Source organism: Heptranchias perlo, chromosome 1, assembly GCF_035084215.1.
Source record: "Heptranchias perlo isolate sHepPer1 chromosome 1, sHepPer1.hap1, whole genome shotgun sequence".
NCBI classification, from domain to species: Eukaryota; Metazoa; Chordata; class Chondrichthyes; order Hexanchiformes; family Hexanchidae; genus Heptranchias; species Heptranchias perlo.
The window spans coordinates 162,287,143-162,359,231 of record NC_090325.1 but is presented as its reverse complement, the minus strand read 5'-3'; the positions used below and the strand labels follow the sequence as shown (position 1 = coordinate 162,359,231).

Genomic DNA, 72,089 nt, shown 5'->3' with positions numbered 1-72,089 from the left:
AAACCTCCTGCTGATTATCACTTACTGCCCTCCCTCAGCTGATGAATCAGTCCTCCTCCATGTTGAACACCACTTGGAGGAAACACTGAGGGTAGCAAGGGCACAGAATGTACTCTGGGTGGGGGACATCAATGTCCATCACCAAGAGTGGCTCGGTGACACCACTACTGACCAAGCTGGCCGAGTCCTAAAGAACAGAGCTTGAGACTGGGCCTACGGCAGGTGGTGAGTGAACCAACACGAGGGAAAAATTTACTTGACCTCATCCTCACCAATCTACCTGTCACAAATGCATCTGTCCATGACAGTATTGGTAGGAGTGACCAACTAACAGTCCTCGTGGAGACGAAGTCCCGTCTTCGCACTGAGCACACCATCCAACGTGTTGTGTGGCACTACCACCGTGCTAAATGGGATAGATTCAGAACAGATTTAGCGGCTCAAAAGTGGGCATCCATGAGGTGCTGTGGGCCATCAGCAGCAGCAGAATTGTATTCCAGCACAATCTGTAACCTCATGGCCCGGCATATTCCTCACTCTACCATTACCAACAAGCCAGGGGATCAACACTGGTTCAAGGAGGAGTGTAGAAGAGCATGCCAGGAGCAGCACCAGGCATACCTAAAAATGAGGTGCCAACCTGGTGAAGCGACAACTCAGGACTACATGCATGCTAAACAGTGGAAGCAACATGCCATAGACAGAGCTAAGCGATTCCACAACCAACGGATCAGATCAAAGCTCTGCAGTCCTGCCACATCCAGTTGTGAATGGTGGTGGATAATTAAACAACTAACGGGAGGAGGAGGCTCTGTAAACATCCCCATCCTCAATGATGGCGGAGTGCAGCACGTTAGTGCAAAATACAAGGCTGAAGCGTTTGCAACCATCTTCAGCCAGAACTGCCAAATGGATGATCCATCTCGGCCACCTCCCGATATCCCCACCATCACAGAAGCCAGTCTTCAGCCAATTCGATTCACTCCACGTGATATCAAGAAACGGCTGAGTGCACTGGATACAGCAAAGGCTATGGGCCCCGACAACATCCTGGCTGTAGTGCTGAAGACTTGTGCTCTAGAACTAGCTGCGCCTCTAGCCAAGCTGTTCCAGTACAGCTACAACACTGGCACCTACCCGACAATGTGGAAAATTGCCCAGGTATGTCCTGTCCAAAAAAGCAGGACAAATCCAATCCGGCAAATTACCGCCCCATCAGTCTACTAACAATTATCAGCAAAGTGATGGAAGGTGTCATCGACAGTGCTATCTTATTCACCAATAACCTGCTCACCGATGCTCAGTTTGGGTTCCGCCAGGACCACTCGGCTCCAGACCTCATTACAGCTTGGTCCAAATATGGACAAAAGAGCTGAATTCCAGAGGTGAGGTGAGAGTGACTGCCCTTGACATCAAGGCAGCATTTGACCGAGTGTGGCACCAAGGAGCCCTAGTAAAATTGAAATCAATGGGAATCAGGGGGAAAACTCTCCAGTGGCTGGAGTCATACCTGGCACAAAGGAAGATGGTAGTGGTTGTTGGAGGCCAATCATCTCAGCCCCAGGACATTGCTGCAGGAGTTCCTCAAGGCAGTGTCCTAGGCCCAACCATCTTCAGCTGCTTCATCAATGACCTTCTCTCCAACATAAGTTCAGAAATGGGGATGTCCGCTGATGATTGCACAGTGTACAGTTCCATTCGCAACCCCTCAGATAATGAAGCAGTCCGAGCCCGCATGCAGCAAGACCTGGACAACATCCAGGCTTGGGCTGATAAGTGGCAAGTAACATTTGTGCCAGACAAGTGCCAGGCAATGACCATCTCCAACGAAAGAGAGTCTAACCACCTCCCCTTGACATTCAACGGCATTACCATCACCGAATCCCCTACCATCAACATCCTGGGGGTCACCATTGACCAGAAACTTAACTGGACCAGCCATATAAATACTGTGGCTACAAGAGCAGGTCAAAGGCTGGGTATTCTGCGGCGAGTGACTCACCTCCTGACTCACCTCCTGACTCCCCAAAGCCTTTCCATCATCTACAAGGCACAAGTGTGATGGAATACTCTCCACTTGCCTGGATGAGTGCAGCTCCAACAACACTCAAGAAGCTCGACACCATCCAGGACAAAGCAGCCCGCTTGAGTGGCACCCCATCCACCACCCTAAACATTCACTCCCTTCACCACCGGCGCACAGTGGCTGCAGTGTGTACCATCCACAGGATGCACTGCAGCAACTCGCCAAGGCTTCTTCAACAGCACCTCCCAAACCCGCGACCTCTACCACCTAGAAGGACAAGAGCAGCAGGTACATGGGAACAACACCACCTGCACGTTCCCCTCCAAGTCACACACCATCCCGACATGGAAATATATCGTCGTTCCTTCATTGTCGCTGGGTTAAAATCCTGGAACTCCCTTCCTAACAGCACTGTGGGAGAACCTTCACCACACGGACTGCAGTGGTTCAAGAAGGCGGCTCACCACCACCTTCTCAAGGGCAATTAGGGATGGGCAATAAATGCCGGCCTCGCAGCGACGCCCACATCCCATGAACGAATAAAAAAAAACATTTTACGGGTCTATTTTGGGGGCTTAGTTGTGTGGGGGTGCGGAGAGGCCCCGAATATCCATGTTGCCTAGGACTCAAGAATTGTTAATCCACCTCTATGTGGGAAAACACTTAGCTGCTGCTCAGCCTCTCCGCACAGTGGCACAATGGCAATATACCCTGTCAGATATAAATTTGAATCTTGCACAATATGCTGATCCTCCAGGCAATAGCCATTACACAATATTGGATGAAACTAGTAACAATACATAAAAAATTCTTATCTTACCTCCAGAAAGACCAGCAGAAAGAACGATCAGAAAGACTAAGCATTTGCTGTTCATTGCTACAGGTAGATTCTCAGCCTCTTCTACCTAGAATTGGATTCACCAACTGATTTGAAGAGCAATTTTGTTTTACATATCTGAAACTCATTGGAACATGCTGTTGTTATGATCACCAGCAGAACTGCCAAGGTCACTCCCCATTTGCAAAGCGTGCCAGAACTGAGTGGAGCGAACAGTTAATACAATATCTATTAGCTAGGAAGCTACTATTAATGTTACTATTGACACACAGCAGCTGGTGCTCTGGGTGAGTGATTCAGAAAGTGTTGTAGGTACCTAGTTCACCTGGCTTTATCGTGCCTTACAATGTTACTGCCAACATAAAGTGCTGAATCCATGCGGTAGTCTTATTTAGCTGGTTAAAGACGACATAATTGCTATGTAAATCCAGCTCACATAATTTTACAATGTTCTCACATTATACGTCTAGTGCATTAAAAACCCTGATTTATAACTGGACTTGCAGCAGTAGCTACAGACTGCTTTATTTTACTCACAACAGATCAACTGGACAAATAGGCAACTACTTTGGTTGGGGCACAAATTCTCAAGATAAACATTTGGCCCATCTTAGCATATCTATCTAGGAAAATATGTTAAAGACCCCCTATCATATCATCTAACTGTACTATGAATGAATCTGAAGTTTTCACACCAACTACTTTATCTAGAACATGGCCTAGCAATTTGGGCAGGGCCTTTTTTGGGCACATGGTTGGGGGGTGCACAGGGAATAGTGAGGCCCAAGGCCCAATATAGGGCCTCATTATAATGGACTGGTGTGGAGCAAATAGCCAGCTGGAAACCAAGATTAGGTCGCTGCTAGCGTTGCATCAGCCCTCGGGTAGGTGAAGCTGGCAGGAGGTCAGGATAAGAGGCCGTGGGGGAGAATTGGAGGCCAGGGTCAGGAGTGGAGGCCAGGGGTTGAAATCGGAGACCGGCGGTGGGAGGGAGGGGTTGTTGGCGGGGGAAGGATAGGAGACTGGGGAGGTCTTCCAAAATTCACCTGCTCACCAAAATTTATAAGAACTACATTCAAAAAGCGTTTTGCAACCTTTTGTGTATTGATTCTATTTTTATTGCTTAGGAGTTTTGTTTTCAGTATTTTGATGTGTTTCACTGCTGCTATGTATCATCAACCTGCAAATAAATCTTACCATTCATAGAATCATAGAGTACAGAAGGAGGCCATTCGGCCCACCGTGCCTGTGCCAGCACTTTGAGAGAACTACCAATTAGTCCTACTCCCCTGCTCTTTCCTCATAGCTCTGCAATTTTTTCCCCTTCTAGTATATATCCAATTCCCTTTCTATTGAATCTGCTTCCACCACCCTATCAGGCAGTGCATTTCAAATCTTAACAACTCGCTGCTTAAAAAAATGACTCCTCATCTCCCCCCTTGCTCTTTTGCCAATTAGCTTAAATCTGTGTTCTTTGGTTACTGATGCTCCATCCAGTGGAAACGGTTTCTCCCTATTTGCGCTCTTAAAACCCCTCATAATTTTGAACACTTCTATTAAATCTCCCCTTAACCTTCTCTGCTCTAAGAAGAACAATCCGAGCTTCTCCAGACTCTCCAGATAACTGAATTCCTTCATCCCTGAGTGTAGTAAATCTCCTCTGCACCCTCTCCAAGGCCTTGACATCCTTCCTGAAGCGTGATACCCAGAATTGGACACAATACACCAGCTGAGGCCTAACCAGTGATTTCTAAAGGTTTAGCATAACTTTAACTTTTGTACTCTTTGCCTCTATTTATAGCACGGAAAAAGCATTTGCAACATTCAATTGATCTTTGATTACCAGAAAAAGAATATTTTCTTGGCTCTAAGATACTATGAAGGGAACAAAGGAGTAAAATTGGACTTTATGTTGTAATGTAATCAATGTGATTTATCAGTTTTTGAATGTATGCAAACTGTTTTGGAACGATCTCTCAGAAGTCACTGATTTCAAACAAACAATAATTGGTTGCTTTTCATGGGACACTGCCGGTTTAACAATATCTGCCAACAAGGATTAGTTATTGGTTTATAAACTAAGAATGCTAATCACATAGTGTTAGTACCAAACATTTCCCAGGCCAGGCAAAATTCGCTCCACACTGCCCCAATAATATGAGAACCCAAATTTTAGAGGAACACCTTCAGGGGAAGATAACAGAGATAAGCTCAACCACCTATTCTTTGCAAATATTGACTTTGCTTCTGCTTTCATCCTGACGTGAGCTAAGAGGGATAAGTTGAAATACATTGTAGGTATGATTCTGTGATCCAGGGCTCCCAGCAGGGTGTGACATTTGCAGGGAACAAAATTATGGGCTCACAGGCTATGGCCTAGAAATTCAATCACGCCAGAAAATGTGCATAAATTCTGTGCTGCCTGCTTATTACAATTATTCGTGTGTGCAGTCAGCGCTATCCGTGTTGTTCGTTGGCTGCATACTTCTTGGGGGGGGTGGCAGGGGAGGCCTGATATCGGGAGGCCAGGACACTATTTAATTTCTCGGCCATAGACTGTGTGCCCATAATTAAAGCCCATGGGATTAAAGGGTCAGTGGCAGCTTGGCTACAAAATTGGCTAAGGGACAGAAAGCAGACGGTAGTGGTGAACGGTTGTTTTTCAGATTGGAGGGAAGTATACAGTGGTGTTCCTCAGGAGTCAGTATTAGGACCACTGCTCTTTTTGATGTATATTAATGACCTGGACTTGGGTACAGAGGGTATAATTTCAAAGTTTGCAGATGACACGAAACTCGGAAATGTAGTAGACAATGTGGAGGATAATAACAGACTTCAGGAGGACACAGACAGACTGGTGAAATGTGCATACACACGGCGGATGTGATGCAGAGAAGTGTGAAGTGAAGAATGAGGAGAGGCAATATAAACTAAATTGTACAATTTTAAAGGGGGTGCAGGACCAGAGGGACCTGGGGATGCACATACACAAATCTTTGAAGGTGGCAGGACAAGTTGAGAAAGCTGTTAAAAAAGCCTATGGGATCCTGGGCTTTATTAATAGACGCATAGAGTACAAAAGCAAGGAAGTTATGCTAAACCTTTATAAAATGCTGGTTAGGCCTCAGCTGGACTATTGTGTTCAATTCTGGGCACTACACTTTAGGAAGGATGCCATGGCCTTAGAGAGGGTGCAGAAAAGATTTTCTAGAATGGCACCAGGGATAAGGGACTTCAGTTATGTGGAGAGATTGGAGAAGCTGGGGTTGTTCTCCTTGGAACAGGGAAGGTTAAGAGAAGATTTGATAGAGGTGATCAAAATCATGAACGGTTTTGATAAAGTAAATAAGGAGAAACTGTTTCCAGTGGCAGAAGGGTCGGTAACCAGAGGACACAGAATTAAGGTGATTAGCAAAAGCACTAGAGGTGACATGAGGAAACATTTCTTCACGCAGAATGTTGTTATGATCAAGAGTAACTTTCGAAAGGGAATTCGCTAAATACTTGAAGGGATAAAGTTAACAGGGCTATGGGGAAAGAGCCAGGGAGTGGGACTAATTGGATAGCTCTTTCAAAAAGCCGGAACAAGCACGATGTGTTGAATAGTCCCTTCTGTGCTGTACATACTATGATATGGTGACGTTATGATTAAAGGCAACCAGCACTTCTTAAAGGGTAGGTGAATTCTGGCTACAAGACCTGTTTTGTAAGTACTTGTTAAGGAAATGGCAGCAGGGAGTGTGAGCCGGCACTAAGATTTTCTGCACTGGAGGCCCTGTTGCAGGCAGTGGACAGGAGGACGGGCATCCTTTTTACTCGAGAGGACAGGAAGCCCTCCAGGCTGGTGATGGGGAGACAGGAGGAGATTGCTGAGGATGTCGATGGCAGGAGCATTGCTTCAAGGACATGCAATGTAGGAAAAAGTTCAATGATTTGACCAGATTTGTCAAGGTAAGAATACTGTGGAAACACTTTTTCATCACAGCTGCAACACTCGCAGCCTCATTAATTACAACACTCACTGCGCTCTCAACACTGCCCACCCCCTCTCCTCCACTACCCTGCACTGTCCTGCAATCACTGCACCACATTTCACATCCTTCCCCTCATGCTCACACACAGGACTGTTACAAACTTCACTTATCCACAACTCACACAAACACTGTCAGGTATTCTACCATAACATTTCATAAGAATTTCACTTCTCTCTTTCTTGCAGGAGAAGGTGGTGCATTACACCAGGCAACAGTCTGCCACTGGAGGAGGGAGAGGCCATTTGCACACCCTCTCCCCCCTTGAAGAGAGCATCCTAGCAATAATGGGAAGGGGAAGAGTGGAGGCCATGGCCACTGGCGACACTGGAGGAGAAGCCAAGTGGGGTTTCTTTATACTTAATCCTCCTAGTCTCTTCTGACTTCTCAGTCATCCTATGCTTTCAACAGATGCTTTCAACACCCACTTCTTTCTCTCTGCTCTCCCTCATACCACAAGCTAACTCTTGTCCTGTTTTTTTCATTTCAGATCCTGAGATTGTCAATGCTCCTCAGCCAGTGGAGGAAGACAAGCACAGAAGACGTTTTGCAGAAGATGCACCATCACTTGATCTCAATCTCACAACTACCAGCTCAGATGCCGACACCATATGGATTTTAGAGTTTCGGTTAGAGGAGGGATCGGCACTTTCTCACTCATATGCACAAGTGCGCAGAAGCTAGGGCAGTGGGATAGGATGCCATAGGTGCTAACTCGCTGGAGGGTGAGGTTGTATACTAGCTCTGCTGCAGAGGATTTAGATGCAGACTTCGATGGGACAGGCTACTAAAGACATACATCAGGAAATGCTTGCTGCACTGGGCAGCCAATTCAATAATTAAAACACATTTAAGTCACATGCATGTGCAATTGTACCTGTTTCTAGGTGTACGTTAAAGTCTCCTCTTCTCCAATTTCTCTATAACACTGAGTTCTACTCTCTTGCTAATTCGGTGCTTCAGTTGCTCACAAACACACTACGTGTGACGTGCTCGGTGGTGATGTCACATGTTTCTGCTGCTGTTACAGGAGAGAATTGGAACCTGCAGCTCCTCATGGGAAAAACTATGGCACAGAGATTCAGGAGTGCCTATTTTTGAATGCGTGGTGAGCGAAGGGTAACCAGAATGGTGAGGTTCTAGGCTCCCCAGATATTGGGCCTTGGACCTTATTATAACAGAATCCGGCGTGGTGCAACAGGGGATGGATGATTGGGGGTTGGTAAGGAAGCTGGTGGAAGAGAATCGGAGGTTGGGAGCGGTGGCAATCAGGTGGGTGGTTAAATGTGGGGTTGGGAGGAGCGCTCCTGCTCTTCCCGGCTCTACATTCAGGTAAGTTACTTCTCATCTTTGTTGCAGGTGAACCCTTGGGCTAGTTTCCCAAGTGCAGCCCGTGATGGCGAAGAATGGGCACTACTTGATACAATTTCTAGGCCCATGCTTTATATCTGAGTCGAACATTCTAACATGAGCTAACATAACCTAGATTAATGTCCTGTGTTGCATGCTTGTTAATGGTAAATGTATTGGGGGAAATTTTAACCCCACGAACGGATAGGTTGGGGGATGGGTGAGAAGGTAAAAATCGTAAAAAATTAAAACCCGACCCCAACTCGCCTACAACCCACTTCCGGTTTTAATGGAGGCAGGTCGAGGGGGCGGGTGACCAACCTACTCTCATTTTAATAGGTTTTTTATTGTTAACTCCTGAGGGCCAGGATTCCCGGGCCTTCTGTTTCACATCACGTAAGAAGAGGCGAAAAGGCCCAGATCAACAGATAAGTACCTTTAATGCACTGCTTGTGGGCCAAGAGGATCAGGAGTGTTTCCTCCAGGCCCAAAAACCATACCTACCCTAATCCCACACACATGATTAACCCCCCCACCCATGTTCTCCGACCACCCCCCCCATGTCCAACTACCCCCATGATCTCTGACATCCCTCCCCCCATGTCCGACCTCCCCCCCTACAATCTCTAACACCCCCCATATCCGACCCCCCATATTCTCCAACGTCCCCAATATCTCTGACCCCCATCACAATCTCTGACCCCCCCAATAATTTCTGATCCCCCCACAATCTCCAACCCCACCACGATCTCCAAACCCCCTCCCACGAGCTCCGATCCCCCAATGTCTGACCCCTAGAGATTTACTAGAATGGTGCCAGAGATGTGGGACTTCAATGAGAAGTCTTCAGTGAGACTTCAGGGATGTGAGACTGGGGTTGTTCTCCTTAGAACAGAGAAGGTTAAGGGGAGATTTGATAGAGGTGTTCAAAATAATGAAGGGTTTTGATAGAGTAAATAAGGAGAAACTGTTTCCAGAGGCAGGAGGATCAGTAACCAGTGGATACAGATTTAAGGTGATTTGCAAAGGAACCAGAGGCGACATGAGGAAACATTTTTTATGCAGCGAGTTGTAATGATCTGGAAAGCACTGCCTGAAAAGTTGGTGATGTGGAGATGCCGGTGATGGACTGGGGTTGACAATTGTAAACAATTTTACAACACCAAGTTATAGTCCAACGATTTTTATTTGAAATCTACAAGCTTTCGGAGGCTTCCTCCTTCCTCAGGTAAATGTCAGGAGCTCCTTGAAGCCTACGCATTTATACATCATAGAACAATACATGGTGTTTACAGACTGCCCCTGCAACTGCCCGTTGCCAAGGCAATCACCGTGTTCAGACAGAGAGGTGTCACCTACAGAACCCCCGAATACACATTCAACAAAAAAACAAACAGGAAAAAAAAACAGAGAGAGAGAGAGAGAGAGGCAGAAACATCCGGAAGGCAGAGAAAGCCAGCAAATGACCCATTATATTAAAAACAGATAGCTTTTGTTCGCTGGTGGGGTAACGTGTAGCGTGACATGAACCCAAGATCCCGGTTGAGGCCGTCCTCATGGGTGCGGAACTTGGCTATCAATTTCTGCTCGACGATTTTGCGTTGTCGTGTGTCTCGAAGGCCGCCTTGGAGAACGCTTACCCGAAGATCGGTGGCTGAATGTCCCTGACTGCTGAAGTGTTCCCCGACTGGGAGGGAACCCTCCTGTTTGGCGATTGTTGCGCGGTGTCCGTTCATCCGTTGTCGCAGTGTCTGCATGGTCTCGCCAATGTACCATGCTACGGGGCATCCTTTCCTGCAGCGTATGAGGTAGACAACGTTGGCCGAGTCACAGGAGTATGAACCATGCACCTGGTGGGTGGTGTCCTCTCGTGTGATGGTGGTATCTGTGTCGATGATTTGGCATGTCTTGCAGAGGTTACCGTGGCAGGGTTGTGTGGTGTCGTGGACGCTGTTCTCCTGAAAGCTGGGTAATTTGCTGCGAACGATAGTCTGTTTGAGGTTGGGTGGCTGTTTAAAGGCGAGTAGTGGAGGTGTGGGGAAGGCCATAGCGAGGTGTTCGTCGTCATTGATGACATGTTGAAGGCTGCGGAGAACATGACGTAGTTTCTCCGCTCCGGGGAAGTACTGGACGACGAAGGGTACTTTGTTGGTTGCGTCCCGTGTTTGTCTTCTGAGGAGGTCTATGCGATTTTTCGCTGTGGCCCGTCGGAACTGTTGATCGATGAGTCGAGCGTCATATCCCGTTCTTACCAGGGCGTCTTTCAGAGTCTGTAGGTGTCCATCCTGTTCCTCCTCGTCTGAGCAGACCCTGTGTATTCGCAGGGCCTGTCCATAGGGGATGGCCTCTTTGACGTGGTTAGGGTGGAAGCTGGAAAAGTGGAGCATCGTGAGGTTGTCCGTGGGCTTGCGATAGAGTGAGGTGCTGAGGTGCCCGTCTTTGATGGAGATTCGTGTGTCCAAGAAAGAAACTGATTCTGAGGAGTAGTCCATGGTGAGCTTGATGGTGGGAACACTTCAGCAGTCAGGGACATTCAGCCACCGATCTTCGGGTAAGCGTTCTCCAAGGCGGCCTTCGAGACACACGACAACGCAAAATCGTCGAGCAGAAATTGATAGCCAAGTTCCGCACCCATGAGGACGGCCTCAACCGGGATCTTGGGTTCATGTCACGCTACACGTTACCCCACCAGCGAACAAAAGCTATCTGTTTTTAATATAATGGGTCATTTGCTGGCTTTCTCTGCCTTCCGGATGTTTCTGCCTCTCTCTCTCTTTCTGTTTTTTTTTCCTGTTTGTTTTTTTGTTGAATGTGTATTCGGGGGTTCTGTAGGTGACACCTCTCTGTCTGAACACGGTGATTGCCTTGGCAACGGGCAGTTGCAGGGGCAGTCTGTAAACACCATGTATTGTTCTATGATGTATAAATGCGTAGGCTTCAAGGAGCTCCTGACATTTACCTGAGGAAGGAGGAAGCCTCCGAAAGCTTGTAGATTTCAAATAAAAATCGTTGGACTATAACTTGGTGTTGTAAAATTGTTTACAATTGAAAAGTTGGTGGAAGCAGATTCAATAGTGACTTTCAAAAGGGAATTAAATAAATACTTGAAGGGAACAAAATTACAGGGCTATGAGGAAAGAGCAGGGGAGTGGGATTAATTGGACTGCTCTTGCAAAGAGCCAGCACAGGCATGATGGGCTGAATGACCTCGTCCTGTGCTGTACCTACTATGATACTATGAAGCTTATCATTTCAGTTCCTTTTTTTTAAACTTGTGTGACTACACTATGCTTTGAAACCCGACATTAAAAATTTGAGAGGCGGTTAAAATTGCCCAGTTTATTTACTGCCAGGAGCTGACCGATTGCAATTTTAATCTTCTCAATTGAGCAAGTGGCAAAGACACCCGCCAAAACTGGCTCCATTTTTACATAAGCACATCGGGTCCCGATGATGTCACCTGGTACAGGTGAGGCCGAAAATGGCCAAAGAACCCGACCACTCGTCATGCCAGGGAGACACTCATGCTTGATAGATTCTCATAGGGAGATCTTCGATGGAGAGAATGGCAGCCTCCATTGAGCTTCAAGCACGGCTCATGAATGAGTCCATTCATGCCCTGACAACGGCCATGCGGACTCAGGGCAAACTACATTCTCCTGCCTTAGACAGATACATTAGCATTGGCCTTACAAGGCATCACACATGTCCTCCAAACTGTTGTCCGGCAGAGTGATAGGAGTGATATGGCCCTGCCCCGGGAGAGGGATGATGGCAAAACGGGGCATGGATGTGGGGACACCACTCAAAGCGCTCCCACTTCTCACCCGTTGCCCACCCCCCCCTCAATCAGTACCCGCAATGCTGCCTCCTCTCCAGATGGCCAAGTCTGCCCCTGCACAGGTGCAGATGGACCAGTCTTTGAAGGGGCTCACACAGGCTCCAAAACCCAGAGGTCATAGGCCGAAAGCATCTAAGCAGTCTGGGCATGAATATGAGCAACCTGCCACAACTCTGCTACAGCCACAGGGGATACACCACGTAGAAGCTGCAGGAAGAGGAAGTCAACGTTTTTGTAATCACCAATGGTATGCACAAGTGTGTCTGACAGTCTGTCATGTTTTACATTTCTAGTTAGTTTATGTTAACATCACATTAAATGTTATGATTCTCACCACCACTGCCACGTCTTGCCCATTCTTGAGACTGTTTTGTGAAAGTGCCCTTACGTGTGGTTGTTTATGAAAGGCGAGTTGATGTCACCCATTGGGTACGTTTGCAATAGGTGTACGTGTCGTTGTATGACTGTTTTGTGTGACCTGAGGGAGACTCAGACCACCTGTAAGGACCACCACAACCACAACTCCGCCCCCCCCCCCCACTCAGGTATCTGCGCTGGTGGATGGCTCGCTATAATGTGACGGTGCACCCTCAGAGGCAGGGAGCTCCTCAGAGGAATCGCTCTCGACCACGTCTGCAGTCTGTGACGCCCTGGAAGAAAACATACAGCAATATTAATAATCATCGCAGAAGTAGTGATGCGATGAGCATACTGAGATGCTTAACAGATCAATTGTTGATAATGTCAATCCATGTTGTGTGTGAGGGATGTTAAAGTTCTGTCACCAGACTTTTGCTGGGTGCCAGTCTCGGCATTCCCAGCGACCAGGCACTCCACCATTTGGCTTATATCCAAGGCCTCCTCCTCCGCCACTGTGAGGGCCATGATTTGTGGAGGCCCCCCTCCAGTCCTTGCTCTCTCCCTTGCATTTTGTGCTCTCTTCTCCTACAAGGGGAGAAATTAAAGACATGTGAGTGAGTGAGGGTGATGTGGTCACCCAATAGCATTGCTTTGGGTCAGGATGACAATGAAGCAGATGCATCAGAGGGTGACTATCAGATAGATTGGTCATATTGGATCAGGATTGGGGTGAGTGGGAGAGGTGGGTGCACAAATTGGGGGAGGGGGGTGAAGCAGTGCATAGAAAGTGAAGGTGAGTTGGGACTGAGCCTTAAGTGGGTGCGAGGAGTGATGTGATGGAGAAGGCTTCGCAGGGCAGTGTGAGGGGTGGTGGGGGTACTATTCGCCATGTAATGCAGGTCAATCAGTAACTGTACTCACTTTTCCTGGCCTGGTTAAATCTCTTTCGGCATTGAAGCCACGACTGGGGCACCTTGCTTCTGTTGCTCACCTCGTCTGCCATCTCCATGCCTTCTTAGTGACACAACCGGGTTTTTTGCCTCGGTCTGCTGGGTACAGCACCTCCCTCCTGCTTCTTACTGCGACCAGCAATGTCTCCAGGGCGGCGGCAGAGAATCTAGGTGCTGGCTTCGTTCTACGACCTTCTCCACTAATTTTTTCCATCTTTCTCCTTCAAAATGAATTGCTGGAGTGGCCCTTTAAATAGTGGCTCTAAACACAGCATGCGGGTGCGCAGTACGCCCGCTGCACAGCTTGAGGACGCAAAACCCGGAAGCTGATTTAAGTGGCTCCAATTGAGTCGTGATCGGGCGGGAAATTCTTTTCTCCGGGTTTCCCACAGCACAATTCTTTTCTCCGGGTTTCCCACCCAATTATTGATCCCCCCCACTGAGAACCCGCCTCCTAGTTAAAATCATGTCCCTTGTATTTAAAGTGATAAATAGCTGCAGCAGTACAAGTAGTATCTAAGAAGAATAGGAAGATGGGACTCAGTAGGGCTGATTCCCCAAATGTAGAGGAAAAACCTGGATGCGGTCCTTGCGTTGCCATGTGCACCTGCACTGCTGGAGTGACCTGCTGACCTTGTGGGGTCAGCCAATCTAAGTAATTTTAATGTGCTCCCTGTGCAGCCTGAGGCTTGAGCAGGGGACATTTTGTTGGAAGCCTTGTGAAATCAGCCCATTTAAAGAGCTGCTGTTGCAAATTAAAGATAAATGGCTGCGTGGAGAGGGGGAAATTTCTTTAGCCTTAGAAAGGCTGAAAATTGTATGAGAGGTTGTATTGAGGGAACAAATGGCAGGTGGAAAGGAAGAAGAGGGCACATCCAATTTAAAGACATGAAATGGATTCTGTGGGCAAATTGCGGAGCGGCGTAAACTCAATCCCATGTTTGATAGCTGGCGGAGTGAATGTGCTGATATATGAGAAGGCTTGCCCTGATAGGACAGGGTACAATGCTTTGAGAGGGTGTACTCCAGGACATCCTCTCAAAGCATTGTAACATGCCTGGCAGCCAGATTGAATACTGTCTGCAGTACTTGGAAACAGATGTAGAAGAAGACTACATTTGAAGGCAGTGTAGGACTAACCAACAGTACTATGTTGCTGCACTGTTGCTGGGTCAAAATCCTGGAACTCCCTACCTAACAGCTTTGTGTGAGCACCTTCACTACACAGAAGAAGGCTCACTGCTACCTTCTCAAAGGGCAACTAGGGGTGGGCAATGAATGCTGGCCTTGTCAGCGAAGCCCAGATCCCAAGAATGAATAACAAAAAATTTACCAGGTAGATGGTACATGCCACAAACAATGTACCCTGTCAACCTGATTCTCATTTAGTGACAACCCATGCCAAGCCTTGACGCACTTTCATTGCATCTGATGCATAATCATACCTCATTAGGGCACACAGTCAAGATACAATGTACATGTCTTGCCATATTCACAGCTTCTAAGTCACGGTGTTCAGTGGTAAAGGAGATAAAAGTGCTTTCTCTACTGAACAATGCATCAGTCACCTTTCCGATACATTTGTAGTCAGCATAGTAAATCTGATATTGCAGCACTAGGTGGAACTGAGCAATAGGCATAACAATTGACGGCAGTGGTGATCTAGCCAACCAGGGATAGTGCTGTCCCTATGCAGCTGAAGTTGTCTTTGCTGCAGATGACAAAGCTTTGTCCTGCTGACCTGCAACAAGCTAAGGCGGTTTACATTATTGGTAAAAAGATATGCCAAGGGCTGCAGAATGGTCTGGGGCCTGCTGATCACCCTGACATGCTTTCTTTCATCTACCATGACATTGAAATGCTTTAAAAGCAAACTTACCTAAAGCAAGCGAGAATGGCCACCAATCTTTTTCCTAATAATGAATATTGCATAAAAATGTCAGAAATAATTGCTGGAACTTTGAACATCATTAAATTGGGACTCAAGGGAAAGGAAAATCGGCCAAGGTGTATGATGGGCGGCTGATCCAATATCGCCCGTTTTATGCCCCTGCCGAAGTTAAAAGTTCTTCCCAATGTTTGTGCTAAAAAGGTGCTGTAAAGACCCTTCAAATGGATATTTATGAGCACCTGTATCCATTTTTCTTTGTGCTTGGTCCAAATGGATGGCAAAGAAAAAAGAGAAAACCCAGCACAAATGCAAGAGAATTATGAATGGTATTCATTTCAATATTTATGCATCAAATGTGGGGCCTTTCTGAGAAGCCCATGAGATTAAAGGGGCAGTGGCAGCGTGGACATGAAATTGGCTAAGAGATAGAAAGCAGAGAGTAATGATGAATGATTGTTTCTCAGACTGGGAGGGAAGTATACAGTAATGTTCCCCAGGGGTCGGTATTAGGGTCACTGCTCTTTTTACAGAAGAAACATAAGAAATAGGAGCAGGAGTTGGCCATACGGTCCCTTGATATATATTAATGACCTGGACTTGGGTATAGTGGGCATAATTTCAAAGTTTGCAGATGACACTAAGCTTGGAAATGTAGTAAACAATGAGAAGGGTAGTAGAAGACTTCAGAAGGACACAGACAGGCTGGTGAAATGGGCGAACACATGGTAGATGAAATTTAATGCAGAGAAATGTGAAGTGATGCATTTTGGAAGGAAAAATGAGGAAAGGCAATATAAACGAAATGGTACAATTTTAAAGGGGGTGCAGGAACAGAGACCTTGGAGTGCACATACACAACTCTATGAAGGTGGCAGGACAAGGTTGATAAGGCTGTTAAAAAGGCACACGGGGTCCTTGGCTTTATAAATAGAGGCATAGAGTAGAAAAACAAGGAAGTTATGCTAAACTTTTATAAAGCACTGTAACTTTCAAAAGGGAATTGGTTATATCATTGAAAAGGAGAAATTTGCAGGGCTATGGGGAAAGAGCAGGGGAGTGGGACTAATTGGATAAGACTTTCAAGGAGCCAGCACAGATACGATGGGCCGAATGGCCTCCTTCGGTGCTCTATGATTCTACGGCCCCGATATCTACGGGAAGTGGGGGGAGAGGGTGCGAGGCTGAGGAATGCGGTATGGCCGGGGAAGTGGAGGTGCTACCGAACTTAACGGCAGGACCTCATTATCATTTTTTCTTCCATTTCCCTTCAGCAGCCAGACAAATTGACAGTCTGACTGGCTGCCGGGCTGGAAAACCAGTGGTGGGAGGCTGCAGCTGGGAACCTTTGGGGATGGTCCCCAGCAATCAGGAGGAGGGAAGTTCGACATTTGGGGATTGGGCTGGGGGGGGGGGATCGGCCATGATCGGCTGGATGGGGAGAGAGGCCATCGGGGCTGGAGGGGGATAGGTTGCTGATCGCGGCAGGGGGGAGTGAGAGACTGCAATCATCAGAGGGGAGGCTGAAGGCTTCCTTGAGGGGTTGGGAGGAGCACTCCTGCTCCTCCTGGCTCACAAGGAGTGCTGTAAAAGGCACTTACCTTGTGGTGCCAGCAGCACCCACCTCCCTTTCATTGCTGGGTTTCCTGACCCATGGGAAACCCGCGCACCATCAGTAAAATTTAAATCGGGCTCCCAATTGCCCAATTTAAATATGTTACATCAAGGTACAGCACTGATACAGGCCATTCGGTCCAATTGGTCTATGTCGGCGTTTATGCTCCACACGAGCCGCCTCTCTCTCTACTTCATCTAACCCTATCAGGATAACCTTCTATTCCTTTCTTCCTCATGCGCTTATCTAGCTTTCCCTTAAATGTATCTATGCTATTTGCCTCAACTACTCCTTGTGGTAGTGCGTTTCACATTCATACCACTCTTTGGGTAAAGGAGTTTCTCCTGAATTCCCTATTGGATTTATTAGCGACTATTTTGCTAACGAAGTTAAGGATGTTGTTAGATTAAAAGCAGAAGCTTATAGGTCGAAGATCAGCCATGATCTTGTTGAATGGCGGAGCAGGCTCGAGGGGTCCTATGGCCGACTCCTGCTCCTATTTCTTGTGTTCTTATAATGTTGCAAAGAACAGCAGTAAGCCTGAGGATTGGGAGAGTTTTAGAAACTAGCAAAGGATGACCAAGAAATTGATAAAGATGGAGACAATTGAATATGAGAGTAAACTAGCAAGAAATATAAAAACAGATTGTAAGAGTTTCTACAAGTAAGTAAAAAGGAAGAGATTAACGAAAGTAAACGTGTGTCCCTTAGAGACAGAGCAAGGATAAATTATAATGGGGAATAAGGAAATGGCAGAGACGTTTATCAAATATTTTGTCATAGAGTCATAGAGTTATACAGCACGGATAGAGGCCCTTCGGCCCATCGTGTCCGCGCCGGCCATCAAGCCCTGTCTACTCTAATCCCATATTCCAGCATTTGGTCCGTAGCCTTGTATGCTATGGCATTTCAAGTGCTCATCCAAATGCTTCTTGAATGTTGTGAGGGTTCCTGCCTCCACAACCCTTTCAGGCAGTGAGTTCCAGACTCCAACCACCCTCTGGGTGAAAAAGTTCTTTCTCAAATCCCCTCTAAACCTCCCGCCTTTTACCTTGAATCTATGCCCCCTTCTTATAGAACCCTCAACGAAGGGAAAAAGCTCCTTAGTATCCATCCTATCTGTGCCCCTCATAATTTTGTACACCTCAATCATGTCCCCCCTCAGCCTCCTCTGCTCCAAGGAAAACAAACCCAATCTTCCCAGTCTCTCATCATAGCTGAAGCGCTCCAGCCCTGGTAACATCCTGGTGAATCTCCTCTGCACCCTCTCCAAAGCGATCACATCCTTCCTGTAGTGTGGCGACCAGAACTGCACACAGTACTCCAGCTGTGGCCTAACCAGTGTTTTATACAGCTCCATCATAACCTCCTTGCTCTTATATTCTATGCCTCGGCTAATAAAGGCAAGTATCCCATATGCCTTCTTTACCACCTTATCCACCTGTTCCGCCGCCTTCAGGGATCTGTGAACTTGCACACCAAGATCCCTCTGACCCTCTGTCTTGCCTAGGGTCCTCTCATTCATTGTGTATTCCCTTGCCTTGTTAGTCCCTCCAAAGTGCATCACCTCGCACTTTTCCGGGTTAAATTCCATTTGCCACTGTTCCGCCCATCTGACCAACCCATCTATATCGTCGTGCAGACTGAGGCTATCCTCCTCGCTATTTACCACCCTACCAATTTTTGTATCATCAGCGAACTTACTGATCATACCTTTTACATTCATATCCAAGTCGTTAATGTAGACCACAAACAGCAAGGGACCCAGCACCGATCCCTGTGGTACCCCACTGGCCACAGGCTTCCAGTCACAAAAACAACCTTCGACCATCACCCTCTGCCTTCTGCCACTAAGCCAGTTTTGTATCCAAAGTGCCAAGGCACCCTGGATTCCATGGGCTCGTACCTTCTTGACCAGTCTCCTGTGCGGGACTTTATCGAAGGCCTTACTGAAATCCATGTATACCACATCCACTGCGTTACCCTCATCCACACGCCTAGTCACCCCCTCAAAAAATTCAATCAAATTAGTCAGACATGATCTTCCCTTGACAAAGCCATGTTGACTATCCCTGATTAATCCTTGCTTCTCCAAGTGGAGACTAATTTTGTCCTTCAGAATTTTTTCCAATAATTTTCCTACCACTGATGTTAGGCTCACTGGCCTGTAGTTCCCCGGTTTTTCCCTACTCCCCTTCTTGAATAATGGTACTACATTAGCGGTTCTCCAGTCCTCTGGCACATCCCCTGTGGCCAGAGAGGTTCTGAATATATGTGTTAGAGCCCCCGCAATCTCCTCCTTTGCCTCACACAGTAGCCTGGGATACATTTCGTCCGGGCCTGGGGATTTATCCATTTTTAGGCCTGCTAAAACCGCCAATACCTCCTCCCGCTCGATGTTAATATGTTCGAGTATATCACAGTCCCCCTGCCTGTCCTGTATCTGTCTTCATAGTAGAAGACACAAAAAAATACCAGAAATAATGGGGAACTAAGCATCTAATGAGAGTGAGGAACTTAAAGTAATTAATATTAGTAAAGAAAAAGTACTGGAGAAATTAATGGGATTAAAAGCCGACAAATCCCCTGGACCTGATGGCCTACATACCTCAAAAAGAGGTGGCTGCAAAGATAATAGGCGCATTGGTTGTGATCTTCCAGGATTCCCAAGATTCTAGAATGGTCCCCGTGGATTGGAAGGTAGCAAATGTAACTCCGCTATTCAAGAAAGGAGGGAGAGAGGAAACAGGGAACGGCAGGCCAGTTAGCCTGACATCTGTAGTTGGGAAAATGCTGGAATCCATTATTAAGAACATGTAATGGGGCACTTAGAAAATCATAATATGATTAGGCAGAGTCAACATAGTTCTATGAAAGGGAAATCATGTTTGAGGATGTAACTAGTAGGATAGATAAAGGGGAATCAGTGAATGTAGTATATTTCAATTTTCAAAAGGCATTCGATAAGATGCCACACAAAAAGTTGTTACACAAGATAAGAGCTCATGGGGTTGGGGGTAATATATTAGCATGGACAGAGAATTGGTTAACGGATAGAAAATAAAGTAGGGATAAACGGGTCATTTTCAAGTTGGCAGGCTGTAACTAATGGAGTGCCACAAGGATCAGTGCTTGGGCCTCAGCTATTTACAATCTATATTAATGACTTAGATGTAGGGACCGAGTGTAATGTATCCAAGTTTACCTATTGTGCAAAGCTAGGTGGGAGGAGGACACAAGCTGTGAGGAGGACACAAAGAGTCTGCAAAGGAATATAGACAGATTAATTGAGTGGGCAAGAAGGTGGCAGATGGAGTATAATGTAGGGAAATGTGAGGTTATTCACTTTGGCAGGAAGAATAGAAAAACAGAATATTTTTTAAATGGTGAGAAACTATTAAATGTTGGTGTTCAGGGGGATTTGGGTGTCCTTGTACATGAAACACAGAAGGTTAACATGCAGGTACAGCCAACAATTAGGAAAACAAATGGTATGTTGGCCTTTATTGCAAGGGGATTGGAGTACAAGAGTAAGGCAGTCTTACTGCCTTACAGGGCTTCGGTGATACTATACTTGGAGTAGTGTGTACAATTTTGGTCAGTTTTGGATATATTTGCCTTGGAGGCAGTGCAACGAAGATTCACTAGATTGATACCTGGGATGAGAGGGTTGTCCTATGAGGAGAGATTGAGTAGAATGAGCCTATACTCTCTGGAATTTAGAAGAATGAGAGGTGATCTCATTGAAACATATAAGATTCTGAGAGAGCTTGAAAGGGCAGATGCTGAGAGGCTGTTTCCCCTGGCTGAAGCGTCTAGAACTAGGGGGAAAAGTCTCAGGATAGGGGGTCGGCTATTTAGGACTGAGATGAGGAGAAATTTCTTCACTCAGAGGGTTATGAATCTTTGGAATTCTCCACCCCAAAGGGCTGTGGATGCTGAGTCATTGAGTATATTCAATCCTGAGATCGATAGATTTTTGGACTCTAAGGGAATCAAGCATTATGGGGATCGAGCGGCAAAGTGTAGTTGAGGTCGAAGATCAGCCATGATCTTATCGAATGGCGGAGCAGTTTCGAGGGGCCATATGGCCTACTCCTCCCCCTATTTCTTATGTTCTTATGTTCTTATTTTATATTTACGACCTCTAGATTTGGACATCGTCACAATTGGAAACATTTTTTCTATGTCTACCCTATCAAACCCTATCATTATCTTAAAGACCTATGTCAGGTCACCCCTCAGCCTTCTCTTTTCTCGATAAAAGAGCCCCAGCCTGTTCAGCCTTTCCTGATAAGGATATCTTCTCAGCTCTGGTATCATCATTGTGAATCTTATTTGCATCCTCTCCAATGCCTTAATATAATTTTTATAATATGGAGACCAGAACTGTGCACAGCACTCCAAGTGTGGCCAAACGAGGTTCTATACAAGTTTAACATAACTTCTTTGCTTTTCAATTCTATCCCTCTAGAAATGAACCCTAGTGCTTGCTTTTATTTTTTTATGGCCTTATTAACCTGCATCGTTACTTTTAGTAATTTTGTAGCTGTACCCTGAGATCCCTTTGCTCCTCTATCCTGTTTAGACTCTTATTATCCAAGTGTATGTGGCCTCCTTATTCTTCCTACCAAAATGCACCACCTCACACTTACCTGTATTGAAATTCATTTGCCAATTACAAGCCCATTCTTCAAGTTTGTTAATGTCCTCTTGCATTTTTCACATTCTTCCTTTGTATTAACTACACCCACCCCCAACCCAATTTGGTGTCATCCGCAAATTTTGAAATTGTACTTCTGATTCCCGAATCCAAATCGTTTATGTCAATTGTGAACAACAGTGGTCCCAGCACCGATCCCTGTGGAACACCATTTCCCATCTTTTGCTGAGTAGCTACTCTTAACCCCATCTCTCTGTTTTCTGTTTTGTAGCTAACTTGCTATCCATTCTGCTACCTGTCCCCTGACTTCACAAGCTCTGACCTTAGCCATGAGCCTACAATGAGGTACCTTATCGAAGGCCTTTTAAAAATCCAAATATATTACATCTGCTGCATTATCCTTGTCTACTCTTTCTGTTACTTCTTCAAAGAATTCAATAAGGTTGGTCAAGTATGACTTTCCCTTCTGAAATCCCTAATGAAGTGTCCCACCTCTCCAGGGCGAGACACACAGATGCACAAAGCCTGCCTCTGTAAAAACGGCAACTGGCACGTGCATTGTGTGTTGGGGTCATATTCCTCGCTTTTACATTTTTAACCCTTCCCCGACCCTCTCCCGCCCATCGTGGGGTGGGGGTTAATATTGAGGTCTATGAATCGTGCACGAAATGGGTGGAAGCATTTCAGCTCACTAATAATACATTAGCGCTGAAGGGAATTGGCACTGGCACTCCAGTCCCAATTCCCTAATCTCTTTGCTCCAATTGTGTTTCTGATCTCAGTGCACAAGGCAGGAAAATTGGTCCTACCCTGCCAACTCCCATTCTGTTGTATGATCTGATTGAAGAGGACTATTTGATGAAGGAACATTCTCTGCAGGTTATGCGTGGATCCGTCACTACCCCAGGGTCACTTTACCTGAGTATGTCTGATGATGCCTAGCTTCACTACAGATTTTGTCATCAAACTATGCCATTTGCTGCATTCTGACTCATAAAGTTAAAGACTAGGACAGCTCTTCCTGTTGCTATCAAGGTCACGACAATTTTAAGCTTCTATGTCACTGGATTCTTCTAGGCTACTGCAGGGATCATATGCCAGATAAACCGTTCTGCATGAAGCAAATGACTGATACCATGTTTGCCAGAGGAAATATTTTTGATCACTTTCCAAGCAGCGAGGACGTAAATCTTTTACTAGCTGGCAGACTTCCAAATAGTCCATGTTGTCATAAATGGAACCCACTTAGCCATCTGGGCTTCTTACGACATTCCCAAAGCATTCCAAAGGACCTTGGTTAGACCACACTTAAAGAAGGTGCAACAAAGATTCACAAGATTGATACCAGAACTGAGAGGATATACTTATCAGGAAAGGCTGAACATGCTGGGGCTCTTTACTCTAGAAAAGAGAAAGTGACCTGATAGAGCTCTTTAAGATAATGATAGGGTTTGATAGGGTAGAAATAGAGAAAATGTTCCCACATGTGTGGGATTCCAAAACTAGAGGTCATAAATATAAGATAGTCACTAATAATATGCTGATGGGGTTAGATGAAGTAGGGAGAGAGGAGGCTCGTGTGGAGCATAAACACCGGCTTAGACCAGTTGGGCGAATGGACTGCTTGTTTGCTGTAGACTCGATGTAACTCCATGTAACATGAACAGGAAGGGTTTCCATTCCATTTATGTGTAAGCGGTTTCTAGACACAGCAATATCCTCCTGCCTGTTAATGCAAGAAACACTCACGAAGGCAGGATGTGACTAGTGGTGTTCCCCAGGGATCTGTACAGGGGCCTCAGCTTTTCACTATATTTATAAATGACTCAGATGAAGGAATAGAGAGCCGTATATCCAAGTTTGCTGATTACACTAAGTTAGGTGGCACAGTAAATTGTGTAGATGGGAGCAGAAAGTTGCAAAGGGACATCGATAGATTAGGTGAGTGGGCAAAACGGTAGCAGATGGAGTTCAATGTGGTGTGAGGTCACCCACTTTGGACCTAAGAAAGATAGATCGGAGTATTTTCTAAATGATGAGAAGCTAGGAACTGTAGAGAAGCAGTGAGATTTAGCGGTTCATGTACAGAAATCACTAAAAGCTAGTGAACAGGTACAAAAAATAATTAAAAAGGCTAATGGAATGTTAGCCTTTATCTGAAGAGAACTGGAATACAAAAGAGTAGGAGTTATGTTACAGTTATATAAAGCTCTGGTTAGACTCCATCTGGACTACTGTGTTCAGTTCTGGGCACCACACCTCAGGAAGGATATATTGGCCCTGGAGGGGTTGCAGCACAGATTCACCAGAATGATACCAGGGCTAAAAGAGTTAAATTATGAGGACAATGCGGTGTGAGGTCACCCACTTTGGACCTAAGAAAGATAGATCATAGACTAGACTTGTATTCCCTTGAGTGTAGAAGATTATGGGGTGTTCTAATTGAACATAAGAACATAAGAAATAGGAGCAGGAGTAGGCCAATCGGCCCCTCAAGCCTGCTCCGCCATTCAATAAGATCATGGCTGATCTGATCCTAACCTCAAATTTAAATTCATGTCCAATTTCCTGCCCGCTCCCCGTAACCCCTAATTCCCTTTACTTCTAGGAAACTGTCTATTTCTGTTTTAAATTTATTTAATGATGTAGCTTCCACAGCTTCCTGGGGCAGCAAATTCCACAGACCTACTACCCTCTGAGTGAAGAAGTTTCTCCTCATCTCAGTTTTGAAAGAGCAACCCCTTATTCTAAGATTATGCCCCCTAGTTCTAGTTTCACCCATCCTTGGGAACATCCTTACCGCATCCACCCGATCAAGCCCCTTCACAATCTTATATGTTTCAATAAGATCGCCTCTCATTCTTCTGAACTCCAATGAGTAGAGTCCCAATCTGCTCAACCTCTCCTCATATGTCCACCCCCTCATCCCCGGGATTAACCGAGTGAACCTTCTTTGTACTGCCTCGAGAGCAAGTATGTCTTTTCTTAAGTATGGACACCAAAACTGTAATTGAGGCGTTTAAGATGATTAAAGGATTTTATAGGGTAGATAGAGAGAAACTATTTCCTCTGGTGCAGGAGTCCAAAACAAAGGGGCATAACCTCAAAATTGGAGCTGGGCAGTTCAGGGGTAGTATCAGGAAGTATTTCTTTACACAGAGGGTAATGGAAATCTAGAACTCTCTCCCCCAAAAAGCTCTTGAGGCTAGGGGTCAATTGAAAATTTCAAAACTGGGATTGCTAGGTTTTTGTGAGGCAAGGGTATTAGGAGTTACGGAACCAAGGCGGGCAGATAGAGATAAGATACAGATCAGCCATGATCTAATTGAATGGCGGAACAGGCTCGAGGGGCTGAATGGCCCCTGTTCCTATATTCCTACGTTCCTATGTTCCTTCCTATGTTCCTCTCTCCGGGTTGTTATAAGAATTCAAGTTGTTTTTGAGAAGTGCTATAGAAATGAAGAAAAAACTTGTATTTATATAATGCTTTCCATGCCCTGAGTGAGGCCCCAAAGCACTTTACAACCAGTACTTTTTTGGAAACGTAGTCACTGTTTTATGTAAGCAAACTTGGTAGCCAATTTGCGCATAGCATGGTCCCACAAACAACCATAGGATAAATGACCAGATAACCTGCTTTAGTGATGTTGGTTGAGGAATAAATTTTGGTCACAATACTGGAAGAACTCATCTGCACCCCCTCCAAGGCCTTGCCATCCTTCCTAAAGGGCACATTTTACATTCACCCAAGAAGCCAGATTGTTGAAGCAGAACTAGTAAGTGCCCAGTGCACATCTGCCCTTCACCGTTATTGCATGCAAGAGTGCTCTGGAAAGGGGTGTTCTACTCATCCCATTACCTTGAAGGGACATAAAAGCACCAAATCGAGTGTGCCACACCTTCCATGCAGGAAGAAGCAGCATGTCTGTAAAGGAGAGCACACTTACTCAGAGTTTCATAGTAGATACAGCACAGGAGGAGGCCATTCGGTCCATCGTGCCCATGCTGCCCGTGCTGAAAGAGCTATCCAATTAGTCCTATTCTCCATCTCTTTGCCCATAGCCCTGTAATTTTTTTCCCTTCAAGTATTTATCCAATTCCCTTTTGAAAGTTACCATTGAATCTGCTTCCACCACCCTTTCAGGCAGCCCATTCCAGATCATTACAACTCGCTGCGTAAAAAAATGTTTCCTCATGACACCTCTGGCTCTTTTGCCAATCACCTTAAATCTGTGTCCTCTGGTTACTGACCCCTCTGGCACTGGAAACAGTTTCTCCTAATTTACTCTGTCAAAACTGTTCATGATTTTGAATACCTCTATCAAATCTCCCCTTAACCTTCTCTGTTCTAAGAACAATCCCAGCTTCTCCAGTCGCGCCACATAAATGAAGCCCCTCATCCCTGGCACCATTCTAGTAAATCTCTTCTGCACCCTCTCTAAGTCCTTGGCAGCCTTCCTAAAGTGTGGTGCCTAGAATTGAACACAATGCTCCAGCTGGGGCCTAACCAGTGATTTATAAAGGTTTAGGATAACTTCCTTACTTTTGTACTTTATGGGCGCTAAATTGGGCCATGTGGAGCCCATTGTTTCAGCGCTACATGGCCTCTCCGACATCCAAGATGGTGTCTTGGATGCGCACGCATGTTTCCTGCATGACTTGTGCCAGACACCATCTTGGTATAGGAGTTAGCGTAGGCGCAAATAAGAAACGCTGGGATCATATAAAGTAGGGAGAAAATGACTTCAATCAGTGTGCAACGCTGATTTAAAGTGATAGACACCATTTTGAGACTTAACACTCAACTCAATGCCCAGCCTTAACCCTAACCATCTGAAAATGTCTTAGAGTGCTTGGAGAACCCCCCCCCCCAAACTGGTGCTATTTAAAGGGACCATGCAAGATTTACAGGTTAGTGGCTGGATTATTGCCTCTGGCTGCCAAGATATTTGTAACTGTTTTTGGAGGTCTCCTAGATTTCAATACTAGGACATGGGGACGTAGCCTAACATTTAGAGCCAGGATGTGCAGGAGTGAAGTTAGGAAATGCTTCTACACGCAAAGGGTGGGAGACGTTCGGAACGCTCTTCTGCAGACGGCAGTTGATGCTAGCTCACTTGTGGAAGTTAAATCTGAGATTGATAGATTTCTGTGAACCAAGGGTATTAAGGGATATGGGGCTAAGGCGGATATATGGAGTTAGGTCACAGGTCCACCATGATCTCACTGAATGGTGGAACAGGCTCGAGGGGTTAAATGCTACTGCCACTTGCTGCCTCTTGATATGAGCCACCTTCTCCTGCAAGAAAGCAGGACGTGTGCCAGGGTGATGTGCCTGTCATGGTTGAAGAGCTGCCAGTGTGTGTGACCTGTGAGTTGTGGGGGTGGGGGGGCGGCTTGAAACAGTGGTAATGTATAAGGCCGAGAGGAAGCATCTGATGGGAAGAGTTGAGTACTGATGGAAAGGGTTTATTGGTATGTGGGAGATGGGGGGTGTAGTGCATGGTGCAGTTGGTAGGAGACGCCACTTTACAGTTGACCTCACTCACCTTGACCACTCGTGTCAAAGCATTGAACTTCTTCCTGCACTGCATCCATGTTCATGATGCTGTGCGCCTGGCATTGACTTCGTCCCCCGCTGTCTCCCACTGTCTTTTGAGTATATGTCTGGAGGGCCTCTTGCCACCCCCCCCCCCCCGAGGATATAGGATGTCCCTCCTTTTGTCGACCTCTTGCACCCAAGGTCTCTAGTGCATCAGCTGAGAACCTTGGTGCATGTACTCTCGCAGGCCTGGTACCAACTCAGATCGGCAGATTGGTGAGGTCTGGCGTGCAGATTGGAGGATGTGGGATTTAGTAATGCACAACCTTTATTCAATGTTTTAACATAACTCATCAGTGTGTAAACATAGGGATGGGATCTGAATCTGTGTTTTACGTGTGTGATGTCTGATCTCTGTTCAGACTCCATGCAGACAGTAGACTATTATTTTCAGCAACTAACAGGTACAAGCTACCTTTAAGAGATACTAAAAAACATCATCCCTTTAAGAGGTGGAGCTCCCTCTGGTGGTGGAAAGTGCGAATTGCATTCACTCCACATGCAAGGCCTGGAAAGGAAAGCTGATTGCAGGTAAGTGCTCCCTTGGGACCAAACTTGCGTCTTGCCTGCCCAGGGTCCGTTGGGCGCGGGGTGTCGCTAACATCGCCCAGAACGGACCTTTATCCAATTTTTTCCCTATGTCTTTATTAATAAAGACGTGGAGATGCCGGTGATGGACTGGGGTTGACAATTGTAAACAATTTTACAACACCAAGTTATAGTCCAACAATTTTATTTTTAATCCCACAAGCTTTCGGAGGCTTCCCCCTTCCTCAGGTGGTGTGGGATTAAAAATAGAATTGTTGGACTATAACTTGGTGTTATAAAATTTATTAATAAAGCCCAGGATCCCATATGCTTTTTTAACAGCCTTCTCAATCTGTCCTGCCACCTTCAAAGATTTGTGTATGTGCACCCCCAGGTCTCTATTCTTGCACCCCCATTAAAATTGTACCATTTGCCTCTACTCATTCTTCCTACCAAAATGCATCAATTCACATTGCTCTGCGTTAAATTTCACCTACCATGTGTCTGTCTATTTCACCAGTCTGTCTGTGTCCTCCTGAAGTCTGTTACTATTCACCACATTATTTACTACATTTCCGAGTTTCGTGTCATTTGCAATCTTTGAAATTATACCCTGTATACCCAAGTCCAGGTCTTTAATATATATCAAAAAGAGCAGTGGTCCTAATACTGACCCCTGGGGAACACCACTGTATACTTCCCTTCAGTCTGAAAAACAACTGTTCACCACTACTCTCTGCTTTCTGTCCCTTAGCCAATTTTGTATCCATGCTGCCACTGTCTCTTTAATCCCATGGGCTTTAATTTTGCTAACAAGTCTATTATGTGGTACTTTATCAAGTGTCTTTTGTAAGTCCATATACACAACATCAACCGCACTATCCTCATCAACCCTCTCCGTTACATCATCAAAGCACTCAATCAAGGTGCTCAAACACGATTTGCCCTTAACAAATCTGTGCTGACTTTTGTTTATTAGCGCATGCTTTTCCAAGTGCCAATTAATTTTGTCCCGGATCATTCTCTAAAAGTTTCCCCACCATTAGACTGACTGGCCTGTAATTGCCCTCCCCTTTTTGGAACAGGAGTGTAACATTTGCAATCCTCCAGTCCTCCGGCACCGTCTCCATATCTAAGGAGGATTGGAAGATTGTGGCCAGAGACTCTGGAATTTCCACCCTTACTTCCCTCATAACTTATGCTGCATCCCAGCTGGTCTGGGTGACTTTTCTATTTTGAGTACTGCCAATCTTTTAAGTACCTCCTCTTTATCTATTTTTATCCTATCCAATTTCTCTAATGCCTCCTCCTTCACTGTGACATTGGCGGCATCTTTTAAGTACCTCCTCTTTATCTATTTTTATCCTATCCAATTTCTCTAATGCCTCCTCCTTCACTGTGTCATTGGCGGCATCCTCTTCTTTAATGAAGACTGTTGTAAACAATTTTACAACACCAAGTTATAGTCCAACGATTTTATTTGAAATCTACAAGCTTTCGGAGGCTTCCTCCTTCCTCATTTACCTGAGGAAGGAGGAAGCCTCCGAAAGCTTGTAGATTTCAAATAAAATCGTTGGACTATAACTTGGTGTTGTAAAATTGTTTACAATTGTCAACCCCAGTCCATCACCGGCATCTCCACATTAATGAAGACAGATGCAAAGTACTTATTTAGTACCTCAGCCATGCCCTCTGCCTCCACAAGAAGATCTCCTTTTTTGTCCTTTATCGGTCCCACCCTTCCTTTGACTATATTTTTACTATTTATATGTTTATCAAAGACTTTTGGGTTCCCTTTTATGTTAGCCGCTAATCTATTCTCATGCTCTCTTTTTGTCCCTCTTATTCCCTTTTTTATATCTCCCACACATAACTGGCACAGATGCACCTGCGTCACAGGTGTGTGCAGCCACAGTTTTTCCAGGACTGCAAAATCGGAGCTATTGCTCAAGAAAGTATCTGGGTGACCATTAAACATTACAAAGTTAATTACTTTCAGTAACATTCGCGCCAGACAAGTGCCAGGCAATCACCATCTCCAACAAGAGAGAACCTAACCACCTCCCCTTGACATTCAACGGCATTACCATCGCCGAATCCCCCACCGACAAGGTGCCACATAAAAGATTATTGCTCAAGATAAAGAATCACTGGATTGGGGGTAATATTCTGGCATGGGTGGAGGATTGGTTATTTAACAGGAAGCAGAGAGTTGAGATAAATGGTGCAAGGGTCAGGGATGTCTCGGAGCAGCTGCAGGACATTCTGGAGGGGGAGGGTGAACAGCCAGTTGTCGTTGTGCACATTGGTACCAACGATATAGGTAAAAAACGGGATGAGGTCCTACAAGCTGAATTTAGGGAGTTAGGAGTTAAACTAAAAAGTAGGACCTCAAAGGTAGTAATCTCAGGATTGCTACCAGTGCCACGGGCTAGTCAGAGTAGGAATGACAGGATAGCTAGGATGAATACGTGGCTTGAGAGATGGTGCAAGAGGGAGGGATTCAAATTCCTGGGCCATTGGAACCGGTTCTGGGGGAGGTGGGACCAGTACAAATTGGACGGTCTGCATCTGGGCAGGACTGGAAACAATGTCCTAGGGGGAGTGTTTGCTAGTGCTGTTGGGGAGGGTTTAAACTAATGTGGCAGGGGGATGGGAACCGATGCAGGAAGTCAGTGGGAAGTAAAGTGGTGACAGAAACAAAAGGCAGTAAGGGAGAGTGTACAGAACATGACCGGACAGATGGTCTGAGAAAGCAGGGCAAAGAGCAAGGGAAGTCTAGATTAAACTGCATTTATTTCAATGCAAGAAGTCTGATGGGCAAGGCAGATGAACTCAGGGCATGGATGGGTACATGGGACTGGGATGTTATAGCTATTACTGAAACATGGCTAAGGGAGGGGCAGGACTGGCAGCTCAATGTTCCAGGGTACAGATGCTATAGGAAAGATAGAGCAGGAGGTAAGAGAGGAGGGGGAGTTGCGTTCTTGATTAGGGAGAACATCACAGCAGTAGTGAGAGGGGATATATCCGAGGGTTCGCTCACTGAGTCGATATGGGTAGAACTGAAAAATAAGAAGGGAGAGATCACTTTGATAGGATTGTACTACAGACCCCCAAATAGTCAACGGGAAATTGAGGAGCAAATATGTAAGGAGATTACAGACAGCTGCAAGAAAAATAGGGTGGTAATAGTAGGGGACTTTAACTTTCCCAACATTGACTGGGACAGCCATAGCATTAGGGGCTTGGATGGAGAGAAATTTGTTGAGTGTATTCAGGAGGAATTTCTCATTCAGTATGTGGATGGCCCGACTAGAGAGGGGGCAAAATTTGACCTCCTCTTGGGAAATAAGGAAGGGCAGGTGACAGAAGTGTTAGTGAGGGATCACTTTGTGACCAGTGATCATAATTCCATTGGTTTTAAGATAGCTATGGAGAATGATAGGTCTGGCCCAAAAGTTAAAATTCTAAATTGGGGAAAGGCTAATTTTGATGGTATTAGACAGGAACTTTCAGAAGTTGATTGGGAGAGTCTGTTGGCAGGCAAAGGGACGTCTGGTAAGTGGGAGGCTTTCAAAAGTGTGTTAACCAGGGTTCAGGGTAAGCAGATTCCTTATAAAGTGAAGGGCAAGGCTGGTAGAAGTAGGGAACCTTGGATGACTCGGGAGATTGAGGCCCTAGTCAAAAAGAAGAAGGAGGCAAATGACATGCATGGGATCAAGTGGATCCCTTGAAGAGTATAGAGATTGCCGGAGTAGAGTTAAGAGAGCAATCAGGAGGGCAAAAAGGGGACATGAGATTGCTTTGGCAGATAAGGCAAAGGAAAATCCAAAGAGCTTCTACAAATACATAAAGGGCAAAAGAGTAACTTGGGAGAGAGTAGGGCCTCTTAAGGATCAACAAGGTCATCTATGTGCGGAACCACAAGAGATGGGTGAGATCCTAAATGAATATTTTGCATCGGTATTTACGGTTGAGAAAGGCATGGATGTTAGGGAACTTGGGGAAATAAATAGTGATGTCTTGAGGAGTGTACATATTACAGAGAGGGAGGTGCTGGAAGTCTTAACGCGCATCAAGGTAGATAAATCTCCGGGACCTGATGAAATGTATCCCAGGACATAATGGGAGGTTAGGGAGGAAATTGCGGGTCCCCTAGCAGAGATATTTGAATCATCGACAGCTACAGGTGAGGTGCCTGAAGATTGGAGGGTAGCAAATGTTGTGCCTTTGTTTAAGAAGGGCGGCTGGGAAAAGCCTGGGAACTACAAACCGGTGAGCCTGACATCTGTAGTGGGTAAGTTGTTAGAGGGTATTCTGAGAGACAGGTGATGCATTTTGGTAGATCGAATCGGGCCAGGACCTACTCCGTTAATGGTATGGCGTTGGGGAGAGTTATAGAACAAAGAGATCTAGGAGTACAGGTTCATAGCTCCTTGAAAGTGGAGTCACAGGTGGATACGGTGGTGAAGAAGGCATTCAGCATGCTTGGTTTCATTGGTCAGAACATTGAATACAGGAGTTGGGATGTCTTGTTGAAGTTGTACAAGACATTAGTAAGGCCACACTTGGAATACTGTGTACAGTTCTGGTCACCTTATTATATAAAGGATATCATTAAACTAGAAAGAGTGCAGACAAGATTTACTAGGATGCTACCGGGACTTGATGGTTTGACTTATAGGGAGAGGTTGGATAGACTGAGACTTTTTTCCCTGGAGAGTAGGAGGTTAAGGGGTGATCTTATAGAAGTCTATAAAATAATGAGGGGCATAGATAAGGTAGATAGTCAAAATCTTTTCCCAAAGGCAGGGGAGTCTATAACGAGGGGGCATAGATTTAAGGTGAGAGGGGAGAGATACAAAAGGGTCCAGAGGGGCAATTTTTTTCACTCAAAGGGTGGTGAGTGTCTGGAACGAGCTGCCAGAGGCAGTAGTAGAGGCGGGTACAGTTTTGTCTTTTAAAAAGCATTTGGACAGTTACATGGGTAAGATGGGTATAGAGGGATATGGGCCAAGTGCAGGCAACTGGGACTAGCTTAGTGGTATAAACTGGGCGACATGGACATGTTGGGCCGAAGGGCCTGTTTCCATGTTGTAAACTTCTATGATTCTATGATTCTATGATTCTCGGACTGGCAACCAGTAGCCAGTGGTGTTCCGCAGGGGTTGGTGCTGGGTCCCCAACTCTTTACAATCAATATTAACGATTTGGAGGAGGGGACCGAGTGTAACATATCAAAGTTTGCAGATGAAACAAAGATGGGAGGGAAAGTAGAGAGTGAGGAGGACGGAAAAAACCTACAAGGGAATATAGACAGGCTGGGTGAGTGGGCGGAGATTTGGCAGATGCAATACAATATTGGAAAATGTGAAGTTATGCACTTTGGAAGGAAAAATCAGTGAGCAAGTTATTATCTTAATGGCGAGAAACTGGAAAGTACTGCAGTACAAAGGGATCTGGGGGTCCTAGTGCAAGAAAATCAAAAAGTTAGTATGCAGGTGCAGCAGGTGTGTTGGCTTTTATTGCTAGGGGGATAGAATATAAAAACAGGGAGGTATTGCTGCAGTTATATAAGGTATTGGTGAGACCGCACCTGGAATACTGCATACAGTTTTGGTGTCCATACTTAAGAAAAGACATACTTGCTCTCGAGGCAGTACAAAGAATGTTCACTTGGTTAATCCCGGGGATGAGGGGGTGGACATATGAGAAGAGGTTGAGTAGATTGGGACTCTACTCTTTGGAGTTCAGTAGAATGAGAGGCGATCTTATTGAAACATATAAGATTGTGAAGGGGCTTGATCGGGTGGATGCGGTAAGGATGTTCCCAAGGATGGGTGAAACTAGAACTAGGGGGCATAATCTTAGAATAAGGGGCTGCTCTTTCAAAACTGAGATGAGGAGGAACTTCTTCACTCAGAGGGTAGTAGGTCTGTGGAATTTGCTGCCCCAGGAAGCTGTGGAAGCTACATCATTAAATAAATTTAAAACAGAAATAGACAGTTTCCTGGAAGTAAAGGGAATTAGGGGTTACGGGGAGCGGGCAGGAAATTGGACATGAATTTAAATTTGAGGTTAGGATCAGATCAGCCATGATCTTATTAAATGGCGGAGCAGGCTCAAGGGGCCGATTGTCCTACTCCTGCTCCCATTTCTTATGTTCTTATCAACATCCTGGGGGTCACCATTGACCAGAAACTTAACTGGACCAGCCACATAAATACTGTGGCTACAAGAGCAGGCCAGAGGCTGAGTGACTCACCTCTTGACTCCCCAAAGCCTTTCCATCATCTACAAAGCACAAGTCAGGAGTGTGATGGAATACTCTCCACTTGCCTGGATGAGTGCAGCCTCCAACAACACTCAAGAAGCTTGACACCATCCAGGACAAAGCAGCCCGCTTGATTGGTACCCCATCCACCACCCTAAACATTCACTCCCTTCACCACTGGCGCACCGTGGCTGCAGTGTGTAGCATCCACAGGATGCAGTGCAGCAACTCGCCAAGGCTTCTTCGACAGCACCTCCCAAACCCACGACCTCTACCACCTATCAGAACAAGGGCAATCGGCACATGGGAACAACACCACCTGCACATTCCCCTCCAAGTCACACACCATTCCGACTTGGAAATATATCGCTGTTCCTTCATCGTCACTGGGTCAAAATCCTGGAACTCCCTACCTAACAGCACTGTGGGAGGACCTTCACCACACGGACTGCAGCAGTTCAAGAAGGCGGCTCACCACCACCTTCTCAAGAGCAATTAGGGATGGGCAATAAAAATGCTGGCCTTGCCAGCGATGCCCACATCCCATGAACAAATAAAAAAGTTACACATTCTATTATGGATTTATATCAGCGACATTTGAGAAATTGTGGTATGTGAACAATTCGACGGTTCATAGATAGAGTGAACAGTGCGGATTTTGAAATCTACTTTCTCTGGCACTGTAAAAATTTACTCTGCTCGAATTCATATAAGTTTTGATTAGCAAGGGAGTCAAAGGATTTGGGGAAAAGGCTGGAAAGTGGAGTTGAGGTAAAAATCAGATCAGCCATGATCTCGTTAAATGGCGGAGCAGGCTTGAAGGGCCAAAAGGCCTGCTCCTGCTCCTATCTCTTATGGTCTTATGGCCTTAGACACAGTTGGAGTTTTGGCCTTATAAACAACTGTGTTTGTCACTCAAAACAAAATAAGAAATAACAACACAATAGTGATGAAAATGATTAAATGACTATCTTGATTGCAGCACTAGATCAGAAGTCTGCTAGTTGCATACGAAAGCTGGCATCAACAAATTTAACATCATCACCGAAATAACAAAGAGAGAGGTTACGAGAAATATTTTATACAGAAGGTTTGTTATGCAGAAGAAATTTCTCTGAACCTCTCTCCTCATTCTCTTAGTGATAACTTTAAATTGCTGACCCCTTGTCACTGAGGTCTATTTCCGTCTTTACAGCCTGGGTGGTGGTGATCAGGCCAAATGGATTGTCCGCCCTTTATCGAATCTGTCTGATTTTCATTATATTAGTTTCAATGGAATGAAAATCAGGCCGACTCTATATGGGGATGAAGGCAAGAAGGGGGAAAATTTAAAAAGAGACTGTTAAATGAGCTTGGAACTCATGCTGATGTAATAGAGTCAACATGATCAGAGAAGTTAAAGTCTATAAGAAGTTTAGAAGGACAGCTGGAGGTCACCAGGTATAACAGTCTGTTTTAAAGCAGGAAACAGCTCTGTCAATTTTAGAATTGGAGGTTAATGGATCATTATAGTGAGGGAGACTAGGGCAAAACCAATCCATTATCCTGCAATCTTGCAAATAGGAGGAAGGGCTCGAGGTACTGACTATCCTGTTTGGTATCTCTATTTTGCAACTTGACCCTATCCTTGTCAATCTCAGTCTCCCTGAGTCTTACTTTCTCTTTTTTCTCTGTATTCCTTCCTTTCTTTTTCTTTTTTTCCTTCTCTCCTTTCTTTCTCTCTCCCACTGCACAGGTAATAGAACTGGCAGAACTGCAATGTAATTAATATAGTATAGATTATATGATTGTAAATCATATCTGCTTGTATGTGGTGGAACTGTAAGATTTTGGCTGAACTGGGTTGTTTTGTTGTACTAAAATTCTCTCAGCATACCATAAGCACAAGAGTTCGAGAAATCTCCAGTAGGTGAGCTAAGTTAACTTAGCTTTTGTATTCCACATCATTCTCTCCCCTCCCCCACTGAAATAAAGTATAGGATGCAATTGTTGGAACCAAAAGCAGTTTATTAAAAAAAATACATGTAAATCATTTTTCATACAGAATACAAAGCATGTTTATCTGTAGGCTATTTGCTCGTTACACAAAGCTACTTATAGCTTAATATGATATGAAGCCATGTTCTCAGACTTAAGGCCAAGGAACCACATTAGCTTTATTGCACTATGGTAACACTTTTTGTCCTGTTGCAGAGCTACAAGCAGAGGCAAGGAGAAACAGGATGAGAGAGTAATATAGACCAGGAAAGGAGCAGATTACAAAGATATACATGGTCTTTTCCTCAGTATTATTTGCATGAAAGCAAAGGCTATTCTCCCCTCAAACAACTTTGCCAATCAGTGTCATTCCCTTTGGGTCGCCACCAACTTGCAATAAATCTTGGTAGTATCGAGGAATTGCAGGTTCTCCTGAAACACTCTGCCTCATTACTGATGCTGTCTGTATTATTGATATTAAAATAAGTTGGAGCTCTTTACATACACTTTCCTCCAGTAGTCCAAAGACAGTGTCACAGATTCAACACTGGGAGAAATTTCTCAGAACTATTATTTAATCCATTATTCCTGTCCCTTTACATCTGGGACAATACATGTGCCTTCAACTTTATTTTACAAAAAAAAAACTTAGTTCAACATAACAAATATAACATCTTAAAATCAATTGCAACTTATTAAAAAAAATCTATGGTACTTTCATACAACAACAACAGCTTGCCTTTAACCTAATAAAATTTATAGATATGCCTATGTTATAGGCGAAAATAATCTGAACAGCTAAATTTACTGGGGGCTAAATCGGGCCACGTAGTACCTATTGTGCAGGTGCTACGCAGACTCCTAAGGACCCAAAATGGCAACCAAGACTTCCGGCATGACGTGTGCAGGACGCCATATTGGTAAAGGCTTTTGCGCACGCACACCTAACGAATGCTGGCAGCATGTAAAGTCGGGAGATTATGCGGTAGATCAGTGTGCAATGCTGATTTAAAGGGACAGATGCGATTTTGGAACTCCACGCTCCAGCCAATGTAATGTCTTAACCTTGCAGTAGAACAGGTCTTAAACAGCATGGAGGACCCCCTCCCCACCAGCGCTATTTAAAGGGATCTTGCAGGAGTTACAGATTAGTTGCTGGATTATTGCTTCTACCTGCTGATCCATTTGTACCTGTTTTTGAAGGTCTCCTATACTTGAATACTAGGACTAGGGGATAGAGCCTAAAAATTAGAGCCAGGACTTTTAGGAGTGAAGTTAGGAAACGCTTCTACTCGAAAAGGGTGGTAGAAGCTTGGAACTCTATTCGGCAAATGACAGTTGACGCTAGCTTAATTGTTAATTTTAAATCTGAGATTGGTTAACAAAGTTCTATCAAACGCATTAAAGGATAAGCCCCATATGGAGTTAGGTCACAGATCAACCATGATCTCATTGAATGGCAGAACAGGCTTGAGGGGCTAAATGGCCTACTCCTGTTCCTATCTTCCTATGTTCCTATAATAAAGTTTCAATATTCTATGTGGAATGGGCTGGCTAGCTGACAGCCAACAGCAAGGGCACTGGCGGACTGGGATGGGAATGCTGTCATCCTGAGAGAGGACAGCAGGTTCATGTTCCATGGAGCCACTGCCACTTACTGCCTTCTGTTATGCGCCACCTTCACCTGCAAGAAAGCAGGAAGTGTATCGGTGAGTGTCCTGCAAGATGTTTGGGTGATGTGGCGGTCATGGTTGAATAGCTGCCAGTGTGTGTGTGTGACATTTGAGTTGTGGGTGTGCGGCTTGCAACAGTGGTAATGTGTGAGGGTGAGATGAAGCATCTGCTTGGAAGAGTTGTGTACTGATTGAAAGAGTTCTTTAGTAGGTGGTTGATGGGGAGTGTAGTGCGTGGGGCAGTGGATGCAGCTGGTAGGATATGCCACTTGACAGTTGAACCCATGCACTTCTTCTGGCACTGCATCCATGTTCGTGGTGCTACGCTCCTGGCACTGACCTCGTCCCCTACTGCCTCGGAAGCATATGTCTGGAGGGCCTTTTGCCCCCTTGCGGATAGGATACCCCTTCTGTCCACCTCCTGCACTGAGGCCTCTAGTACATCATCAGAGAATCTTGGTGCATGCTCTCTTTCAGGCTCGGTATAAACTCAGATCAGCAGGGGCTAGCGTGCAGATTGGAGGATGTGGGATGTAGTTGTGAGCAACCGTTATTCAGTGTTTTGAAGGAACTTAACAGTTTGTAAACATGCATCTGTGTTTTACGTGTGCGATTTCTAATCTCCATTCAGACCCATATCATATATTTTGAACATATAGGAATCCTCCTTGAGCAGCCAAGGTGTTGCTCCTTAAAAATTCCAGAGTTCCCATCAGCACCATGCTTCACTATATTGCGGCAGAGATTCACTAGACAGACAGACAGACAGCTCCTGGACATGGGCATACAGGGCATAATTTCAAAGTTTGCAGATGGCTCAGACGTGCGGTAAACCGTGAGGAGGATAGTAATACACTTCAGGAGGACAAAGACAGACTGTGAAAAGAGCAGACACATGGCAGATTCAATTTAACGCAGAGAAGTATGAAGTGATTCATTTTGATAGGAAGAATGAGGTGAGGCAATATAAACTAAATGATAACATTTTAAAGGCAGTGCAGGAACAGAGAGACCTATGGATATACGTACACAAATTTTTGAAGGCGGCAGGACAAGTTGAGAAGGCTGTTAAAAAGACATGAGTGATTCTTGGCTTTATAAATAGAGGCATAAAGTTCAAAAGCATGGAAGTTATGCTAAACTTTTATAAAACACTCGCTGGGCCCCAGTTGGAGCAGTGTCCAATGCTGGGCATCACACTTTAGGAAGGATGGCAAGGCCAGGGAGAGAGTGCAGAGGAGATTTACTAGGATGATACCAGGGATGGTGGACTAGTTATGTGGAGAGACAAGAGAAGCTGGAATTGTTCTGCCTAGTGAACGTTAAGAACATAAGAAATAGGAGCAGGAGTAGGCCAATCGGCCCCTCGAGCCTGCTCCGCCATTCAATAAGATCATGGCTGATCTGACCTCAAATCTAAAGAACACAAGAAGTAGGAGCAGGACCCGGCCACACAGCCCCTGGGCCCTCTCCGCCACCCACAGGGCCTTGACCGATCCGAACTCAGCTTCATGTCCAATTTCCTGCCCGCTCCCCGTACTCCTAATTCCCTTTGCTTCTAGGAAACCGTCTATTTCTGTTTTAAATTTATTTAATGATGTAGCTTAAGGGGAGATTTGATAGTCGTTCAAAATAATGACGGGTTCTGATAGAGTAAATATGGAGATATGGTTTCCAGTAGCAGAAGGGTCGGTAACCAGAGGATATAGATTGAAGGTAATTGGCAAAAGAACCAGAGGCGACATGAGGGAAAACAAAAATTTATGCAGTGAGTTGCAGTGAGTCCCTGCAGAAATTCATCTCCAGTGTATAGGGGGAAAAGGAATGTCTAACTTTGCTGTGTGTGGAAAATTGATGTAAGAACCTAAAATATTTGATTAAATCGCTCTCATTTTATTCGCTCTCACTCCTGATCATGCTGAAAACAGTAAGCTAGAATCATGCTCACCAAGGGCATGACTTCAATTATGCCCACGAAGACCCCTTTTTATTGTGTAAAGCCCAATAAAGACTTGCTTTGTTGCCCTTGTCACAGCTAACTTTAAAAGCCACTACAATGGGGCATGAGCTTTAATTGTCTTGCTCATGACTACATACTGTGCAGAATTTGGTAGGGTATTACGACTTGAGCACCAAAAGCAAAATAAGTTTACCTGGCAGATGCCAGACTAAACCCATTTAAAAATAGGGCAGTAACTTCTCACCAGTTGTACCTAACCTAATTTAACATTACCTATTTATTACATTTTTATTATTCAAAATCTCTGGCAAGTGTAAATACTCTAATACTTAAGAAGCTACTAATGATATCTAGTGGTAAAAAATTAGCATTGAGAGATTATTTTGTCATCAATAAGCACACTCTTCCTCAGATCAATCTGTTCTCTGGTAAATTGAATTTGATTTAATACTTCACTGAATACTAAGCAGCTTCTACTTTGACAATGCCTTAAATAAGAGAAGTACAATACATATTTTGAAAGAGCAGTTCTAGATGTTTTACTACTAGCTTCTGAGAGGCAGAGGCAGCACTACTGTATAAATGATCAACTCTGATAGTCTTCAAATCATTTTATCTTGGCTTTAGGAAAGGAAAAAAAATATTTGAATTAATTACTGATGCAGACATTAATTTTGGAAGGCAGGACAGTTTGATGAAGAGTTTATACTGGAGGTACAATCATGCTTCAAGAATTAAAATCACCTCACTAGAAAGAAATATAGCGCCTTTCACGACCTCAGGACATCCCAAAGCGCTTTACAGCCAATGAAGTACTTTTGAAGCGTAGTCACTGTTGGAATGGAGGAGGCTTTAGTAACTGGTCAACGAATTCCTTCACCCAAGGAGCCTTAGTATCCAAACAGACTTTATGTCCTTTTTTAAGTATGGCACTGAAAGAAGAGTATTTCCATCTTTAGTTACTTGGAATTTTATTTGTGAACATCCTTAGAATTATATTTAAAAAGAATGGGTTCAACCTCTGTGGGGGTTCTCCCAATAGTCCGTTGTAACTTTCGTGGAAGATCTGCAGAAATCTTGAACAATCAATGTATGACATTTTTCCCTCGGAGTTTCTGCGGATCTTCCACCAAAGTTATGGCGAACTATCGGGAGAACCCCCATGAAAATTCAACCCTGAAAAGTTTAAGTAAAATCAACAATTCTTACATGACTTCTGTGTGGCTGCAGCTTGGATTAGTGCGAATGATTTCAATTTCGCTTATGGAATTTATGATCATCTTTCTGGCTTCCTTTTCAATGCACTGACAGCGTGAAATCTCATCCTCGTCTACAGGAGCAGCTGTAAATTGAAGTAGATATTGTAAAAATTTGATCCTTTAATGGTGATGTAAATGTTACATCTATTGTCAGAATCAATAAACATTGAGCTATTTCCCCAACAGTACATGTAACTTGCTTGTAGAGGCCTCATTATTGAGAGCCAGATAATACTTTTGTAATTTGCCCTTTTTTCCCCCTTGCTTGTTATTCATAAACTGACACTATAGCCACAGCCATGGGATCCACAGCCAGTGCCAAAGAAAGGCAGGCTTATGTTTAAGACATCCTGAAAGATACTATATAAGTGTAAGTTCTTTCTTACATCGAGTCTACAGCACAAACAGGCCATTCAACCAATTGGTCTATGCTCCACATGAGCCTCCTCCCATCTCTCTTCATCTCATCCCAATCAGAATACCCTTCTATTCCTTTCTCCCTCGTGTGCTTATCTAGCTTCGCCTTTAATGCATCTATGCAGTTTGCCTCAACTACTCCTTGTGGTAGTGCGTTCCACCTTCTTACCACTCTTTAGGTAAAGATGTTTCTCCTGAATTCCCTATTGGATTTATTAGTGACTATCTTATTATTTATGACCTCTAGTTTTGGACTCCCCACAAGTGAAAACATTTTCTCTACGTCTACCCCGTCAAAACCTATTATCTTAAAGGCCTCTATCAAGTCACCCCTCAGCCTTCTCTTTTCTATGGAAGAGAGCCCCAGCCTGTTCATCCTTTCCTGATAAGACTATCCTTTCGGTTCTGGTATCATCCTTGTAAATCTTTTACACGTTCTCTAATGCCTCTATCCTTTTTATAATATGGAGACCAGAACAGTGCACAGTACTCCAAGTGTGGTCTAACCAAGGTTCTATGAAGGTTTAACCTAACTTCACTGCTGTTCAATTCTAACCCTCCAGAAATGAACCCAAATGCTTGGTTTGCCTTTTTTTAAAAAACAGCCTTATTAACCTGCAATGCTATTTTTAGTGGTTTGTGTATCTGTACCCCGAGATCCCTTTGCTGCTCTACTCCATTTAGACTTAGGGCTAAATTGGGCCTTCCAGCACCCGTTGTTTCAGTGTTATGTTTTTTTTTATTCGTTCATGGGATATGGGCGTCGCTGGCGAGGCCAGCATTTATTGCCCATCCCTAATTGCCCTCGAGAAGGTGGTGGTGAGCCGCCTTCTTGAACTGCTGCAGTCCGTGTGGTGAAGGTTCTCCCACAGTGCTGTTAGGAAGGGAGTTCCAGGATTTTGACCCAGCGATGATGAAGGAACGCCGATATATTTCCAGGTTGGGATGGTATGTGAATTGGAGGGGAACGTGCAGGTGGTGTTGTTCCCATGTACCTGCTGCTCTTGTCCTTCTAGGTGGTAGACCTTGCGGGCTTGGGAGGTGCTGTCGAAGAAGCCTTGGCGAGTTGCTGCAGTGCATGCTGTGGATGGTACACACTGCAGCCACGGTGCGCCGGTGGTGAAGGGAGTGAATGTTTAGGGTGGTGGATACGATGCCAATCAAGCGGGCTGCTTTGTCCTGGATGGTGTCGAGCTTCTTGAGTGTTGTTGGAGCTGCACTCATCCAGGCAAGCGGAGAGTATTCCATCACACTCCTGACTTGTGCCTTGTAGATGGTGGAAAGGCTTTGGGGAGTCAGGAGGTGAGTCACTCGCCGTAGAATACCCAGCCTCTGATCTGCTCTTGTAGCCACAGTATTTATATGGCTGGTCCAGTTAAGGTTCTGGTCAATGGTGACCCCCAGGATGTTGATGGTGGGGGATTTGGTGATGGTAATGCCGTTGAATGTCAAGGGGACTCTCTCTTGTTGGAGATGGTCATTGCCTGGCACTTGTCTGTCACAAATGTTACTTGCCACTCATGAGCCCAAGCCTGGATGTTGTCCAGGTCTTGCTGCATGCAGGCTCGGACTTCTTCATTATTTGAGGGGCTGCAAATGGAACTGAACACTGTACAATCATCAGCGAACATCCCCATTTCTGACCTTATGATAGAGGGAAGGTCATTGATGAAGCAGCTGAAGATGGTTGGGCCTAGGATACTGCTGAACATCCAAGATGGAGTCTTGGATGCACACGCTTCTAGCGTGATGTGTGCCAGACGCCATCTTGGTAAAGGGTTTAGTGCATGCGCAAATAACGGACACCAGCAGCATGTAAAGTAAGGAGAAAATGGATACAATCAGTATGCAATGCTAATTTAAAGTTATAGAGAGACCATTTTGGGGCTTAGTGTGTTGACCCTGCTGGTTAAAAGTGTGAATGTCATTCATTCCACATGGCAATGCTGATTTGGAACTCTGTTTTCAAATGAGTGCGGAAGTCGGACGAACGTCTCGTCCTGCTTGCGATGGAAGCACCGGGCGTGGGTTAATCATGGATTGCGATACCCGCGCCTGGTTTCAGGCCCTATCCAATTTAACCCCCAAATAAGAACATAAATAGGAGCAGGAGTAGAAGTAGGCCATATGGCCCCTTGAGCCTGCTCTGTCTTTCAATCAGATCATGGCTGATCTTCAACCTCAAATTATCCAAGTAGCATGTATTGTTCCTGCCAAAATGCACCACCTCTCACTTATCTATATTGAAATTAATTTGGCATTTACACATCCATTCTGCAGGCTTATTAATGTCTTATATTTTGCACACTTTGTATTAGCTACACCCCCTCATTTGGTGTCATCTGCAAATTTTGAAATTGTACTTCCGATTCCAGAGTCCAAATTGTTAATGTAAATTGTGAACAGCACCGATCCCTGTGGAACACCACTTCCTACCTTTTGCCGTCTGAGTAGCTACTTTTAATGCCTACTCTGTTTTCTGTTTTGTAGCCAGCTTTGCTATCCATTCTGCTACCTGCTCCCGACTCCAAATGCTCTGACCTAGACTACAATGCAGTATCTTATCGAAGGCCTTTTGAAAATCAAAATATATTACATCTACTACATTACTCTTGTCTACTGTTACTTCAAAGAATTCAATAAGATTGGTCAAGCATGATTTTCCCCTCTTGAAATCTGTGCTGATTTACTCTTATATTGTCAGTTTCTAGATTTTTTTAATGCATCTTTGAGAAAAGATTCTATTATCTTTCCTACCACCGATAAGCTAACTGGTCTATAGTTCCCTAGACTTGTTCTAGTGCCCTTTTTAAATATAGGAATCACATTAGCTATCAGCTGGTCTTCTGGCACTTTTCCCTTTTCTAATGATTTTTTAATCTCTTCCCTAACTTCTTTTTAATGTGTGGATGCAATCCACCTGGGCCAGGGGGTTTATCATCTCTAAGTTTGATTAGCTTATAAATTATCTCCCCCTTTCGATCTTAAATGTCTTGATACTTTTTTTGATCTCTTCTAGTGTTTTGTTAATCTCCCTGGTAAATACTGAGCCAAAGTAACTATTCAATATTTCTGCCATTTTGCTGTCATTACCAGAGTTTATGTTTTGCATCCCTTCATGATCCTATCCTTATCCCAATTTCATAGTATCATGGTAGGTACAGCACAGGATAAGGCCATTCAGCCCATCATGCCTGTGCTAGTTCTTTGAAAGAGCTATCCATTAAGTCTCATTCCCCTGTTCTTTCCCCATAGCCCTGTAAATTTTTTCCCTCCTTCAAGTATTTATTCAATTTCCTGTTGAAAGTTACTCTTGAATCTGCTTCCACCACCCCTTCAGGCAGTACGTTCCAGATCATAACTCAATCATAAAATGGTTACAGCACGGAAGGAGGCCATTTGGCCTGTCGAGTCTGTGCTGGCTCTCTGCAAGATCAATCCTGCTCTTTCTCCGTAGCCCTGCAATTTTTTCCCCTTCAAGTACTTATCCAATTCCCTTTTGAAGGCCATGATTGAATCTGCTTCTGGCAGTGCATTCCAGATCACAACCACTTGCTGTGTAAAGAAGTTTTTCCTCATGTCGCCTTAGATTTAAGGTGATTGGCAAAAGAACCAATGTCCTCTGGTTTCTGACCGTTCCACCAATGGGAACAGTTTCTCTCTACTCTGTCTCGACCCTTCATGATTTTGAATACCTCTGTCAAATCTCCTCACAACATTCTCTGCTCGAAGGAGAACAACTCACTGCATCAAAAAATGATTCCTCATTTAAGGTGATCTTTTACTGATCACCTTAAATCTGTGTTCACTGGTTACTTCTGCCACTGGAAATGGTTTCTCCTTATTTACTCTATCAAAACCCTCCATGATTTTGAACACCTCTACCAAATCTCCCTCTAATCTTCTCTGTTCTAAAAGAATAACCCCAGCTTCTCCAGTCTTTCCACATAACATTTGTTATTTATGGGTCTGTAGGATACTTTATTTCTTTTTATATTCCTTGATAATTTCATTTCATGGTTCCTCTGCTTTCCTAATTGTTTTTTTGACTTTGTATTCCCTTTTATCATCCTCTCCTTTATTTTCTATGCACTTAGAGTATGTCTTTTTCTTTAAAAGTTTCAATTTTACCCTGATTTCTATTCACCCATGGTGTTTGTTCTTTAACATAAAAAGGAATATACTTCTCCTGAACTCTATTGATCACTGTTTTAAATATTATCCACTGCTGTTCTATTTCTTCGTCTGTCAAAATTTTTCTCCAGTTTACCTTCCCGAGTTCCTTTCCCATCCCCTCAAAATTAACTTTTTTCCCCAATCTATTACTTTGGTCTGTCTTACAAATGTCTTTCTCAATCATTATTTTAAACTTGATTATGTTATGATTGTTATTGTCTAGATGTTCCCATACACTTACTGGTCATAGTCAGAGAGTTATACAGCACGGATAGAGGCCCTTCGGCCCATCGTGTCCGCGCCGGCCATCAAGCCCTGTCCAATCTAATCCCATATTCCAGCATTTGGTCCGTAGCCTTGTATGCTATGGCATTTCAAGTGCTCATCCAAATGCTTCTTGAATGTTGTGAGGGTTCCTGCCTCCACAACCCTTTCAGGCAGTGAGTTCCAGACTCCAACCACCCTCTGGGTGAAAGAGTTCTTTCTCAAATCCCCTCTAAACCTCCCGCCTTTTACCTTGAATCTATGTCCCCTTGTTATAGAACCCTCAACGAAGGGAAAAAGCTCCTTAGTATCCATCCTATCTGTGCCCCTCATAATTTTGTACACCTCAATCATGTCCCCCCTCAGCCTCCTCTGCTCCAAGGAAAACAAACCCAATCTTCCCAGTCTCTCATCATAGCTGAAGCGCTCCAGCCCTGGTAACATCCTGGTGAATCTCCTCTGCACCCTCTCCAAAGCGATCACATCCTTCCTGTAGTGTGGCGACCAGAACTGCACACAGTACTCCAGCTGTGGCCTAACCAGTGTTTTATACAGCTCCATCATAACCTCCTTGCTCTTATATTCTATGCCTCGGCTAATAAAGGCAAGTATCCCATATGCCTTCTTTACCACCTTATCCACCTGTTCCGCCGCCTTCAGGGATCTGTGAACTTGCACACCAAGATCCCTCTGACCCTCTGTCTTGCCTAGGGTCCTCCCATTCATTGTGTATTCCCTTGCCTTGTTAGTCCCTCCAAAGTGCATCACCTCGCACTTTTCCGGGTTAAATTCCATTTGCCACTGTTCCGCCCATCTGACCAACCCATCTATATCGTCCTGCAGACTGAGGCTATCCGCCTCGCTATTTACCACCCTACCAATTTTTGTATCATCAGCGAACTTACTGATCATACCTTTTACATTCATATCCAAGTCGTTAATGTAGACCACAAACAGCAAGGGACCCAGCACCGATCCCTGTGGTACCCCACTGGCCACAGGCTTCCAGTCACAAAAACAACCTTCGACCATCACCCTCTGCCTTCTGCCACTAAGCCAGTTTTGTATCCAAAGTGCCAAGGCACCCTGGATTCCATGGGCTCGTACCTTCTTGACCAGTCTCCTGAGCGGGACTTTATCGAAGGCCTTACTGAAATCCATGTATACCACATCCACTGCGTTACCCTCATCCACACGCCTAGTCACCCCCTCAAAAAATTCAATAAAATTAGTCAGACATGATCGTCCCTTGACAAAGCCATGTTGACTATCCCTGATTAATCCTTGCTTCTCCAAGTGGAGACTAATTTTGTCCTTCAGAATTTTTTCCAATAATTTTCCTACCACTGATGTTAGGCTCACTGGCCTGTAGTTCCCCGGTTTTTCCCTACTCCCCTTCTTGAATAATGGTACTACATTAGCGGTTCTCCAGTCCTCTGGCACATCCCCTGTGGCCAGAGAGGTTCTGAATATATGTGTTAGAGCCCCCGCAATCTCCTCCTTTGCCTCACACAGTAGCCTGGGATACATTTCGTCCGGGCCTGGGGATTTATCCATTTTTAGGCCTGCTAAAACCGCCAATACCTCCTCCCGCTCGATGTTAATATGTTCGAGTATATCACAGTCCCCCTGCCGTATTTCTATGTCTACATCGTCCTTCTCCATAGTGAAAACAGTCCAGACACTTCGTCTGCATGGCTCTTTCTAGTTTTTGTTTATTTGTAATGATTTAATTCTAGGTCTAGATTATATTGGATGGATTTTAGCTTTATTTTAAATTAATTATTCTGAATATTTGTTTATTTATTTATAGTTAAAAATAATGTCTTGTAAATTAAACATTTGGCTTAATTTTGTCAGGCTCTGCCGTTCCTCCCTTTGCACTGGCTATGGTGTCACCTTTTGAAATTTTTCCCTGAGTTTCTTTTTAACTGCTGGGTTGCCACTGGTCTCCTTTTAAACTGCTCCAATTTCCTGCTCATTTGAGCTTCTTTCTATTTATATTATACCTTTCAAAAGAGCTTTACAGCCAATGAAGTACTTTTGAAGTATAGGGGAAACTAACCAATTTGCACACAGCAGGATGCCCCTGCTCTCATTCAAATTCCAGAGGTGAGGTGAGAGTGACTGCCCTTGACATCAAGGCAGCATTTGACCGAGTGTGGCACCAAGGAGCCCTAGTAAAATTGAAGTCAATGGGAATCAGGGGAAAAACTCTCCAGTGGCTGGAGTCATACCTAGCACAAAGGAAGATGGTAGTGGTTGTTGGAGGCCAATCATCTCAGCCCCAGGGCATTGCTGCAGGAGTTCCTCAGGGCAGTGTCCTAGGCCCAACCATCTTCAGCTGCTTCATCAATGACCTTCCCTCCATCATAAGGTCAGAAATGGGGATGTTCGCTGATGACTGCACAGTGTTCAGTTCCATTTGCAACCCCTCAGATAATGAAGCAGTCCGAGCCCGCATGCAGCAAGACCTGGACAACATCCAGGCTTGGGCTCATAAGTGGCAAGTAACATTCGTGCCAGATAAGTGCCAGGCAATGACCATCTCCAACAAGAGAGAGTCTAACCACCTCCCCCTGACATTCAACGGCATTACCATCACCGAATCCCCCACCATCAACATCCTGGGGGTCACCATTGACCAGAAACTTAACTGGACCAGCCATATAAATACTGTGGCTACGAGAGCAGGTCAGAGGCTGGGTATTCTGCGGCGAGTGACTCACCTCCTGACTCCCCAAAGCCTTTCCACCATCTACAAGGCACAAGTCAGGAGTGTGATGGAATACTCTCCACTTGCTTGGATGAGTGCAGCTCCAACAACACTCAAGAAGCTTGACACCATCCAAGATAAAGCAGCCCGCTTGATTGGCACCCCATCCACCACCCTAAACATTCACTCTCTTCACCACCGGCGCACTGTGGCTGCAGTGTGCACCATCCACAGGATGCACTGCAGCAACTCACCAAGGATTCTTCGACAGCACCTCCCAAACCCGCGACCTCTACCACCTAGAAGGACAAGAGCAGCAGGCACATGGGAACAACACCACCTGCACTTTCCCCTCCAAGTCACACACCATCCCGACTTGGAAATATATCGCCGTTCCTTCATCGTCGCTGGGTCAAAATCCTGGAACTCCCTTCCTAACAGCACTGTGGGATAACCGTCACCACACGGACTGCAGCGGTTCAAGAAGGTAGCTCACCATCCCCCTTCTCAAGGGCAATTAGGGATGGGCAATAAATGCTGGCCTCGCCAGCGATGCCCACATCCCGTGAACGAATAAAAAAAAATGCTGAAATCTTATATGTCCACCTGAGAAGGCAGACATCTCATCCGAAAGTAGGCACCTCAGACAGTACAGCACTCCCACAGTACTGCACAGAAGTGTCAGCCCAAATTATGTACTCAAGTCTCTAGAGTGGGGCTTAAACCCCAATTCAGAGGTGAGAGCACTGTGCCAAGGCTGACACTTTGTCAACGAACATTATCAGGAGACAACATATGAAGGTTATTTTTGCAAAGGCTCCACTCCTGATATGGATTCTTACTAGACAGGACAAGTTGGGGATGAGCTGTAACACCAGTTCTGATTCTTAAAAGCAAACAGCATTCCTCAAGGAACTTAATTATCCTGGAGCAGAGTTACTGCAGAGTTCTGAAATACATCTTAAGAGGCTAAAGGAGCTCACCCTGTTCTTAGAAAGAGAAACCTGAAATGGGAGGTATGATCCAAGTATTAAAAAGGACACTTATTGTAGATGATGATTAGAATATAATGATATAGGACCACACAAATAGGAATCTTAATTTCTTCTCAATATGCCAGTCTATTCCATAATTTGTCTTAGTGAATTAATTTTCACATTTAGTGGAACAGAATTGATCAGATTTAGCAAAGAGTAAATGGACATGATACGTGTAAAGGCAGGAATACAAAAATAATGAGTTGATTCTTTACAAAGGTGAAATGATGGAGACCAGCTGAAAGGTCACTTCTTGTTCCTATATTATATTCTAATATAGAATTTGAATATGGAGATAATGAATACGTTGCAAAAAGAGAGACTACAATTCACAACTATAAATCACATGCTGACTATAAGTTTTCTTATTGACAGGCAGGATAGATTCAGTGTTGCTCACCTCTTCTGGATTTTAATGATAGTATTTGTGAATTCATTGTTAACAAGTGTTCAACTGTGAAAGTTGACAGTTTCACACCAATACACAAGACTAATTTCAATTATATTATATTGCAGCTATTATTGTTTTCACAAACTGATTATCCGTGTCAGAATGTCAAAAGGACTCAACTCCTGACTTGCAACAAGTCAGAAACATAAATAAAGCTGTTTTTGTAAATACTGATGTCCTGCCTTTAAGTACCTCATTAAACACTCATGTTTATTTAGTAAGGCTCAGGCTTTGGGCATAGCATAAAATCATTGCACAATCACAATGTTTTCTGTTTAGTTTCCAGTCTGGACAGCTCATAGTAAATGGTTCAGTCCTGAACTGGAAAAATGTTGAAAATGTTAGTCAGGTCAGTTAACATTATAAGGCCTGTGCTTCTGTTGAGCAAGGCTTTACAATGGGAGTGCATGATCACTGAATTTGTCCTATTTCTCCATCCACTGTTTGTTCAGTTTTCTACATTTAAACCTGACCATTTGTTAATCTTTGATCTGATCTTAATGCGCATGTTACAAAATACATTGATGGTACCCTTTATAATTTTGAAGACAGATATTGGCAATCCATGTAAGAGACTCTTAGGGTATCATTATAAAATAGGTATAATCCTCAGACCCTTCTGAAGAATGTGACTGGGAGCTGGCAGACCAGGGTGCCAGCTCACGAGAGGAGGATGCTGCCAATGTAGCAGTGGAGGAGGTAATGGTAATATTGGATAGGATAAAAAAAGGTACTTAAAAGATTGACAGTACTCAAAGTAAAAAAAAGTGACCTGGTCCAGATGGGATGCATCCCAGGTTATTGAGGGAAGGGCAGAAATTGCAGAGGCTCTGGCCACGTTCTTCCAATCCTCCTTTGATATGGGGATGGTGCCAGAGAACTGCAAATGTTACCCCCCCATTCAAAAAAAGGGGGAAAGGGATAAATACAGGCCAATCAGCCTAATATCAGTGTTGGGGACACTTTTAGGGACAATAATCCGGCACAAAATTAATTGGCACTTGGAAATGTATCGGCTAATAAATGGAAGTCAGCATAGATTTGTTAAAGGAAAATCATGTTTGCCTAACTTGATTAAGTTCTTTGATGAAGTAACAGAGGGTTGATGAAAGCAGTGAAATTGATATGTGGAATTCCAAAAGGCATTTGATAAAGTACCACATAATAGACTTGTAAGCAAAATTAAAGCCCATGGGGTTAAAGGGACAGTGGCAGCGTGGATTCAAAAATCTGCTAAGGGACAGAAAGTAGAGTGTTGTGGTGAATGGTTGTTTTTCCAGACTGGAGGGAAGCATACAGTGGTGTTCCCCAGGTGTCAGTATTAGACCATTGCTCTTTGATATATTAATGACCTGAACTTGGGTATAATTTCAAAGTTTGCAGAAGACAAAACTCGAATGTAGTAAACAACGTGGAAGATAGTAACAGACTTCAGGAGGACCTAAGACAGACGGGTGAAATGGCCAGATACATGGCAAATGAAATTTAATGCAGAGAAGTATGAAGTGATACATTTTGGTAGGAAGAATGAGGAGAGGCAATATAAACTAAATGGTACAATTTTAAAGGGGGTGCTGGAAAAGAGACCCCTGGGGGGTGCATATACACAAAAAGGTATCAGGACAAGTTGTGAAGGCTGTTTAAAAAAAAAGCACATGGGATCCTGGGCTTTATTAATAGAGGCATAGAGTACAAAACTAAGGAACGTCTGATAAACCTTTATAAAGCACTGATTAGGCCTCAGATGGTGTATTATGATCAATTCTGGGCACCACACTTTAGGAAGGATGTCAAGGCCTTAGAGGGTGCAAAAGAGATTTACTAGAATGGTTCCAGAGACCAGGGACTTCATTTCTGCAGAGAGACTGGAGAAGCTGGGGTTGTTCTCCTTAGAGCAGAAAAGGAGAAGAGGAGATTTGATAGAAGTGTTCATAATCATGAACTGTTTTGATAGTAAATGAGGAGAAACTTTTTCCCAATGGCAGAAGCGTCAATAACCAGAGGACACAGATTTAAAGTGTTGGCATAAGGAGACCACATGAGGAAACTTTTTATGAAAAAACACAATTGTTATGATCTGGAATGCACTGCCTGAAAGGGTGGGGGAAGCAGTTTCAATAATAACTTTCAAAAGGAAATTGGATAAATACAAAGTGAAAAAAAATTACAGGGCTATGGAGAGCAGAGGGGAGGAGTAGGACTAATTGGATAGCTCTTTCAAAGAACCAGCACAGGCACAATGGGCCAAATGACCTCCTTCTGTGCTGTAATATAAATTAAGTGCACATAATATTCAAAGCAATTTACTTTCTTTTATAGCATCTTATCACATTCTCAAGGCATCTCATCCTCAGGGCAGCCCAAAGCACTTTACAATCAATCGATTAATTTTGAAGTGCAGGTATGTAGGTAAATACAGCAGCCAGTTTACACACTGCACTGAATTGAATGACCAGTTAATCTATTTTGGTGGTGTGTGTTGAGGGAGAAATATTGGAAAGGACAGAGAACACCCCACACTTTGATTAGTAAGATGAGATCTTTTTCATCCATTTGATCAAGCAGGCTTGGTTTAACACCTCATCTGAAATATGGCACCTATTATAATGCAGCACTCCTCAGTAGTGTACTAAATAATCAGCCTAGATTATGTATTCAAGTCCAGAGATGACTTTAAACCACTACCTTCTGACTCAGACAAGAATATTCCAACTAAGCCAAGCTCATACTTAATGAAGACAGTAAATTGCAAGGTGCAAGATATTTCTCTTACCCTCAGTGAAAGCTGCACAAAGTCCAAGCAGCACCAGAATTGTGGCACCAACTCTGCAGTTCATTCTTGCACTCAAATCTTGCTTTATCTATCTGATTCACTTTGTCTGGTTCTTTCTTTGTGCCTCTTCCTTGCTTAAGACCTGTATTTATATCTTAAAGCTGAAGCACTTTGGGTTGGCTAAAATAAGGATTATGCAATCACAGCAAGAAGTATTGGTGCAAGTAGAAAGCACTGATAACAATGAGATAATAAATTAGGAAATTAAAGCTTCAGAGTGGGTGGTGTCAAAATTTGCAGATGAAACCAAAATAGGTGGCATAGTTAATTCTTTAGAAGAAAAGGAATAATAAGATGGGATATAGGCTAAAAAGTGGCAAATGGAATTCAATGTCAGTAAGTGAGAGGTGTTGAATTTTGATAAAGAAAATTAAGAGCAATAATTTTACTCTGACTGGAAGTAGGCTCAATGCTGTGGAAGAGGAGAGAGATTTAGGGGTACAGGGTCACAGGACTTTAAAGGCAGCACCTCAGGTTCATAAGGCCATAAAAATACAACTAGGATTCTAGGTTTTAATCACAAGATTTAGAGTATATAAGTCAAGTGGTAATGATTGCCTACATAAAGCCTTAACAAGACTATTTAGAGTACTTGTGCAGTATTGGAAAGATAAATGAGACTTTAGCAAGGGTACAACACAGATTTGTGAGGATGCTGCTTGGTATGAGGAAATACAAATACAAAAGGAAAACTTGACATATTGTGTTTACTTCATTAGAAATATGGGGCGATGTGACAGAAATGTTGAAAATGATGAAAGGATGGAATAGAGTAGATAGACACAGATCATTAGCAGTAGTTGAGGGATGTAAAACAAGGGGCCATAGATGCAAGCAATTCTCACACACACACACACACACTCACTCACTCTCTCTCCCAGAATAGGATAACACAGTTTCACAGTTCTGCCACCTCAATCTCTTTCATGCAACAAACAATAGTCCTTCACCAATGCATACCACATTTCTTTTAATTCACCCCACACAAAGTCACACTACAGTACCCTTGGCAATGCCCAGTACATTTTCCCAGTCCCAGGCTCTTTCAGCTCATCAGCTTCTTTACAGGTCTCAGAGCCAAGGCCAGCCTCAGCTGCTTTCTAGCTTCCACTTTGGGCTATGTTTAGGGGGCACTGTCATAGCAGCAGCCCTGTTTCTCTTGTGGGCCGGTCTCCACTCACTCCAGCCTTAATTACTTCTTAAAGGTGAAGTCTCTAAAAGGGCCCTACTCCTCCTCCTAAAGTGGAGATTTCTTAAACGGACCACACCCCTACTTGGGGATCAGGACTCTCAGTTACTCTGCTACACATTCAGCATAGAGCCATCGGCTCTCGTGGCCTGTGTCATGAGGCAGCATGCCCTGTAGAGGGCATATAGTACTCCCCTGAGCTGACCCGGCTCCATGCCCAATAGTTGCCTTCTAAAAAATGTCACCAAGTTTTTGCCGCCCACATTCATATGCCACATGGACAGTCCCTTCGGCTATTTCAAAGGCCATTGATGCAGCGTCCGAGTTTTCAACTTTTTCTTCTCGTGCGAACTCTGGCATCTCCATTTCACAGGAGTCCTCATGCTATATATTCCCCATGGAAATTTCCCGGTCGTGTCTGGCGCCTTGTATTTCTGGTGTAACCACCTTTTTGCGAAAGGACACGATCGGACCTGCTGATCACTTCGCCTTTCCAGCCTTCTTCTCAGTAAAGGACTCTTCTTCATTCTATCTCTCTCCAAGCTCAGTCCATTTGGTCTCTTTTCCAATGCACTTTCGAAAGACTGCTGGCAGCCAAATCCCCTCATACAGCATAGTCCTCTCAGCAGGCTCACCCAATGGACCACCAAAGATAGGCCCGAGGGAAGGAGTATCCAATTGAACTGCTTCCTGGTCTGGAGTAGACTTCTTTTTCTCTTTCCGCTGCATAACAACCGCTGTTGCTGTTATATCCTTGGACTTTTTCTCGAATCCTTTCCCCATGTACTCCCTTTGACACGGGGTCTGTAGATGTGGAAGTCTCCACTACCCGCACCGGCACTCGATGCCATAAGATTGCGAACAAGCCAGAGATTGGAACTTGTTTCTTGGGGTTTCTCTTTAACTGACCCAGCTGCTGCTCCTCGGCACGCTGCGCAGGATGACGAGCAACTGGGTTGCCTTTTCTGACTGTAAGCTGTTGGCTTCATCCTCCATTTTGAAGCAACCATCCCTCACTCCACTTGATTCCTGCGGTTTGCGCCTGCTCCTCGATTTGGTCCATTTGACCCTCCTGCGGATTTTCCCCTTGCACTTTGTTCCTCTTCCCCCAGAGGAATCCTTCTTCCCATGGTCCTTACTTGACCTTCGGGTTGCTGATTCTTCTTTGTACCCTTCATCTGAAGTTTTAGTGGAGGCCCGAGGGAAGGAGTATCTCCAGGAGACAGGTTTATTGGTCGCTCCATTGGCTACATCCATTTCATCTTCTTTCGGTGCCTTTTCAATGTCTTTAGACTGTCAAAGTACTGCCATATCTGTTTCTTGTTTGAGATCCATTTGGGTTTCCGCTTTGATTCCTTTCAGCTGTGCAAATTGCGGGACTTCCAGTTTATCATCCCAAATGGTCCCAATTATTTCTGCTACCACCTTCTTTACCTCTTCAGATAGGATGGTTTCCATGGTTTGCATTCTTTGGTCAACTATTTCAACACCTATTCCCAAAGACTCTAATTTATGTTCACCAATTTCTTTGATTTTGTATTCAGCCAACCCACCATCAAACTGTTCCACTCTGGAGCTCTGCTGCTCTTGCACATCAAGAGTAAAGCCGTTTTCACGGACCTCACTATGAGTGTCCAACAGAACTTCTATTGTAGCCTCTGTAATGGCAGCTGTAGTAATCTATCACAGGACCCCCAGTTACTTTGCTACAACATATATAGATGGGCATGTAGTGAAATGTGATTAGTATATACCAATCTAAAATTGTATCACTATTTGGTTCTTGCTTCTGTGTAAAGAGCCTCTGTTATTCCTCTTTGCTTTTTTGTCTGTCATTGGGCATACTCTGAGCTCCTCCCATTCCTTTTTAGATTTTCCCGTTTTCTCTGAGCTAGTCAATTCTAGAGTTGTGTACACCAGCATGTCGTGGGGTGTCTCTTGTTTGGTCTGTAAAACCAATGTTTCAAAATATTGTTAATTGGTCGTTTTGCCAGTTTGTGGTCTGCTGCTCAAAGCAGTCATCGGAATAACACACAAACAGCTTTAGACAGAATACATGGCCAAAGTCAGCACAACCCGAAATACTCCGCTAACGCATGAATGTTGATGCTATACACGGGTGATCTATTAATCTTTGAGCCCTTCTCAGCCGTATATGGTCTGCCCCTCTTCACCTTTATGTCTTAGAGTTTTCTTGTCTCTGGTCAATTCTAATGCATCATAATGCACAATCTCGTTCGCTGGTCCCTGGAAACAAAATATTTTGTAAAGTGCTTAGTTCATTGCCTACACCGATTTATGTAATTCTGGCTAAACATTGAACAGAATGAGGTCACTTTTCACATTGCGAGCGGCGTATGCTGTGTCTGAGTACTACATGGAGATTGGGGGGGCCGTGTCTGAGTATTACACGGAGATTAGGGGGTGCCGTGTCTGAGTATTACATGGAGATTGGGGAGATGCCAGGGCTGGGGAGGCCCAAGGACTCCTAGAGGGGCCTGGGGAAGCACTCATGCTCCTGTTCCTCCTGTTCCCCCCGACATCCAAATGCGAGCGAAAAGGGAATCACCAGGCCTCTCCACATCCTAATGTAATTGAACTATTCTATATTTGGCTAATTGAACTATATAGACAGAATCTATTCGGTTAGAGTTAAGAAACAATAGAGGTGCCATTGTACTACTGGGTGTATTCTATAGGCCACCAACTAGTGGGAAGGATATAGAGGAGCAAATTTTCAAGGAAATTACAAAGAAGTGCAAGAACAGTACATCCAGGTGTACTGTTGTCCCTTGTATGTAAAGGCAAATTCATACTGATCCTCCCGTCTCACGGGGATCGACCAAAACCCGTTTGATATGTCAAACTGGAGGATTGCAAATGTCACACACCTGTTCAAAAGAGGGGAGGGGGATAAACCCAACAAATACAGGCCAGTCAGCCTAATGTTGTTGATGGGGAAACATTTAGAGACAATAATCCGTGACAAAATTGTTTCAAGGTAAAAATATGGGTTAATAGTAGTGGTAATGGGGGACTACAACTATTCTAATATAGACTCGGATAGTAATAGTGTAAGGGGAAAAGAGGGGGAGGAATTTTTTAAGTGTGTTACATAGAAAGATAGAAAATAGGAACAAGAGTAGGCCATTCGGCCCTTCAGGCCTGCTCCGCCATTCAAAATGATCATGGCTGATCGTCTAACTCAGTATCCTGTTCCCACTTTTTCTCCATATCCCTTGATCCCTTTAGCATTAAGAAATATATCTATCTCCTTCTTGAATACATCTAATGACTTGGCCTCCACTGCCTTCTGTGGTAGAGAATTCCACAGGTTCACCACCCTCTGAGTGAAGAAATTTCTCCTCATCTCGGTTCTAAATGGCATACCCCATATCCTGAGACTGTGACCCCTGGTTCTGGACTCCCCAACCATTGGGAACATCCTCCTGGCATCTAGTCTGTCTATTCCTGTTAGAATTTTATATGTTTCGATAAGATCACCTCTCATTCTTCTAAACTCTAGTGAATATAGGCCTAGTCGACCCAATCTCTCTTCATACATCAGTCCTGCCATCCCAGGAATCAGTCTGGTAAACTTTTGTATCACTCTCTCCATGGCAAAGACATCCTTCCTCAGATAAGGAGACCAAAACTGCACACAATACTCCAGATGTGGTCTCACCAAGGCTCTGTATAACTGCAGTAAGACATCCCTGCTCCTGTACTCAAATCCTCTTGCAATGAAGGCCAACATACCATTCGCCTTCCTATCTGCTAGTGTTCAGGAGAACCTTCTTGACCAGTACGTTTCTGGCCCAATGAGGAAGGAGGCATTTCTGGATCTGGTTCTGGAAAATGAGGTGGGGGAACAATTAGGGAGCAGCAATGAACTCCCTGCAGTATCTCGTTACTCCCAGAAAGGACCTTACTCCAGATACATCCTGTGGGGATCCTGAACTGCCTTTCTTTTTGCCCTGTCTATAGCCCTTTTTCCTGCTCTAATTGTCAGTCCTACAAATTGCACCTCCTCTTGTCCAATTTGGGCTTTCTTGGGATTCACCTTTAAACCTGTCTCCTGTAACAGCTCCAATAGTTCACTCAGTAATGACCTGTGATCTTCCGTACCTTCGGAGAATAACAACAAGTCGTCCACATACTGGATTAGCTGGTTGGGCTGACTGAAACCCTTTAATGCATCGGCCATACACTGGTGAAAAATTGAAGGACTGTTGTGGGAGACACATCCAGGTGTACTGTTGTCCCTTGAATGTAAAGGCAAATTCATACTGATCCTCCCGTCTCACGGGGATCGACCAAAACCCGTTTGATATGTCAAACTGGAGGATTGCAAATGTTACACACCTGTTCAAAAGAGGGGAGGGGGATAAACCCAACAAATACAGGCCAGTCAGCCTAATGTTGTTGATGGGGAAACATTTAGAGACAATAATCCGTGACAAAATTGTTTCAAGGTAAAAATATGGGTTAATAATTGACAGCCTGCAATGATTTGTTAAAGGAAAATCGTGTTTGACTAACTTGATTGAGTTCTTTGATGCATTAACGAAAGGGTTGATGAGGGTGGTGCGATTGATGTTGTGTATATGGACTTACAAAAGGCATTTGATAAGGTACCACCAAATAGACTTGTTAGTAAAATTGAAGCCCATGGGATTAAAGGTGCAGTGGCTGTGTGGATATGAAATTGGCTCAGAGACAGAAACCAGAAAGTAGTGGTGAATGGTTGTTTTTCAGACTGGAGGGAAGTATACAGTGGTGCCTACCTGGGGTCAGTATTAGGACCATTGCTCTTTTTGATATATGTTAATAACCTGGACTTGGGAATACAGGGTATAATTTCAAAGTTTGCAGATGACACAAAATGCGGAAATGTAGTAAACAGTAAGGAGGATAGTAACAGACTTCAGGAGGATACAGATAGACTGGTGAAATGGGCAGACACATGACAGATTCAATTTAATCATAGAAAAGTTACAGCATGGAAGGAGGCCATTCGGCCCATTGAGTCCATGCCAGCTCTATGCACGAGCAATCCAGCTGGTCGCACTCCCCGCCCTATCCCCATAGCCCTGCACATTTTTTCATTTCAAGAACTCATCCAGTTCCCTTTTGTAGGCCATGATTGAATCTGCCTCCACCACTTCCTCAGGCAGTGCATTCCAGATCCCAACCACTCGCTGTGTAAAAAAGTTTTTCCTCATATCACCTTTGGTTCTTTTGCCAATCACCTTAACTCTATGCCCTCTGGTTCTTGACCCTTCCGCCAATGGGAACAGTGTCTCTCTATCTACTCTGTCTAAACCCTTCATGATTTTGAATACCACTATCAAGTCTCCACTCAACCTTCTCTGTTCCAAGGAGAACAATCCCAGCTTCTCCAGTCTATCCACGTAATTTACGTCCCTCATCCCTGGAATCATTCTAGTAAATCTCCTCTGCACCCCCTCTAAGGCCTTCACATCCTTCCTAAAGTGCGGTGCCCAGAACTAGATATAATACTTCAGTTGTGGCCTAACCAATGTTTTATAAAGGTTCATCATGACTTCCTTGCTTTTGTACTCTATGCCTCTATTTATAAAGCCCAGGATCCCGTATGCTTTTTTAACCACTTTCTAAACCTGCCCTGCCACCTTCAATGATTTGTGCACATATACCCCCAGATCCCTCTGTTTCTCTACCCCTTTTAGAATTGCACGGGAGAGGGCGAAGACCTGAGGGGCCTGCAACATCAGGTCATCCTCACGGACGTGGAGCAAGAGGCTGGTGAACTGAGCCGTACCCTCGAGTGCCTGTCGGTTGGGGACACCGAGACTGCCACCCAACAAATGGCTGGTGACAGAACTTTAACATTCAGCACTCACAGTACCAAATGATGTTAACATGCCTTGCCATCTTCAGCACCTCAACATCTGTCATCATGCTTAATATTGCCTTCTGTCCTCTTCAGCGACCGCTGTGACGGCAGAGGGCGTTTCCTCAGAGGACCTGCCGGCCTCTGAGGGGGCACCATCACATCTGAGCGAGCCATCCACAAGCGCAGATACTCACACCTCGGTGGGTCCCCGTCCTCACTTAGTTGGGGTCGCACATGGTGAGTCACCACACACGTGAGCACAAGCAGACACTGGTGGCAGGGGCAGCTGTGGAGAGTCCGTGTCGTTGGGATTACTCTTCTCCAGGCTTTGCTCAGCTGGACACAGATGCTGAATCCTGGGGGCCATCCTTTAAAAGGAAAATTAATGAGGGGCAGCAGCACATTTGCGAGGTGCTAGAACAGGTGCCACGAGCACTCTCCACAATCGCACAGAGGATGGAGGAGTCCAACTCCTGCATGAGTGGAATGGTGGCACAAGTGCAGGAGGGCATCTCTGAGATAGTGTCGCGGGTAAGTGCAGGAATGTCTGCGATGGAGGGAAGGCTAGCCTCCATCGAGCTTCAAGCACAGCTCACCAATGAGTCCATTGAGGCCCTGACAACGGCCCTTCGGACTCAGGGTGAGCAACTTTCTGCCGCCTTAAACAGGCAGGCAGATTCTCTGGCACTGGCCTTACAAGGCTTCACACATGTCCTCCAAACTGTCGTCCAGCAAGGTGGTAGGAGAGATGTGGAACTGGCCCAGGAGAGGGATGATGGCGAAAGGGGACCTGGAAGTGGGGACACCACTCAAAGCGCTCCCACGTCTCACCCGTTGCCCCCCTCTCAACCAGTACCCGCAATGCTGCCCCCTCTCCAGGTGACCGAGTCTTCCCCTGCACAGGTGCAGGTGGAGCAGTCTTTGGAGGGGCCGTCACGGGCAAAAAAACCCAGAGGGCGTCGGCCCAATGCATCTAATCGGTCAGGGCATGACCAAGAGCAACCTGCCACTACCTCTGCTGCAGCCACAGGGGAAGCACCACGTAGGAGTAGTCAGAAGCATAAGACAAAGGTTTTGTGAGCACAAAGGGGATGCACAAGGGTGTTTGACGGTTTGTCATGTTTTTTGTTTATCTTTGATTTTTGTTAATGGCACATTAAATTCTATTATTGTCACCACTACTGCCATGTCTTGGCCATTCTTGACTGGCTTGTGTAATAAGTCCCTTTCATGAGGTTCACCATGGACACCCACACTTGATGCCACCCATTGGGTAACCCTACAGTGGGTGTATGTGTAGTTGCACGACTATTTTGTGCAGGTGCCTGTGGCGCAGCACTGTGTTGTGGAGCTCCACGTGGCGGAGGTGGACGGCATGCCTGGCGAGGCTGGTGATGTTGCTCGACCTTGGATGAAGTAATGAATGCAGCTATGGCACCCCCCCAATCCTGACGGTGTGAGTTTGAGGGAGTCTGCAAAGTAGGTAAAGGCTTTTGCACAGCAGAGTTTAGGGTATAAATTAATAATTTTGAGTGGAAGGACAAAGGTGTTGCAGCCAAAACTTTGTCTAAATGACAAAGGTACTCCCCACAACTGTCAAAATATCTTTTGCATCTCCCACTGGATGCTGGCTGAAACACACCTGCTCCAACATGGAGTGTTTCCCATAGCACGGGAAACATGCTGAGGATCCTTCAAAATTGTACCCCTGCCAAAATCTCCACTCAATGAGGTCTGTCAAGTACCTCACCTAGCTAAATAAGTATCTAAATTATCATCCCGCCGGTGGGAGCACCGCATGCAGGAACTCCGCGCGCACCCGAACGCGTCATTGGGGAACCTGGAAGTGAGCGGGTTGGAGCCGGGCTCTGTACCCGCTCCGGGATTCCACCATTTTCGGAGACCCCGGCCCCAACGCACCCGCTCAGCCATCCGAAAATTGGCCCCATGGAGTACAAAAGTATAGAAGTCATGATGAACCTTTACAAAACACTGGTTCGGCCACAACTGGAGTGTTGTATCCAGTTCTTAGGCACTGAATTTTAGGAAAGCTGTGAAGGCCTTAGAGAGGGTGCAGAAGAAATTTACTGGAATGATTCCATGGATGAGGGACATTAGTTATGTGGATAGACTGGAGAAGCTAGGGTTGTTCTCCTTGGAACAGAGACAGTTGCGAGGAGATTTGATCGAGGTATTCAAAATCATGAAGGTCTAGACAGAGTAGATAGAGAGAAACTGCTCCCATTGGCGGAAGGGTCAAGAACCAGAGGACATAGATTTAAGGTGATTGGCAAAAGAACCAAAGGTGACATGAGGAAAACCTTTTTACACAGCGCGTTAGGAAAGCACTGCCCGAGGGGGTGGTGGAGGCAGATTCAATCATGGCCTTCAAAAGGATAAGTACTTGAAAGGAAAAAATTTGCAGGGCTACGGAGAAAGGGTGTGGGAGTGGGACTTGCTGGATTGCTCTTGCATAGAGCTGGCGTGGACTCAATGGGCCGAATGGCCTCCTTCCGTGCTGTAACCTTTCTATGATTTTATTTCTATGAATTTTATATGGTTGCCTATTGTAACGCTGCTGCTTTGGACGTAGTTAATTGAAATTGCCACAGTTTACATATAAGGATTGCTTATGTGATTTGGACTAATTTCAATGGATGGAAAAATACTCACTGAGGAGCCGTGATTTCCTGACCTGCGGTCCCTGAGGGCACTGCTCCTCACTGGGAGAACTAAATCACCGAACCAAACTTGTGGACTGAGCTGGAGTGAAAAGACTATCAGGAAAATTTCCTGAGTGTGTGAGGGGTCTCATAGATCATCTATCTGCGTGCAGGGAATACCACACCCAAGAAAAATCTCCCCTTATAATTGAAACAGCTGGTTCAGATGACGTACAGACCTAAACTTTGTTTATAGATGGCAAATAAATAATCAAAAACCCTTCTTCCGCCTCCCCTGTCTGAGCCAAGAATGCTATTCTTGAGTTGCTTACTTCTAACACATACGAAAGCAGCAATTGTCTTTAATTCCAATGTGTGAGAACTAAGATGGCTTTGAATGCTCATCATGTGAGTGTTGGGGAAAATTTTAACCCCAAAGAACTGCTAGTTGGGGGCAGATGGGCAGTGAAAATTGTTAGTTTTGGGAGCGGGACTGCATCCCGTCTCCAACCCACTGATTTCCGGGTTTGACCCAGACGTATCTGGGTGCTCGCGTCCTTCTGAAACCCAGAAGTCCCGCTGGCACTTAAAGCCGGCAGGCCAATATTTAAAGGTCAAATTAACGCCATTGAAGCAGTTCCGGGTTTTGGTGTATTCAGCCAGACAAAGGATTTTAACTTTCCCTGAACGTGTCTCCTAGGCACTCAGTTCTATCAGACAAACCTTTGACTGGGAGTTCTCTGTGTTTAGACTGAGATTTCTTTGTTCACACTGAGAATTCTTGTGTTCAGACATATTTACCTCCATTTTGGACCCCCTCAAACTGACACCATCAGGATGGGGGGCACAGTGGATTTATTCAGCAGTACATCTGAGGAGGAGGCACATCACCGTCCGCGGCAGGCAGGCTGGGAGTTGCAGCTACACAAGACAAAGGTGCGCCACAAGGACCTGCAGAAGAGCAGAGAGGGGACCAATGGAGAGGCCGAGGTCGCAGGTTGCACTACCCTCGTGACATTAGTATGAAAAGACTTCAGACTTTAGTGTGAAAAGATCACGTAGATCCAGCCTGAAAATCCCTGTTCTGATTTTTCTAGTTTCATACCTCAACTTACCCATGTTAGGAGGGGTGGAACTAAAGAGATTCTGCTGGAATTTTGAGAGAATCTTCTGCTTTAGTGGGAGACACTGAAGGCATTCATTATGAAGGTAAACCGTTAAAAGGCAGCACCCGGTGTAGAGTTCAAATGTAGGGGAATGAGATAAAATTATGGAGACATTTCTCTGAATATGTGTTAACACGTTTTTGTTGTCTTGTCTTGCTTCACACAATGAAATAGTTGCAACATATTAATAGCTGGAGAAAAAAGGAAGGATAACAGATAACAGCAATGTTTTTACAGTAAATGAAGATCACAGTTCTTTCTAGAAAATTCTTAAAAGTACAGGCAACAAACTGATTTTTTTTCAGTTCTACATATCACTTTACCCAAATTTCTGGTTTGCTCTAAATATTCTCTCAGGTTCAGCATTACTGGCTTCTGCAGTAAGTGGATCCTGTGTCCATGATGATCAGGAGTTTACCAGTCACACGATAGCATGATCCTGGTGACTGTAATAATGAAACCCCCTTGTTGTAATCACTGGATGCCATAAACTAGCATACACCCAGACGTGTCCTTCTCCAATCATCCGAACGTGTTTTTAGCGTTGTTTGCCTTGGTTCAGTGGTAGCAATCTTGCCACTGAGTCAGAAGGTTGTGGGTTCAAGTCCCACTCCAGAGACTTGAGCACAACAATCTTGGCTGCCACTTCAGTGTGTACTGAGGGAGTGCTGAACTATCAGAGGTGATGTCTTTTGGATGAGACATTAAACCGAGGCCCTGTCTGCCCTCTCAGGTGGACATAAAAGATCCCACTATTTCAAAGAAGAGCAGGGGAATTCTCCCCAGTATCCTGGCCAATATTTATCCCTCAACCAACATCACTAAAACAGATCATCTGGTCATTACTGTTTGTGGGACCTTGCTGTGCACAAATTGGCTGCCGCATTTCCTACATTACAAGAGTGACTACACCTCAAAAAGTACTTCATTAGTTGTAAAGAGCTTTGGGAAGTCCTGAGGTCGTGAAAGGCGCTATATAAATGCAAATCTATCTTTCTTAGTGAGACATGGTCAGGTACAAATCGTTATGATGCTTTATTTCACATTCAGCAAGTGAATGTATTGAATAACCACTGGAGCAAATCTCACCTTTCATTAACTTAATTTCAGTCCCTCCTTGTAACAAAAAAAAATACAATACTGTTCCTATTAGTAACACTTTCTTTTGAATAACCTTTTCACTGACTTAAGACAAAGGCTTGCTCAACCTGGCCAGCTCTTTTTTTAGTGTAGACTGGCATAGGCCCTTACCTGCCTGTCTTGGCACATCTTCCCAACTGAAATTGAACAGGTGCTTCTACATTGTTTTGAACAGGAAGTTGGCAATTTGACCTCATATCTCTCATTGTTCAGGGGTTGGCCAGTAGAGCTGCCAATTACCCAGCTACTGCCCTCCCTGGGTGGAACCCCCTAATAAACTCTCTGGCTGGCTTCCCACGGGTACAGGGCGCAATTGATTGCACCCACGTAGCAATCCGAGGACCTGCACAAGAGCCAGGACTGTTCATCAACTGAAAGGGCTATCACTCCATCAATGTGCAGCTGGTTTGCAACCACCGGAAGAGATTTCTGCAAGTGTGTGACAAATTCCCTGGCAGCTGTCATGATTCCTTCATTTTGCGCGAATCCAACGTCCCGGACCTCTTCCACACACAAAACAGACTTAAGAGCTGGCCCCTTGGAGACAAGGGATACCCACTGCAGACAGGGCTCATGACACCTCTGAGAAACCCCACCAGCGAGGCACAGCAGTGGTACAACAACAGTCACATCACCACCAGGTCTGTCGTTCATGATCTCGTTCCAATCTGGATCACAAAATGAAAGCACTACTCGCCCTCACCTCACAACTCATTCTGCACTGCCGACACTACTCTATCACATCACTCCTCACACCCACTCAAAGCTCATCCTCAACTTACCTGCACTGACTCACCTCCCCAGTACTCATCCCACCACTATCACTCAACCCAATCCTCATACAATGTCATGGCTCTGTTTCATACTCACCCTCTGATGCATCTCTTTCATGGTCAGCCTCACCCAAACCAATGCATTCAGCGGTTGGCCAGGTCATCACCCCTCACTCACACCTCTCTACTTTCTCCACTTATAGGAGAAGAGAGCCCAGAATGCATGGGAGAGGGCGAGGACCGGAGGGGGGCCACAACATCAGGTCATCCTCACGGACGCGGAGCAGGAGGCTCTTGAACTGAGCCGCGCTCTCGAGTGCCTGTCCGTCGGTGATGCCGAGACTGCCACCCGACAAACGGCTGGTGACAGAACTTTAACATTCAGCACTCACAATAGCAAATGATGTTAACATGCCTTGCCATCTTCAGCACCTCAACATCTGTCATCATGCTTAATATTGCCTTCTGTTCTCTTACAGGGCCTTCAGTGACCGCCGTGATGGTGGAGGGCGATTCCTCAGAGGACCTGCTGGCGTCTGAGGGGGCACCGTCACATCTGAGCGAGCCATCCACAAGCGCAGATACTCACACCTCAGTGGGTCCCCATCCTCACTTAGTTGGGGTCGCATATGATGAGTTACCACACACATGTGAGCACGAGCAGACACTGGTGGCAGGGGCAGCTGCGGGGAGTCCGTGTCGTTGGGATCACTCTTCTCTAGGCTTTGCTCAGCTGGACACAGATGCTGAATCCTGGGGGCCATCCTTTAAAAGGAAAATGAATGAGGGACAGCAGCACATTTGCGAGGTGCTAGAACAGGTGCCACGAGCACTCTCCACAATCGCACAGAGGATGGAGGAGTCCAACTCCTGCATGAGTGGAATGGTGGCACAGGTACAGGAGGGAATCTCTGAGATACTGTCACAGGGACGTGAGGGCATCTCTGAGATAGTGTCGTGGGTAAGTGCGGGAATGTCTGCAATGGAGGGGCAGCTAGTCTCCATCGAGCTTCAAGCACAGCTCACCAATGAGTCCATTGAGGCCCTGACCACGGCCCTTCGGACTCAGGGTGAGCAACTTTCTGCCACCTTAAACAGGCAGGCAGATTCTCTGGCACTGGCCTTATAAGGCTTCACACGTGTCCTCCAAACTGTCGTCCAGCAAGGTGGTAGGAGTGATGTGGAACTGGCCCAGGAGAGGGATGATGGCGAAAGGGGACATGGAAGTGGAGACGCCACTCAAACGCTCCCACATCTCACCCGTTGCCCCCCTCTCAAACAGTACCCGCAATGCTGACTCCTCTCCAGGTGACCGAGTCTTCCCCTGCACAGGTGCAGGTGGAGCAGTCTTTGGAGGGACCCTCACGGGCATCGAAACCCAGAGGGCGTCGGCCCAAAGCATCTAATCGGTCAGGGCATGACCAAGAGCAACCTTCCACTACCTCTGCTGCAGCCACAGGGGAAGCACCACGTAGGAGTAGTCAGAAGCATAAGACAAAGGTTTTGTGAGCACAAAGGGGATGCACAAGGGTGTTTGACGGTTTGTCATGTTTTTTGTTTATCTTTGATTTTTGTTAATGGCACATTAAATATTATTATTGTCACCACTACTGCCATGTCTTGGCCATTCTTGACTGGCTTGTGTAATAAGTCCCTTTCATGAGGTTCACCATGGACACCCACACTTGATGCCACCCATTGGGTAACCCTACAGTGGGTGTATGTGTAGTTGCACGACTATTTTGTGCAGGTGCCTGTGGCGCAGCACTGTGTTGTGGAGCTCCACGTGGGGAGGTGGACGGCATGCCTGGCGAGGCTGGTGATGTTGCTCGACCTTGGATGAAGTGATGAATGCAGCTATGGCACCCGCCCATCCTGACGGTGTGAGTTTGAGGGAGTCTGCAAAGTAGGTAAATGTGTTTGCACAGCAGAGTTTAGGGTATAAATTAATAATTTTGAGTGGAAGGACAAAGGTGTTGCAGCCAAAACTTTGTCTAAATGACAAAGGTACTCCCCACAACTGTCAAAATATCTTTTGCATCTCCCACTGGATGCTGGCTGAAACACACCTGCTCCAACATGGAGTGTTTCCCATAGCACGGGAAACATGCTGAGGATCCTTCAAAATTGTACCCCTGCCAAAATCTCCACTCAATGAGGTCTGTCAAGTACCTCACCTAGCTAAATAAGTATCTAAATTATCATCCCGCCGGTGGGAGCACCGCATGCGGGAACTCCGCGCGCACCCGAACGCGTCATTGGGGAACCTGGAAGTGAGCGGGTTGGAGCCGGGCTTTGAACCCGCTCCGGGATTCCACCATTTTCGGAGCCCCCCCCCGCCCCCAACGGACCCGCTCAGTCATCTGAAAATCGGCCCCATGGAGTACAAAAGTATAGAAGTCATGATGAACCTTTACAAAACACTGGTTCGGCCACAACTGGAGTGTTGTAGCCAGTTCTAGGCACTGAATTTTAGGAAAGCTGTGAAGGCCTTAGAGAGGGTGCAGAAGAAACTTACCGGAATGATTCCATTGATGAGGGACTTTAGTTATGTGGATAGACTGGAGAAGCTGGGGTTGTTCTCCTTGGAACAGAGACGGTTGCGAGGAGATTTGATCGAGGTATTCAAAATCATGAGGGTCCAGACAGAGTAGATAGAGAGAAACTGTTCCCATTGGTGGAAGGGTCAAGAACCAGAGGACATAGATTTAAGGTGATTGGCAAAAGAACCAAAGGTGACATGAGGAAAACCTTATAATTGAAACAGCTGGTTCAGATCACGTACAGACCTAAAAGTTTGTTTATAGATGGCAAATAAATAATCAAAAACCCTTCTTCCGCCTCCCCTGTCTGAGCCAAGAATGCTATTCTTGAGTTGCTTACTTCTAACACATACGAAAGCAGCAATTGTCTTTAATTCCAATGTATGAGAACTAAGATGGCTTTGAATGCTCATCATGTGAGTGTTGGGGAAAATTTTAACCCCAAAGAACTGCTAGTTGGGGGCAGATGGGCAGTGAAAATTGTTAGTTTTGGGAGCGGGACTGCATCCCGTCTCCAACCCACTGATTTCCGGGTTTGACCCAGACGTATCTGGGTGCTCGCGTCCTTCTGAAACCCAGAAGTCCCGCTGGCACTTAAAGCCGGCAGGCCAATATTTAAAGGTCAAATTAACGCCATTGAAGCAGTTCAGGGTTTTGGTGTATTCAGCCAGACAAAGGATTTTAACTTTCCCTGAACGTGTCTCCTAGGCACTCAGTTCTATCAGACAAACCTTTGACTGGGAGTTCTCTGTGTTTAGACTGAGATTTCTTTGTTCACACTGAAAATTCTTGTGTTCAGACATATTTACCTCAATTTTGGACCCCCTCAAACTGACACCATCAGGATGGGGGGCACAGTGGATTTATTCAGCAGTACATCTGAGGAGGAGGCACATCACCGTCCGCGGCAGGCAGGCTGGGAGTTGCAGCTACACAAGACAAAGGTGCACCACAAGGACCTGCAGAAGAGCAGAGAGGGGACCAATGGAGAGGCCGAGGTCGCAGGTTGCACTACCCTCGTGACATTAGTATGAAAAGACTTCAGACTTTAGTGTGAAAAGATCACGTAGATCCAGCCTGAAAATCCCTGTTCTGATTTTTCTAGTTTCATACCTCAACTTACCCATGTTAGGAGGGGTGGAACTAAAGAGATTCTGCTGGAATTTTGAGAGAATCTTCTGCTTTAGTGGGAGACACTGAAGGCATTCATTATGAAGGTAAACCGTTAAAAGGCAGCACCCGGTGTAGAGTTCAAATGTAGGGGAATGAGATAAAATTATGGAGACATTTCTCTGAATATGTGTTAACACGTTTTTGTTGTCTTGTCTTGCTTCACACAATGAAATAGTTGCAACATATTAATAGCTGGAGAAAAAAGGAAGGATAACAGATAACAGCAATGTTTTTACAGTAAATGAAGATCACAGTTCTTTCTAGAAAATTCTTAAAAGTACAGGCAACAAACTGATTTTTTTTCAGTTCTACATATCACTTTACCCAAATTTCTGGTTTGCTCTAAATATTCTCTCAGGTTCAGCATTACTGGCTTCTGCAGTAAGTGGATCCTGTGTCCATGATGATCAGGAGTTTACCCCCTTGTTGTAATCACTGGATGCCATAAACTAGCATACACCCAGACGTGTCCTTCTCCAATCATCCGAACGTGTTTTTAGCGTTGTTTGCCTTGGTTCAGTGGTAGCAATCTTGCCACTGAGTCAGAAGGTTGTGGGTTCAAGTCCCACTCCAGAGACTTGAGCACAACAATCTTGGCTGCCACTTCAGTGCGTACTGAGGGAGTGCTGAACTATCAGAGGTGATGTCTTTTGGATGAGACATTAAACCGAGGCCCTGTCTGCCCTCTCAGGTGGACATAAAAGATCCCACTATTTCAAAGAAGAGCAGGGGAATTCTCCCCAGTATCCTGGCCAATATTTATCCCTCAACCAACATCACTAAAACAGATCATCTGGTCATTACTGTTTGTGGGACCTTGCTGTGCACAAATTGGCTGCCGCATTTCCTACATTACAAGAGTGACTACACCTCAAAAAGTACTTCATTAGTTGTAAAGAGCTTTGGGAAGTCCTGAGGTCGTGAAAGGCGCTATATAAATGCAAATCTATCTTTCTTAGTGAGACATGGTCAGGTACAAATCGTTATGATGCTTTATTTCACATTCAGCAAGTGAATGTATTGAATAACCACTGGAGCAAATCTCACCTTTCATTAACTTAATTTCAGTCCCTCCTTGTAACAAAAAAAATACAATACTGTTCCTATTAGTAACACTTTCTTTTGAATAACCTTTTCACTGACTTAAGACAAAGGCTTGCTCAACCTGGCCAGCTCTTTTTTTAGTGTAGACTGGCCTAGGCCCTTACCTGCCTGTCTTGGCACATCTTCCCAACTGAAATTGAACAGGTGCTTCTACATTGTTTTGAACAGGAAGTTGGCAATTTGACCTCATATCTCTCATTGTTCAGGGGTTGGCCAGTAGAGCTGCCAATTACCCAGCTACTGCCCTCCCTGGGTGGAACCCCCTAATAAACTCTCTGGCTGGCTTCCCACGGGTACAGGGCGCAATTGATTGCACCCACGTAGCAATCCGAGGACCTGCACAAGAGCCAGGACTGTTCATCAACTGAAAGGTCTATCACTCCATCAATGTGCAGCTGGTTTGCAACCACCGGAAGAGATTTCTGCAAGTGTGTGACAAATTCCCTGGCAGCTGTCATGATTCCTTCATTTTGCGCGAATCCAACGTCCCGGACCTCTTCGACACACAAAACAGACTTAAGAGCTGGCCCCTTGGAGACAAGGGATACCCACTGCAGACAGGGCTCATGACACCTCTGAGAAACCCCACCAGCAAGGCACAGCGGTGGTCTAACAACAGTCACATCACCACCAGGTCTGTCGTTCATGATCTCGTTCCAATCTGGATCACAAATTGAAAGCACTACTCGCACATCAGGTGCGCTGTTGAGTCGGTTTCTTTCTCTTGTTTTAAACCTTGTCAATGTCAAAAATCCCAGTTCGCACATGTAGGTTGTTGTGAACGGCAGCAACAACAGAACACTAATCTTACTTAACAGTGGACATTCTTTGAAAGCACTAATCCAAAAAGAATGACAAACTTAATGACTTGTGGTGTGTTTTCAGTGTGCTACCACAGGTGAGTTGTACCAGCTCGTTTTATTGCTCAGGCATCAAGTTTAGCTTCATTATTGTTTCAGGATTAACTTATTAAAATATATTTTTTAAATAACCCAGGCTTCCCTTGTTGCTGAGCTGCTTCTAAATTTCTCTCATTTGGATATGCACATGCAGAGCTCTGCTCTTCCCCAATCTGAGTGGAGCATGTGGGACAATATAACTTGATACTGCTAACTTGCTGCAGTCTTAAATCTACACCAGTACAAAACAAATACAGATAGTTACAATATAATAGTGCGAATAAATTATAGTGGCTGAGACAACATTGATATTGAAGACTTGAACAGTAATGTTCTAAATACTTTTTTGGAGGGGTGGACGTGAGGGTTTGATGAGGTACCTTCACAGCAGTTTCAACGTGTAAATGTCAGATATCTTCACGTTTGCCAGCTATACGTGGAAGAATAAACTTTTAGGTAGTAAACTGCTACTGTTCCCCGTGGGGAAAAAAACAGGGTCACTTCCTAAAAAGAGACCAACACTACAACACATGGTGAAACCAATTCAATCCAGTTTATATCTGAAATTAGATAGCTAGAATATAAAATTGCTTTTAGCAGGATTACATTTTTAGTCCTTTGTGCTATTTTCAAAAATGAAAAATTGCAATGCTGATGAGATGACTGGTAGCTCAGCGGTTTGGGAAGAGACCTCTTAAGAGGAGTTGGACCCCCACCAAACCTCCACCAAAAAAATGCTTCAATTGGGTCAGGTACTTTCATGGGCTGATTGACTTCCATTGAGCGAAACATTTCTACTGGATCCCAATCCGTTCCCTCCTCACCTCCT

The 72,089-nt window shown here is 44.9% G+C and overlaps 2 protein-coding genes across 2 annotated transcripts in view; both read right to left on the bottom strand.

Annotated features, from left to right (window-relative positions):
• The window catches only part of LOC137301365 (interleukin-8-like), a 15,752-nt gene extending 12,726 nt beyond the window's left edge, over positions 1-3,026 (bottom strand). The window contains exon 1 of the mRNA XM_067970857.1: positions 2,847-3,026. Coding sequence (XP_067826958.1) covers positions 2,847-2,901 — 55 coding nt within the window. The 5' untranslated portion in view covers positions 2,902-3,026. The remainder of the gene's footprint in view (positions 1-2,846) is intronic.
• A 32,929-nt stretch (positions 3,027-35,955) lies between these two features.
• On the bottom strand, positions 35,956-52,797 carry LOC137327357 (interleukin-8-like). The gene is made up of 3 exons (XM_067993070.1): positions 52,673-52,797; positions 40,789-40,921; positions 35,956-40,511 (listed from the first exon to the last, which is right to left on the bottom strand). The coding sequence occupies exons 1-3, from the start codon at positions 52,734-52,736 to the stop codon at positions 40,409-40,411; spliced, it is 300 nt and encodes a 99-aa protein (XP_067849171.1). The 5' UTR covers positions 52,737-52,797; the 3' UTR covers positions 35,956-40,408.
• Positions 52,798-72,089: the final 19,292 nt, after the last annotated feature.

What these genes read in the sequence shown, in the direction of transcription:
- LOC137327357 (XM_067993070.1), bottom strand. Translation starts at nt 52,736, where the DNA reads ATGAACTGCAGAGTTGGTGCCACAATTCTGGTGCTGCTTGGACTTTGT. An exon ending in TTGTGCAGCTTTCACTGAGG is followed by an intron (nt 40,922 to 52,672) that starts GTAAGAGAAATA and finishes TTCAATTTACAG; the next exon opens with CTGCTCCTGTAGACGAGGAT. An exon ending in TGCAGCCACACAGAAGTCAT is followed by an intron (nt 40,512 to 40,788) that starts GTAAGAATTGTT and finishes CTCTTCTTTCAG; the next exon opens with TGCCATACTTAAAAAAGGAC.